This window comes from Gouania willdenowi, chromosome 15 (genome assembly GCF_900634775.1).
Source record: "Gouania willdenowi chromosome 15, fGouWil2.1, whole genome shotgun sequence".
Classification (NCBI taxonomy): Eukaryota; Metazoa; Chordata; class Actinopteri; order Blenniiformes; family Gobiesocidae; genus Gouania; species Gouania willdenowi.
In genome coordinates, this window is record NC_041058.1 from 33,565,827 (window position 1) to 33,626,774 (window position 60,948).

At 38.4% G+C, this 60,948-nt stretch overlaps 1 protein-coding gene across 4 annotated transcripts; it reads left to right on the forward strand.

Moving 5' to 3' along the window:
* The first annotated feature begins 6,953 nt into the window (after window positions 1–6,953).
* Window positions 6,954–37,536, forward strand: socs5b (suppressor of cytokine signaling 5b). 4 transcript variants are annotated; one of them, XM_028469025.1, is made up of 3 exons: window positions 7,140–7,257; window positions 27,391–27,463; window positions 31,149–37,536. In XM_028469025.1, exon 3 carries the CDS (start codon window positions 31,186–31,188, stop codon window positions 32,872–32,874), a length of 1,689 nt encoding a protein of 562 aa, XP_028324826.1. In that variant the 5' UTR covers window positions 7,140–7,257; window positions 27,391–27,463; window positions 31,149–31,185; the 3' UTR covers window positions 32,875–37,536. The 4 variants fall into 4 exon arrangements, 3 of the variants coding, with proteins under 3 accessions (XP_028324824.1, XP_028324826.1, XP_028324825.1); XR_003675653.1 differs by lacking the exons at window positions 27,391–27,463; window positions 31,149–37,536 and adding an exon at window positions 8,851–9,117 and having other exon boundaries at window positions 6,954–7,257; XM_028469023.1 differs by lacking the exon at window positions 27,391–27,463 and having other exon boundaries at window positions 6,954–7,257.
* Window positions 37,537–60,948: the final 23,412 nt, after the last annotated feature.

Consider the following 60,948-nt stretch of genomic DNA (forward strand, 5'->3'; position numbering starts at 1 on the left):
CAATATTGACATTATTTGGATTGATCTGATTATCGCGCAGTGAAATATTGCAACATATTGCCACATTAATTCAGTTTTATCCCCTTATCTTGAAGTCTGCTCCACGTACACAAGATGGAGTTGCTTAGTCCCACCTTTTCACGGGCGATTAGCGCCTACGTATATGATGTCTAGATTGACCAAAGAAATGAAGTCTGTTATATATATATATATATATATATATGATTTCAAAGCCAATATCAGCCGATACGGATAACGTGCAGATGATATCGTGCATCACTAGTCGACAGTAATTGATTATTTTTTAGCTCCTAAAACCCAGTTCTCCAGGTACAGGAGGCGTCATTTGGCTTTGATGTGGAAGTCAAACTTTATAAAGCCTTTGATCAGCCTTTTCTTATTTTTTTTTTGAAGTCTCGCTGTTGTTTTGGGTTCATATTCCATTTTGATGGCATAAAGCTTTAATGTAAACAGTGCTCCTCTCTCTGTGTTCCAGCCTAAGCTCCAGACGTCTCTCCTCAACCCTTCTGTTATTTGCTTTCTCTCTTGTGTATGTCCTCCTCCAGGATGTGAGACAGAAGTGCCAAAATCATCCATTCTCCTTCCAGTGTGTTTATTGTGTTGATGAGCACTGGATGTACATTTATGAAATGAGCATGTGCTGTGTTTGTCCCTGGAAACAAAAGCATTCATTGCCATCATGACTCAGGGCTCAGAGGTAGTCCTGTTATAAACGACTACAAACACACATGTTTCTCTTCCTTTTTCTGCAGCCCACTCACTTTTCTGGAGTTTTTGTTTTGTGTGCATTTACTGTCTTTAGATGCCTCGGAGCAGGGGTGTAGCAGTGATTGTAAATGTGAGGGTGTTCTAAGGGAAGGGCAATTTAGTTTATAAAAGTAATTTACTAAAACCATGATAAAGCTGTTAATAAGTCAGTGATGCTCAACATGTGGTTCTTTATGTCTTAATTAGGCCAGAGCGCCACTAGCTGGCTAAGGGCCTCTTGCTCTCGTAGTGGCCACACTACAAGGGAAGGGCGGAGCCTATGCGAACGCCACGTGCCCGTCAGTGACCAGGAACCCTTGTTCCACTTCTTTGCAGCATAACAACTAAAAGCAGCATCACCATGTTTACTGTGAGCTCTGGGCTCCACTATCTGACCTGTGTCCATAGATCTGAGAGACCTGCTGGGTTCATACCTGACTAACATCTCACTGATGTATTCTGGACCAAACCCATTCACACATTTATAACCAGCAGCAGAACTTTACAGTCTCCTCTGAGGCTGACTGGGAGCCAGTGTAAAGACTTTAAAACTGGACTAATGTGTTCTGACCTCTTTGTTCTGGTTCAGACCTGAGCTGCAGCGTTCTGAACCAGCTGTAGATGTTTGATGAAGACCATTACAATAGTCCAGTCTGCTGGAGATAAAAGCATGGACCAGTTTCTCCTGATCTTTCTGAGTCATTAAACCTTTTATAAATAAATAAATAATGGAGGTGTATGATCCTATTTTTCCCCCCAATAAAACAAGCTGATTAACAAAGGTCTTCTAAGGAAGTGAGTTAAACGTTATCAGTGAAAGATGTGATGTTTAGGTGTGTCTGTTATGGATCTGAATCATTCATGACACAGCAGTGAGTTGGTGTGAGTTTCCTCCTTTAGGGATCAACCCTGTGTTCCACATGTTCCAGCTCACATCCCCTCTGCTCTGAGCTGCATTACTCACACCGCTTCCACTGTGCACAGGAAATGACATCATGTGTGGGTGCACAGATGATGGGAAAGCTGCTCTGAGACTCTGTCATTGTTCTTTGAAAGCAGCATGTGGGAGGCACGTGTTTTGTTCTATGTGTCATAAAGACCCCAATCTGCACATTTCATCTTTACCTCTCATTCCTGTTCGAATGAACGGGTTAATTATCGTCAGCACTGGGTTTATTCAACATGTCCAGAAGGTATTTCATCAGTCCCAGCTCAGGGTTAAGTCCAGGTTTAACTTGAGAGTCCGGCTCCATTAAGTCGAGTTCTAACTGGAACAGCGGCTTCATTAAAGAGAAAATATTTTAGTTACCATAGTAACACAGTCATGGGTCAAACCTGCTACCGACCAGGTTTAAGCAGCAGGGCTTGGCTTAATCTGCTGACTCACTCATGAAACCACGTCATCATTATTAAAGAAGTCATTTAGTGATGCTTTAAAACACTCATCAAAGATCTACAAAAGGAAAAATAAGTCAAAAAGACTTTTGTTATCCTTTTTTAAAAAAAACATTGCTTAAATACAGTATTTTAAAAGGAAAATAAACAGAATGTGATGATAAATGTTTAAATATGACTTTAAATCGATACAAATGACGATGGAATCATTATCTTATTACGTGTTTCATGTGTCCCGTACTTTGTAATTAGATGATCACAGTCTCCATGTGTTTAAACCATCAGTAACAAGAACACGTAGTCATCAACATCCGCCGCCAGATTGGTTCTCATTATAACTCACAACCTTTTCTTAAATGTCCTAAATTTAAGAACTTAGATGTATACATAAGAAAATATTATCACATCAGAATATCAAATTACTAACTATCTTAAACGGATGGACGGAGCTCAACCTACATACTGTATATCCCCTTTTCCGCTTTGTGGCGGGGGATAATAATAATAAGTAGAACTGCAAGCAGTTATGAAAGGGGGCCAAGCCTTCCTGCACGACTCGGCCCACAGGTTCCATGGAGCCCGTGGAAGCACGTCACGAAGGATGACAGTCTTGTGGCGAGCGTCAGGACACAGGCCAACGTGCCATTTTCTGTGAACAGGTGGATATGAAGTTTATGAAGATGTGATTTAAAATGTGAAAGTTACAGGCCAAAATGTGTTTGCACCCATTATAGCGCCACCTAGTGGTGCACTTTTTGTTATGGGTGATCTGTGTGCTCTTCTATAGTTACCCTGTAAATTTCACAGCCCTCAACATATTACTTCAGCTGAAATAAATGTTTGTTGTTTATGTTGTAATAAGCCACACCCACTTTGACCAATCACGATTAACTTCGAGATATGGCCTCAGGAGCGACCCAAGGTCATACCCACCTAATTTGGTAAAAATTGTCTTGACATTTAAGAGATATAAATTCCCCATATTTGCAGCGCCCCCTAGTGGCGTAAATTATTCAAATTTGGCTCATACCCTCACAGTCACATGCCAACCAATGATCTCAGATTTGGTGTTGTTAGCATTTATTTTGACCGAGATATGCAACAGTTTGCGTTTTTATTTCTAGCTTAGAAAACTTTATTTGTTTACAATTTATGCATATTTTGACTGAACAAAATTATTTTACTAACTTTAGATCAGGTCCAACTGAAGACTATGTGAAAAGTTTCACGCTGATTAGACAAAACCCCAAGGAGGAGTTTGAAAAAGTAGGTTTTTGATTTGTAGTGACTTACAAAGAACAATATGCCATTGGAGTGGGCGTGGCTCATGTCAGAAGATGCGACTCTATTAAAGGAACATGAGGATATAAATTTTATAAATATGTGATTTAAAATGTGAAAGTTAGAGGCCAAAATGTGTTTGCACTTACACTTTTTGGTATGGGTGGTCTGTGTGCTTTTATTTATATTCCCTGTGAATTTCACAGCCCTCGACATAATGAATATTTGTTTATTTATATTTTATGTTGTAGTAAGCCATGCCCACTTTGATCAATCGTGATTTACTCCAAGATCTCAGATTTGGTGTTGTTAGCATTTATTTTGACAAAGATATTCAACAGTTCACGTTTTTATAGCTAGCTAGAAAACTTTACTCGTTAATAATTTGTGCATATTTTGACCGAACAATGTTTTTTCCTCAACTTAAGATCACGTCCAACTGAAGACTCTACGTGACAAGTTTCACGCTCATTGGACAAAACCACAAGGAGAAGTTAAAAAAAAGTAGGTTTTGCGATTTTGTGCCGCAAAACTTGAGGTGGAAATGGGCGTGGCCTAGCTCAGTTGATTCAGTGCTATTCAGGGAAAATGCGTTGACCTTGGTTATAGCGCCAACTGCTGGTGGATATATGTGAGTTTTGAACTCCATCAAGTTATTGATACTCTGAAGCCACACACCAAATTTGGTTATCTTATCTTAAACAGTTTCTGAGAAAAGCTGTCCACTTTAACTCGGACAGACGGAGCTCAAACCTATCCCACTTCTACTTTGTGGCGGGAGATAATAATATGTCTATATAAGGATACGTGCGTATCCATCGCCTCCGTTTACCACAAGGTATAAATGTCCATTCATTGATCAGAGATTAATAATGAGAAAGCTCTGAATATACAGAGAGGGAGGGGCTTCAGGGACAGTCACAGGGCAGAGCACTAAGGCTCCCAATGAATAAAAGACACTATCTGCAGCGTCCAGCACCACACACCACCGCTGAGCTGCTCCCTCTGTTCATTTGAACAAACATTTGCTGGTCACATAAATTACAGATTGTCTTTTATTAAACACTGACAGGTGTTAAAAAAACACATCAAAATCACATGATCAGTGTGTGATCACATGCTTCAGTTGTTTTCTGTGATAAATTGACTAAATAACACCATCTTAAACTCTTTACTACTTTTAAAATGTTCAAACCACAGAAACTTCTTAAACGTGTCCGTCCTTTACTCTCACTGCTCAGTAACAGATGATGTCACATCCTGTTGGTTTCTGTATTGGTTCTTATTGGCTGTTTATTCATTGTAAAAGCTGCAATGAATGCGCCCGCATTCTCTAATCATTAAATCTGTGATCGATTTTGTGGGTCTTATGAAGACGAGCACTGAAGCTAAACACTGATTGGTTGAGAAGAGTCTGGTGGAATGGTAAAAGTCTCTGGGTAAAGCCAGCATGGTCAACAACGGCTTTAAAGCAGGTTTAAAGTGTAGGCCTGGCTCTACTGAGAACACTTTAATGAAGTACCTCTCTGGTATCTTACGCCATATGTAATGGCAGTTATTATATGTTTGGACCTCATTTTATTTACATCAATGTACTACAGTGTTGGGCAACTTTTATTACAGCAGGGCCACAATAATGTGATTATATTTGATCCGAGGGTGACATTATCAACATTCATGTCATCATTTAGAATAATCTGAGAATGAACAAACAAGAAGGGTTGGTGTGTTTTTAGAATTATTTTGCATATTTTCATCTCATTTTAATGTATTTTTCTTTTCTTTTGTGTGTGTGTTTGGAACCGTTTTGTGTATTTACATGTTTTGTTATTGTTTTATGTATTTTTCTGTAATTTAGTATATTTATTCATCATTCTTGTATATATTCCTGCAATTGTAATATATTTTTCAAGTTTTTATCTACTGTATGTCGTTTTTGTTGTTTGTATGTTTTTGGAGTCATTTTGTGTATTTTTTGTTGTTTCTTAGTATATATTACTGACATTTTGGGCCTGTACTACAAAGCTGGATCAGTATATCCTGATATCTCTCTGTTAGCTTCACCTAACCAAACATTCACTGTCAGAGAGCAGCTGTACTATGAAGCAGGATATAAACACATTCACTAATCCAGGTGATTTCAGTCAGACTACGTGCACGCTCCTGTGACAGAGGGAGATTACAATGTCAGACCAATCACAAACACGGAGAAACTGTGTAGAGGAACTTACATCACAAGTGAGGAATAATACTTTAAAAATATGAAGAATTAAAATATATAATTCAGACCAAATACAACACTGTTGCTGCAGAAAAAGCAGGAAGGAAGGGATGGCAGAATTGATCACTGTTGCTTAGATTAATGAGATTATTAGGGCTGTAGTTAACCAAGGAAATGGTTGATCAACCAAGACTATGACACACGTAGCGATTAGTCGACCAAAGAAAGAAAGAAAGAAAGAAAAAAAAAAAAGTAGAATGAATGAATAGGTGCAGAGGACTATCCACTGACCCAGAGAGGGGAAGCCACCTTTTTCTGGTAGAGAACCATGGCCTCAGATTTGGAGGTGCTGATCTTCATTTCGGCTGAAAACAGCCCCAGTGCACGCTGAAGGTCCTGATTTGATGAAGCCAACAGAACCACATCATCTGCAAACAGCAAGAAATCCTTGTTTTAATCAGAAATAAAATGGGTTCAAAGTGACCAAATATGGAGGAAAAGGTGGTGAAATGGGATTTTAAAAACCACCAAAATTAGATAAAAGTTGCAAATTAGAGTTGGCAAAAACGAACAGAAAAAGTGGTAAAAAGGGTTCAAAGTGTCATTATTAGAAGAATTTATTTAAACTGGCAAATAATAATAAGAAGTCCTTTATTGGTCCCACAGGAGGAAATTTACAATGGGCATGACAAATTGTGAATGTGGTTAAATTAGCAAAAATAAGAATGAATTATGGTGAGGAGAGGTTAAAAATTACAACCTGTGTGACACTAAGCGGGATAAGTGGTGGAAAGGGTTTAAAAGTTCTGAAAATGTCTTTAAATTGGAAAAAATGTGCAGAAAAGGCATTGGAATTTGATGGAGAAGTGGCAGAAATGGGAGTAATGTAGCAAAAATGCATTAAAAAATATGGCAAGATAAAGTCGTGAAAATAGGTCAAAATATGGCAAGTTTGGTGTAATTGCAAAAAAAGGGGTAAAAATAAGCAAAAATTGTCTCAAATTGTTAAAAAAATAAATAAGAAACGGATTAAAAATGGACTAAATGAATAGAGGGTGCGTGTAGCTCTCAGGTGTGGCCCCGGGCATCCACAGTATTGCCTTTAACACCCACGTTTTTCCAGCAGCAGCCCAGCTGAGCCCTTAATCCTCCTCTGAGCGCTGATTGGACAGACGTCACACCATAGCACCCTTCCACCCGCCCACTCGGACGGAAGTGACTGTCCTCTTCGATCCGATGATTGGTCCAAGCCACTGCCTGTCACCGCCCCCTGCGGTTGAGCCCCGCCCCTCCCGGTCCTGTGTCCGCTGTGCTCCGTCATTGTGGATCCGCTGGACGCAGCAGCGACCACTTCCCAGGAGGACCAGGAGCCCCCCCACTATGACGCTAAACTTCAACAATAAGTCACCTCCGAAATCAACCCACTTTGTATATCTAATGGTTACTCAATAAGTATTCGGAATGAAACCGTCAAGCTTTCGTGACTCATCGGACTTCGTGGTCTGCCGGGGGGATCTATGCCTCACTTCTCTTCATAGCCATTTTTTGCAGACAAAGAGCGCCGTTGAATAGTGCTTTCACACGACACACGGGTAAGAATTACACTCTATAAATAACACATTATGTCGTGGGCATCGCATACTAACCTCCCTGAGTGTGTGTAGCCACACAGCGCTGTCTGTATTATCTCTATGTCCACGGTACATTTTTAATCACAGGCTCCAAAGCTAACCGCGAGCTGGTTTGTTAGCCAAAGCTAACTTAATACCTGAAACTCCCTTTCCTGAGAGTGCTAGCAGTTAGCATGTGTGACAGCTCGTCAATTGCTCACTGTATTATGAACTATTTTCTTATCAGCTGTTTAATGTTAACTTCGTGGCCATTACTGTGGTGTGAACTGTGCTGATATAACATGAGCTCGGCTAGTGCTGCCTTCGTGTCAGTGGCTACATTTAGCTGCTGTATCTGAGCTAGCTGCGACCAGTGTAAGGAGATAGCTGGGTAAAGTGGGGCCTCCACAAACCTCAAGGCCTCCCAGTAGCACCACAGCAGATAACCATCGACACAGTTTCTGCTCATCCAGCACCAATGGATTCCCCACATTTACGTGTCTCTGAACAGGCGGTTGATGATATGTTACAGGCTTTACAAACCATGGTGAAGTATCTAACGTTATGTTTAATCCTATTAAAAAATAAATAAATAAATCACTGTATTTTTGTTTATAATAATGTAATGTTACATTATCAACAACACTCGGCTTGCTCTATAAAAGAAAAAAACAGCACTGTTGAGTAGTAGATGTCAAACTCAAGTATCGGGGCCAAATCTGGCCCTTGAGAGCATCAGTTCAGCCCACAGGAGAAAGTTAAAATGAAAAGAAAAAAAAAAAAAACCTGTAAATCAGGGGTGCTCAACCTTGGGGTCAAGGATCCCCAGATACTTTCAAGAAGCTAGCAACATTTTTTGAACAATTTGAGCCATTTTTTGCTTATATTTACCCTTTTTTTTGCAACTACACCAAACTTGCCATATTTGAACCTATTTTCATCACTTTTTCTTGCCATGTTTTTGCTCCTTTTAATGCATTTTTGCTACATTACTCCCATTTCTGATACTTCTCAAGTCAACTTTTATTTGTCAAATACACAGAGTATTACAATGTGCAGTGAAATGCATTGTGTCACTCCTCTGGGTATAAGTGGAAACAATGTACAGACTGTCACTGTGTGTATATATATATATATACATATATATATATATATATACAGTCTGCACATTGTTTCCTCTTTCAAGACATGTTCAGCACTTATAAACCCTTTCCATCACTTTTCCACCTATTGTCACATATGTTGACCCATTATTGTCTCTTTTTAAACTCCTTTCACCATATTTCATGCTTTCTGCCACTCTGTTTTTGCCCACTCACAACTTTTGTGTTTAAAAAAAAAAAAATCTAATTTCACCACCTTTTACACCATTTTTAACCCATTTTATTTCTGATTAAAACAAGGAATTTAATCTTTAAGATGACTATATACTATTGCCTAAAAAATGGTATACTTTCTGGATAACAGTGGATATTATTCAGATGAAGATTCACAGATTCATAGAACAATGGAACATCATTTTACTGACTTTATGGATGGACCCCAAAAATCTCTCCCCTTTATTCCCCCTTATAGATGGCCCCGGACGGTCCCGTCTTTACCTGAGGACCCCTGCAGCCCTTTAGCTGCCCCTGATGCTGCCTGTGTGCATCCTCTGCTTACGTAACCGTAATAAACGTCCATGTATTTAAGCTCAGAGGAGTGTGGACAGTTCGGGCCCCGCTCCCAATTTGCCGCTTACCGGGTCAGGTCCTCTCTGCTCTCCGACGGTCAACACACTAATTTCTTGCAACATATCAAGCATGCATATTTATCCGGTATGTTGGCAGTTAAATAAATCTTTCCCCACACAAAGAACATCTCTATTTACTTCCAGAAGAGTCTTTTTGTTAGTTTAGTTAACTTATCAGGGATTTAAAACTTAAGGTTAGCCACAGGTGCAGGAAAGTTGATGATCTGGAGAGGTTGCAGGAGGTGATGTAGGGACATAGCAGAGTTATTGCAAAATGCAATTTATTTTTAGATTAACAAATTGTTTTATCATTTTTTTTAAGTTAATGTCATTAATCATCAATACTCTCTGTAGGAAATAACAATGAATTACTTTATTATATGTTTTAAAGTAAGCCATTGCAAAAGAGTCAAAGAGCCACATGAGGCTCCAGAGCCGCAGGTTTCTGACCCCGTCTTGCACAATAATTTAAAAATGAAGACAGCAACAATGAGTAGATGCATATTTGTCTCAGCACTTACATTCCCTGGCATTAATAATTCATTGTTATTTTATCCATTCACATTTTATTTAAAAACCCAAATTCCACAAGTGTCATGAGAGTTGATATTTTGGGTTTTATGTTTTTAAAGCAGCTTTGATTGCACACAGCAAAACGTTTAGGTTCTTGTGGGATTTATGCTGCTCATTTAAGTTCTGTTTGGAAGTCTTTATTTTTTCAGAATAAGCTTTTGTGTTAGATCAGATTGAATTAGCTGAACAAGCTAATATTTTAGTTATTTTTATATATATTTATTTATTTTGTAATACAATTACTGTTGGATTTGGTGATTTGCTATAAAGATAATAGTGATACGTTTGTTTGGTTACTTTAATGAATGGATCCTGACTCATATACCTTGTTTTAAAGTATGAGTTAGCCACAAAGTGAGGGGGAAAAAGCATTAAAAAATTGTGATGATCGTTGATTAATCGAATTGGAACACCCTAAATCAAAATCAAATTGTGAGGTGCCTTGGATGTTTCATTGTATTCTTTTGTTTTATTCCACATGTAAAGTGTCTTTGAGTGTCCAAAAAAGTGCTGTACAAATTTGATCTATTATTATTAAAACATTGAACAATATCTGTGAAACAAAACATGTTGTTTTAACTGCACATGTGGTAGTTATCACAAATATAAATTAAAAGTAAATTGACAAAACATCTTAAAGGGATCCTGCAATTATTATTTTTTTTACAAATGTGGCCTAAAACCTTTTAAATGTCCTTATTAGAAGATCTCTGCCTAACAAAACACAGTATTTTGCACCATATTTGTTTTTTTTAAATTTTAAAACTAGGACTACTTTACATTGTGCGGCTCTATGTTGAAATGACATCATTGGTGACGTGGTTAGTCCCTTTTAGTCCTTTGAGTTATACAGGAGGTGAAGCATTCAGGATCATTTAGCAGCTTTTTCAGTCAAAATGACAACTTGTACTGCTGTGGGTTGCTCTAAAAATCAGTAAAAGTTAAAAAAATTGATGTAAAGCTCTTGTTTACTGAGAGAGTAAACAAGAGGTTTGCATTGAATTTTGCTGCTCATTAGAATCAGCAGTGAATCCACTGCTGCGTTGAGCAGCTGTAGGATTCTGCAACCGGGATCTGCAGGAATCCTGGTTTCAAATTAAAACCCCCCAAAAAACCAACAACTTTAAAGTTATTAATTTATTGTGGCTGCTCCATCAGGTCCTGTAACTTTGCTCTGATCAGTCAATGAAAAACAGGCAGATTTGGACAGAAACCGTCCTATTGACCTGCCATTGATCTGTCAATCAGTCTGTACCATTTGAAGATGATCTACTGACCATCATCCAGCAGGTCTGAGCTCCTGAGTAGCACTGTGTCATCACACTCATGTGTGAACATTGTGCCATCACTGCGTAAACTACACATCTGATCAGCTGTTTCTGACCTGATGCTCCTTCCATCAACGCGACATGAGAGTTTGATGGTCAAAACATCACAGGAGCGGTGCATCCATAGCAACATCCATTAGGGCTGGGTATCGCCAGCTACCTCACGATACGATATATCACAATATTTTTGCCCGCAATAAAGATGATATCAAGATACGCCGATACAGGGATAATCGATATATCGTGGGAAATTTAATCCGTGATACATCATGATATCTGTCACTGCACAGTGACTCTTCTTAACACACACTGACCACAGCTAGTCACATGTCCTTGTGTTATGTTTAAGTAGGGATGTAAAGATTAATCCTAAGGCAGTTAAAATTGATTCACAGGTATCATGGTTCATAAAATTTAATCGCAGTACTTTTTTAAACAGCAGAGGGCGCTATATATTTATCCTTCTCTTGTCCAAATGCTGAGGCGGCGGGCGGAATCTGCTACTACTTTCTTTCTGGCCGCCTTCTACTCTTAAACATGTTCATAAATGATTCCTTACCCCTTTAGCACCAAAAGAATATCTGTAATATTACGTGAATATCTATAAAAGTCACGTTTTTCTATTAGCTCTGTCTGCTAGCACATAGCATCTCTTCTTCACTGCACAGAACAGCTGCATCCCAACCGAATGCTGGGTTACCAGCGCCCTCTGCTGGTCCAAACAAATATCTGACGTAAATACAGTGCAGACTGGTTTTTTTCTTTATAGTCTAATTGTTAAGGCACAAAATACATTTTCAGTTGCACTTTTAAAAAGAAAAAGAACTATTATGCAGTTTTGTATTGTTTACCATAGAACCAGAATTTAAATTAATAGGCTTCTTCTTCATTTGTATTATTCCTTTATTTATTTCATTCAAGATTTATTTTTAGTTAAATTGCATTGTTTTGAATAGTTTATCAAGGGATTCTTTTGACAATGAAAAATAAAAGGAAAATAGTACAGTATTTTCTCATTTTCTTCCCCAAAAAAATAAGGCAAGGCAAATTTATTTGTATAGCGCATTTCATACTCAAGGCAACTCAATGTGTTTTACATGATAAAACATTCAATTGTTTAAAATCAATAAGAACATTTAAAATCATCAGTAAAATCAATTAAAATCATCAGTAAAATCAACAAACACATGACATCATCAACATGACCAAAAATCTCTCTCAATCATATGCAGTAGAGAAAAAAAGTGCCTTTAACTTTGATTTAAAAATGTTCACATTGGATGCTGACTTCAGCTCTGCTGGCAGTTTGTTCCACTTCTAAAGGAATATTTTTCAATCATCATTTGTCTACAGTCGCATTTTGTAAAATAAATAGTGAGAGAATCGTATCGTGAATCCATTATCGTGAATCGAATCGTATCGGGAGTTGAGTGAATCGTTACACCCCTATGTTTAATTCTTTAAGGGAAGACTGATTCAAAATAATGCTTCACCAAAATGTTGGCAATGATGTTTGTGCAAATTAACTTTAAATCATTAAAAACAAAATTAATGCAGAAAATAGTCATTTCAGTGGTAGTATTATCAATTTCTCTGTAAACATGGACACATATCAGTGCTTAATGAACTTGTTTTATGAAAACTGGAATATTTCACTGCATATGAAAAATAAACATTTCAATCAGTGCATTACCCTGGCATCGATGGTCTCCTCCACAACAGTACGCAACTTTTCCCACTGATCTTCTGTAGCTCTGATGAGACGTTAAGTCAAGTCAAGTCAAAGTGTTTAATGTCATCTGTACAGTTAGAAACACGTTTCCCTGTACAATGAAATTCTTGCTTTGCCGACCGCCAGTGAATGCCTACGTAATAAAGGAATAAATCGAGATAAAAGAACTATAATAACTAACAGTGGCATGCAACACTGTTACTCAACAAAACCTGAACATTAAATACAAAACACCTGTACAATTAAAAAAAATACAAATATATTAACTATACAGAGGAGAGGTGATATATACAATGGTATGTGCAAAAAGCTGTTTCATAATAGAAAAAAATGGTGTTAGCTGTGCATGGGCGCATCTAAAGTGCGAATGCAGGTGGTGTGCAAAGTTCAGTGGAGAAGGGGGGGGGGTGAATAGTTCATTAGACTCCGATCACTTATTTAGGAGTCTAATGGCCGAGGGGAAGAAGGAGTTTTTGAGTCTGCTGGTCCTGCATTTCACACTTCTGTACCTCCGGCCTGAGGGTAGAAGTGTGAACAGTCCGTGTTGGGGGTGAGTGGAGTCCTTGATGATGGCGGCAGCTCTCCTGTGGACTCTGCGCTTGTAGATGCTCTGCAGAGAGGGCAGCGGAGTCCTGGTGATCTTTGTAGCAGTCTTCACTACTCTCTGTAAGCGTTTGCGGTCCATGACAGTGGTGTTGCCGTACCACACGGTGATGCAGCTGGTCAGGATGGGCTCAACAATGCAGCTGTAGAAGTTGCTGAGGATCTTTTGAGGACATTCCAAATTTCCTCAGCCTCCTCAGGAAGTACAGCCGCTGTTGAGGTTTCTTCACCAGCTGTGTGGTGTTGAGGGTCCAGGTGAGGTCGTCTCTGATGTGGACCCAAAGATATTTGAAACTGCTCACCCTTTCCACTTCCAGCTCCTGGATAGACAGTGGCTGATGAGGACGCCTCTCCTTCCTCATGTCCACTATCAGCTCCTTCGTCTTTTCCGTGTTGAGGGTGAGGTTGTTGTCCTCACACCACGTCACCAGACTGGACACCTCCCTCCTGTAGGCCGCTTCGTCTCCGCCAGTGATACGTCCTATCACTGCGGTGTCGTCCGCAAACTTCAGGATGGTGTTGGCCTTGTGGGAGGCGACACAGTCGTGGGTGAAGAGGGTGTAGAGGATGGGGCTGAGGACACAACCCTGAGGAGTGCCAATGTTCGTAATAAGGCTGGCTGAAGTCCTGGACCCAATCCTGACAGACTGGGGCCTGCCAGTAAGAAAGTCCTGGAGCCAGTCACAGAGGGAGGGGTGGAGTCCAAGGGAAAACAGTTTGTGGGTGAGTTTGTGGGGGATGACCGTGTTGAAGGCAGAGCTGTAGTCTATAAAGAGCATCCTGATGTAGGAGTCTTTATTTTCCAGGTGGGAGAGGGAGAAGTGAAGGGCAGCAGCAATGGCGTCCGAGGTGGACCTGTTGGGACGGTAGGCATACTGCAGGGGGTCCAGTGTGTCCGGTATGCTGCTCCGAATGTGTGTCAGCACCACCCTCTCAAAGCACTTCATAATGATTGGAGTGACTACTGGCCTGTAGTCATTCAGGCAGGTGGGGGGGCTCTTCTTGGGGAGGGGGACGATGGTGGTGGTCTTGAAGCAGGAGGGGACGGTGCTCTGACTGAGGGAAAGGTTGAAGATGGAGGTGAGCACGTCTGTCAGCTCGTTGGTGCATGCTCTGAGGGCCCGCCCAGGGATGTTGTCTGGTCCTGCTGCTTTGCGGGGGTTTATCCTCCTCAGGGCCGTGCGTACCTCGGCTGATGAGACGACCAGTGGGGGGTGGGAGGGCGGTTGGAGGTTAAGTAGATTCCTCCTCTCTGTGCTGGGGTTGGAGTTAACACACTGAGCAGGTGAAGCTGCTCAGATCGCTGCTGTCTACACAAGAAACGGACAGAGTTTCAGAGGCACATTAAAGTTAAGCAGGCACTGGTGGGCTCTGTATTTAGGAGTCAGTGATGATTTGCATAGTTTTTTGGCAGTTTAAATGGGGTTTCAGGTGGTTTAGGTGCTGTTTAAAGGGGACACATCATGCATTTAAATCCTTCCTTTTTACATATAAATCATACAGTTGTGGTCTATATAAAGTGGAACTGCAATGCTTGGGTCTGAATTCCTCATTATTATAGCTCCACCCCTTTTCTACCCCTTTTCTGATGTGCTTCTGAGAGCAACTCGTTTTGGTGCGGCCTCTTTAAATGCAAATGAGACACTTCATACCCCGCCCCCTCCAGGTTGCAGAGGTGACACTCGTTTCAACTCCACCCTGTCGGCCATTTTTGTAGTTTGATAGAAGAGATACCATTATTTAGCGGCGCAGAAAATGTTTATTCACACGTTATTTACAAAATGTCAACAACAGAAGACTTGTCCATCCAGCCTTACATGTTCCAGCCAGAGTCTGACCCAGCAGAGTGAGATGAAAATGAAGATGATGAACCTGCAGAACCCTAACAAGGGAGCTAACACAGCGCTAACATATGAAGACGGTGCAACTGCTAATGCTAACAAAACAATGACAGGGACGTCTTATCGTCACACTTTTTAGCGTTATTTACAGCTTACCGAAGTGCTCTGTTCGTCGTCTCCAAAGATAGAAGGAATTGAACCCTCAATCAGACAAAGTCTTTCAGCAAATCCTTCTTTATACTGGTGGAGGTTCATGAAGCAGTCATCCTTGAAGTGCTTCACGCACACAAAAATGACCTTACCCACAGATGTGGGTACATTTCCGTGAAAAATAAAACTCAACCAGGCACTTTGAAAAGGTTCTGATGCTGGGAGACGGTGTAATGAAGCGTGTGGGTTACTACATCCAACAACCAAACATTTTGATTTCTCCTCTCGTAACTTCGGCATCCTGGAGCTTGGACTACAAAATAAAAGAGAGAAATAAAAATGGTGGATTACTCGAAGTGTTGGGCTTGGAGTCGATGTCCTAATTTGGCAGTTCTGCTGCAAATACTGTGACGTTATTGTTCAAAAAACGTAATAGAGAATAGAAAAATCGAAACAGATTAAAAAAAATGACCAAAACGGAATATAAAGATATCAACGGAGCACCTGAAGAGACTAATTTGAACTTTTCTGTACTTCTAAACAATCTAAATATACAGCAAAATGCATTTAAGAGCTAAAAAAGTGGATTTAGGATGATATGTCCCCTTTAATGCAGCCAAGACGGGAGGAGGGCGACGTGCCTAATGAGCTCCACAGAAACATGTATTCCCCATAAAAAGGTTCCTTCCTTCTCACAGTGAACGCATTTCATGCCAATTCTGCCATTTTGATCAACGTAGATTTTATAGGGCCCTATACCTAATTTGTGTAATAGGAAGGATTAAAAAAAAAAAATAAATACATATATATATATATATCGATAACGTATTGCTGGACAAAACATCGTCGTATCGAGATATTGTCACACTCCTAACATCCATGGAGCTCCACTCCCCACTGCAGCCACACCAGACTCCACACGCACCGCCTTGGGTGTCTTGGTCTTCTCAGTTAGTGGCTGTTAATATTGACTACAGTTTTTGGTGTCATTTGGCTGAAACGATTAATCGAGTAACTCGATTACAAAAATTCCTCGAGGTAAAAATTGTGCCTCAAAGCATCGTTACATTCCTATGACGCGTACTATACGCGCAGGGACCGCACACCACTAGCGTGTCATCAATGCGTGACAAACATTCTACATTTAGTTGGCGCCATGGCGGAGAAGTAAGCGACAGAGAACGTCTAAAGTCTATGATCATTTCATCCTCAAAAATGAAGAAAACAAGGTGCAATCATGTGTTTACTGCAAATAATACGCGTCATACCACAGCAGTACAACTTCAATGATTCAGTATCTGAACCTAAAACATCCACATGCTGTTTCAGCAAGTGTAGCTGAAACAAGGTAATGTAGCGCTAATTTAGACCTGGGCTGATAATCAATCAATAAATAAATTGACCGAACGATAAATGAAAATGCTGACGTGCATGTGTATTTGCCTGTGAGCCTGTCGGCTGCAGAGGTTAGCGTTAGCAACTAGGGATGCACCAAAATGAAAATTTGAAGCTGAAGCCGAATACCAAATGCGGTTAAGTTTTTCACTATTTTTTTTAAATAGTGTATAAATAGCCTAGAATACATTTTAGACATGTTTTTTAAAGAAAGTAAATGTTTGTTGAATATTATGACATTTTTTAAATATTCCAGTAGCCTTTGCGTTTCAAAAAAAGCACAACAAAGTTTTTCATTTATATTAGACCTTCAAATAAAACAAAACTAAAGTGCATTAAAGGGGAAGTATGATGAAAAATCACTTTATAATGCTTTTGCTACAGTGATATGCATCCTTTAGCCTCATTCAGAAGGACAAAGTTGAAAAAGTGATGATTCCTTCCTCTCTTGTTATTCCACATTTTGTAAAAAGTCAGCTCCAAATGGGACAGTTGGATTTTGCCCACGGTGGCAGGTGACGTCATCTAACACACCTCTTAGAATGTGAGCTCCTCCCTCTCCAACTATCCAACAGCTAAAACAACACTGTGGTTTAATATGCAATATATATTATACTTTATTGCCATATATGTAAATACAAACTGCACTACTGGACGCCCAAACTGCACTACTTTTTTTGCTGCAGATCATGTTTGGAGTCACTGCTTGGAGCCACTTACCCATTGTTTACACACATCAGCTGTTAGCACTCCGTGCTAATGCTACACCAGTCTATGCAGCGACACCCAGTGTAATGTAAGGATGGGGATGTTTACGGATCAATCAATAAATAAATTAACGGGACGATAAATGAAAATGAACGAGGTTTTCCAGCCTCGTTATATTGACATATGCATGTGTATTTGGCTGCGTGCCTGTCGGCTGCAGAGGTTAGCGTTAGCAACGGATATAAAACAGCAGATTACTCAGTCAGTTCTAATAATTCATCAGTGAACCTGCAGCGTAAATACTGTAAAATAATACACGACCACCAGTCAATCTTAGATGTAGGTAAATCAAACAGTTATAGTCCGGTTGATGTGGCAACTCTAGCTTTGGATTGCTACAGCGGCTAAACCCAGCGGTCTATATTGCAGCGGAGCCTCATACCAGCGGAGCAGATATAAGTGGTGTGATCGACAGCATGCATATACACAAAAACCAGGGTAGACACTCTTTAAATCCTTAAAAAGTTAAGGTTTTAAATTTAATGTAGCCAAATGTAAGGCCTTTAAAGCTTTACATTTGAGAAAAAGGGCATTAAATTAGAGAAATTGTAGCATTAAATATTGTGGTACGTGTCAGTGCCTGTGCTCTAAAGTGTTGTGGATTTTAAACACTGTCTCTGATCATCGCTGTGACAAATCTAATAATGTCAGCTGCACAATATTTTGATATAGAATAAAAATACTTTAAGCTTGAGATAAATTAATTTTCTCAGCTGCTAAAACATAATTCCAGTTTTAGTCAAACACATACAGTACACAGAAGTTTCTAGGTTACCATAGCAACTAGGCTCACCCCAGAAATTATATATTTTTTGTTAATGGTTAGTTGACTTAACTGTATTGTTATTTAAATGTTGGCACAGGCACTTATAAACACTACATGGTTAAATTGCAATAAATGGGTGTAGTTTTGGAGCCAAATGTTGTTTTGAGAAATAAAAGCCAAATGATTGATCATTTTACAGCCACATCATTTTTGTTATGCATTATTTGTTTTGGTTGTATCGATTAATCGATTGATAAAGTGCTAGATTAATTAAGTTATTTTTGCCCGCGATCACGATGCAGATTCTCTCCTTACCGCTCTCCGTCATCCGTCACCGCGTAAAAGTTGGAAAACGTCCATTTCCACAACCGAGTCTGTTGTTAGTGCAGTGAGCCACAAATCCGTAAACATCCCCATCCTTTCATTACACTGGGTGTCGCTGCATAGGCTGGTGTAGCATTAGCCTGGAGTGCTAACAGCTGATGTGTGTAAACAATGGGTCCGTGGCTCCAAGCAGTGACTCCCACCATGATCTGCAGCAAAAAAAGTAGTGCAGTTTGGGCGTCCAGTAGTGCAGTTTGTATTTACATATATGGCAATAAAGTATAATATATATTGCATATTAAACCACAGTGTTGTTTTAGCTGTTGGATAGTTGGAGAGGGAGGAGCTCACATTCTAAGAGGTGTGTTAGATGACGTCACCTGCCACCGTGGGCAAAATCCAACTGTCCCATTTGGAGCTGACTTTTTACAAAATGTGGAATAACAAGAGAGGAAGGAATCATCACTTTTTCAACTTTGTCCTTCTGAATGAGGCTAAAGGATGCATATCACTGTAGCAAAAGCATTATAAAGTGATTTTTCATCATACCTCCCCTTTAATGCACTTTAGTTTTGTTTTATTTTAAGGTCTAATATAAATGAAAAACTTTGTTGTGCTTTTTTTGAAACGCAAAGGCTACTGGAATATTTAAAAAATGTCATAATATTCAATAAACATTTACTTTCTTTAAAAAACATGTCTAAAATGTATTCTAGGCTATTTATACACTATTTAAAAAAAATAGTGAAAAACTTAACCGCATTTGGTATTCGGCTTCAGCTTCAAATTTTCATTTTGGTGCATCCCTAGTTGCTAACGCTAACCTCTGCAGCCGACAGGCTCACAGGCAAATACACATGCACGTCAGCATTTTCATTTATCGTTCGGTCAATTTATTTACTGATTGATTATCAGCCCAGGTCTAAATTAGCGCTACATTACCTTGTTTCAGCTACACTTGCTGAAACAGCATGTAGATGTTTTAGGTTCAGATGCTGAATCATTGAAGTTGTACTGCTGTGGTATGACGCGTATTGTTTGCAGTAAACACATGATTGCACCTTGTTTTCTTCATTTTTGAGGATGAAATGATCATAGACTTTAGACGTTCTCTGTCGCTTACTTCTCCGCCATGGCGCCAACTAAATGCAGAATGTTTGTCACGCATTGATGACACGCTAGTGGTGTGCGGTCCCTGCGCGTATAGTACGCGTCATAGGAATGTAACAATGCTTTGAGGCACAATTTTTACCTCGAGGAATTTTTGTAATCGAGTTACTCGATTAATTGTTTCAGCCCTAAACATGAATGTATTTACGTTATATTGTTATTCAAAATAAATGAAGTTAATAGGTGTGAGATCAATCCTCAAATCAAACCAACAGTGGTGTAGTCGTGCTGCTGCCTCTAGTGTTTGTCCTGTTCAAAGAAAAGACATTAAACACAGCAGATCATTTTTTCAAAATTTATAACAGTTAATATTTATTTTATTTTATTTATTCAGTTCATTTTCGACATGGTTGCAATCACAGAAATTCATTTTGACATTCAGAGCAAAATCACATCATTGTTTTTTTTTTTTTTTTTTTTTTTTTGTCCTTTTGCATGCCGGAAAGGGCGACGGAAAAAAGCATTATGCTTATCCAGATCCGTCCCCTGCTTTGAACACAGATAATCTTACATCAAACCTCATTTCTTCCCTTGTCAAACATTCTCATCTTCTTCATAATTTCATCTTTTAACGTTTTTTTTTTTTTTTTTTTTTTTTTTTTTTTTTATGTGATGCGTTCTCGTCTGCAGTCATTGTTCCTGTTGTTACTCCTCCTCATTTTCTTTTTTTTTTACGTATCTCCTCGAGCTTTCTTTTCCAGTCGTTGTTTACGTTCCTCCAACTCTCCAAACGAAAAGTTCTTCTTCTTTCGGAGAACCTTCATATCCTCTGAAAGTCGCCTCAGCTTACGATCCATCAGAAAGGCACATGCACATATACATACCCCCATCATTAGCAGGCCAAAGATCATGACCCCTAGCAGATAGATGTCCTCCACATCTTCCACTGTCAACAGGGAGAGACAGAGCATCTAGCTTCTCCCTCGTGCATCCATGACATATCCACTTGGGTATGTGTCCTTTGGACACGCTGGTTTGTGCTTTAGCAATTGCCTCGTCGTGAAGATTTTGTCAATGGCGCTCAGTGACCAGTTGATGAGTTCCATGTCGTTGCTGTAGAGTTCGATGAAGAGTTGACTTGAGATCTGTATGCGTGTTGAAATGTTCTCCGTGTTTTCTCCTTAAATCCTTTCAGATTTACGGATTGTTGTGTCTCTGCGTCAAGGCTATTCCAGAGGTTCATGGCTCTATACACAGTACTATGTTTGCCAACATTCGATTTGACCCTGTCTGGTCTGAACACATTATTATGTCTGAAGTCGTAGGAATTTTTATTGTATGTGAAACATTTTTGTATTTGATGTGGTAGTTTTTTAGATGAGGCCCTAAATGCGTGTATTTGTGTGTTGTAGTGTATTATTTCTTGCAGTTTTAGGTATTTTGCCTTCTCAAATAATTCGTTTGTGTGTGCGTTGTGTGGTGCTTTATGTAAAATTCTTATAGCTTTTTTTTGTAGTTTAAATAGTGGTTCAAGATACGTTTTGTAGTTATTACCCCATATTTCGGAGCAGTAATTTAAGTGCGATGCTATGAGTGAAGAATAGATTGTTTTAAGTGATTTGGTATGTAGGATTTGTTGAAGCTTCAATAGGATGTAACTGCTTTTGGAAACTTTGTTTTTAACTATTTGTATATGTTTTTTCCAGGTCAGCTTGTCGTCCATCCACACTCCTAGTACCCTATATTCTTTTACTTGTTCTATTATTTCCATGTTTAGTTTCAGTCTTATATCTCCTGTTATTTTTCTCTTTCCGAATTTGATGAATTTTGTTTTACTGACGTTTAGTGCTAGTTTATTTACATCTAACCATGTTTGAATTTTTGATAGTTCTTCATTTGTTGACTCTATTAGAGTTTTAATGTCTTTGCCTGAGCATAGAATGGTTGTGTCATCTGCAAACAACGTTAGTTTGAGGCAATTTGTGACTTTGAAAATGTCGTTTATGTATAAAATGAACAGTTTTGGCCCTAAAATTGAACCCTGTGGCACACCACATTGTATGGTTTGGCATTTTGATGTGTGTTCTTCAAAGTCAACATATTGTCTCCTATTTGTCATATAGCTTTTAATCCATTTTAAGGCGTTGTACTTTATTCCGTAATTTTTAAGTTTATCTTCTAGAATATCATGATTAATTGTGTCAAAGGCTTTTTTTAGGTCCAGAAAAATTCCGAATACAAATAGTTTTTTTTCTAATGCTTCTCTTATATTCTCCGTGATGTCAATTATAGCCATTGCTGTTGAACGTCCTTTTCTAAATCCATATTGCCCTTCATGTAGTATATTGTTGTCTTCTATAAATTTGTCGTGTCTGTTCATAAACAGTTTTTCCAGAATTTTTGATAATTGTGGTAATATTGATATAGGTCGATAATTAGTGAAATTACATTTTTTTCCACCCTTGTAAATCGGTCTGATTTTTGCAATTTTCATTTTTTTCTGGGAAAACACCATTCTTGAATGATAGATTACTTATATGTGTTAATGGCGGGGTTATTTCAGCTGTTATGGTTTTTATTAGTCATAGTTAGATTATTAACGTCTCTGGATTTTTTTGAGGTACAGGTTGTGATTATTCTGTCCACCTCTGCTTCTGTTACTTCAAGTACAAGGTACTTATCAATGTCTTTCTTCTCATTGTCAAAATGGTTCCATTTAAATGTTGGGTGTTTATTAATCCCTTTCTCCGTGTTTTTTCCAGTATTTATGAAAAAACTGTTGAGTTCTTGTGCTATTATGTTTTTATTGTATTCTTTTACATTGTTTATTATAAAATGGTCTGCATTTTTTTCTTTGCTTTTGCGCATGGTTATGGTGTTTATAATTTCCCACAATTTTTTGTTTTTGTTTTTATTTTCTTTTAATTGTTTTTCATAGTATTCTCTTTTTTTTTCTCTTAGTAAATTATTGACTTTGTTTCTGTATTTTTTATAACGTACTTCTGCTTTTAATGTTTTTTCTGTTATATATTTTTTATATAATATGTTTTTCTTTTTGCATACGTTGGCTATTTTCTTATTAATCCATGGTACGTTGTTTGTTTTACTTTTGGTTGTTATTTGTTTCAATGTTAATACTAACATTACACCAACCTTGCAGTAATTTATATAGTGGGGCAAAAAAGTATTTAGTTTAGCTACTTAGTTTAGTTTAGTATTTAGTTTAGCCAAATTTTACTTGTGTGTTGGTGACCAAATACTTATTTTACCGAGGGATTTACCATTTAATTCATTAATAATCCTACAATGTGATTTTCTGGATTTTCTTTCTCATTTTGTCTCTTATAGTTGAGGTATATCTATGATGAAAATTACAGACCTCTCATCTTTTTAAGTGGGAGAACTTGTACAATTGGTGGCTGACGAAATACACTTTTGCCCCACTGAACATTGTAGTTTTTTCTTCATTAGATATATTAACATTTTAACAAACATTTAATACACAAAATAAACAGTACATAGATGCTTATAAATCCTTTCCCCCCTTTTTTAATACCAATTTCATTTCATCTGTGTTTTTTTAAATTTCATTGTGTTTTTTTAGAATTATTTTATATTTTTTCCCCAGAAAATATTGGTTTCCGACTCCTTTGGAGAAACAAAATAGGTAATGGAAAAAGAAAACCATAATTAAACAAAAATGCATGTCAAAAAATACAAAGGTAATTTAAAATGTGTATGCTACAATTCAGTGGTAGATATAAGTTGTACTGACATGGATTATTGTGACTGCTCCTTTTTAATTTATAATATAGGCCTTGCCTGGCTACTGTACATTTTGTTTGGTGTGAAAATGTTTATCCTCACAAAATAAATCATCAATCCTTCAAAATAGCAGTGTATTACAGTGTACTACAGCTGTGCTGATACATATGTTTCATAGAACAGCTGTCCCTCTTTAAAGCCAAGGTTGTGCAGTAGCTGCAGCTTCATCAATCTAACAAACATCACTAGGGATGTCCCGATATCTTTTTCACTTCCGATACGATACCAATATTGCCGCCTTGAGTATTGGCCGATATCTGACGCGATATTAGCACAAATCATACATATTTTTATTACTTGTTTTGTAATGTGGAATGTTAGAAAAGACTTGATCAAGTGATGTTACTCAAACAGAGAACAATAGTCGGTAGCAGTAGGAACGAGAAAAACTGATCCATTTATTATTAACCAATTGGTTACATATATTTTAACCTTCAACATAATATCTACAGTATTCTACAATTGAACAAATATAATGTAATAAAAAATTGAGATTTTAGATGCAGTCTGATAAAATCCGATATTCGTCTTCTGGCTGATATCGGACCAATTTCCGATTTCAATATCGGATCGGGACACCCCTAATATTTAGTATGAAGTTATTACAAACTTGAGTAGGTTAATAATTGATGGGAACATTGATTTTAAAACATTAATACTTTTGGAGCTATGAGGATTCATTGAAAATACCTAACCTCTTTGAGCTTAGGTACCACAATGGTACCCTTACCCTTTGACATATATAAATATCTTTTTCCCATTTTTTTCACATCAGAACTTCAGTCCTAACCTTAAATCTAAAGTTTTCATTACATTTTCATATATTTCATATTTTTATGCCTGTTTTGTCTTAAACACCTGATGAACCAGTTCATTTTGGCTTCAAGTAGCAGTCCATGATGTACAGCAGCACTGCAGCTTCAGGTAGCCATGACGAGCACCGCCATCTGCGTGTGTGTGAGGGGCGGGAGTGGCGGTGGTGCACACTGTGGAGGCTTCACTGCGGAGCTGTCGTGAACAGCGTTCCGCTTCAGAGAAAAATAAGTTGTTGACCGCTACTTGGTAGGGATGTAACGATTAATCGTAAGGCAGTTAAAAATCGATTCATAGGTATCACGGTTGATATCGATTTTCTGAAAATTGAGTAGACGGCGGGCGAAGTCTGCTAATACTTTCTTTCTGGCCGCCTTCTACTCTTAAGTATGTTAATAAATGATTCATTGCCCCTTAAGCACCGAAAGAATATCTGTAATATTACTTGAATATCTGTAAAAGTCACGTTTTTCTATTAGCTCTGTCTGCTAGCATAGCATCTCTTCTTCACTGCTAGATTAGCTGCATGCCAACTGACCACTGTTACCAGCGCCCTCTGCTGGTCCAAACAAATATGACGTAAATCAGTGTAATCACGTTTTTTTTTTTTTTTAAAGTCCAATTGTTAAGGCACAAAATACATTTTCAGTTGCACTTTTAAAAGAAAAAGAACTATTTTGCAGTTTTGCATTGTTTATTATAGAACCAGAATTTAAATTAATAGGCTTCATTTTCATTTGTATTATTCCTTTATTTATTTCATTCAAGATTTATTTTTAGTTAAATTGCATTGTTTTGAATTGTTTATCAAGGAATTCTTTTGACAATGAAAGGAAATAAAAGGAAAATAATACAGTATTTTCTAGTTTTTTTTCCCAAAAAAAAAAAAATTTGTCTACAGTTCCATTTTGTAAAATAAATTGTGAGAGAATCGTATCGTGAACCCAGTATCGTGAATCGAATCGTATCGGGAGTTGAGTGAATCGTTACATCCCTACTACTTGGTTAAAATCAGAAAACCATCCAACAAAGTGAACCAATTCAAGTTCCTCCGTCATGTCCACCCACAGTTCCACAAATACAGGGACAGAGATGAACCTGTAGCAATGATTATGAACTGGAAACTCAACTAAAGCTAACTTTGCTAAGCTAACCCACCGACACACAGACTGAGCTAACGCTAACCACTCCAAATAAGGAATAGACCAAGTAAAAAGAAAACGTCTTAATGTCATGAAACCACAGAGAACCATCGATTTGTTTATGGTCAGATTTAACACTTGTATGGAAGAATAAAAACTAAACATGAAATAAATGTAAACATAATATTAATGTCACAATTCAATATTTTTTAATTATATTTCACGTGTTCACAGACAAAGCTGGTCCCATTAGACTAATGTAACTATTGAGATTATTACACCTAAATATACTGAATGATTAAATCATCAGCTTGATCTGGTTTAATTATAGGAAATGTTTGCTTTTCATGTGCTTTTTTTTTTTTTTTTTTTTAGAAAAGAATTTTATTTCAAGTGAGGAAATACATGAATTACATGCAATAACACTAATAGTGACCCACATGCTCATCAACTCTATGAGTCAGCAGTTATTGTAGCCTTTTTTAATGTCTATTGTTGATGTATTAACATTTATTTGTGTTTGTAAGGAACCTGTTTACGCATTAAGTTAGGAATTGTTTTATTTATTTATAGTTTTTTATTTATCGTGATTTTATCGTTATCATGATAAATAGCAGAAATTATTGGGATAATTTTTTTAGTCCATATCGCCCATCACTACTGTGAGCCATTGGTTAATAATTAATGGATCAGTTTTTCTCATCCCTACTGTTGATGACTATTGTTCTTTGTTGAAGTAAAATCACTTGATCAAGCCTTTTCTAACATTCCACACTACAAAATAAGTAATAAAAGTATGTACTGTAGGATTCATGATGATATCTTAATGAATCGATATTGGTATCAGCCAGTAACAAAGGCTGCAATATTGGTATCGTATAAAAAAGGAAATGGTCTCGGGACACTCCAACTCTTCAGATCAGATATTTTTTTATCGTATTAATCATTTAGTTTTATCAGAATAGATGTATAATGTATGACAAAATAATCGCTTGATCATTAAAATAGTTTTAATTTTAAGAAAAGTGTTTTAATGACTATTAGTAAATCGTCTAATAAGAAATTGCATTGTTTCCAGCGTAAAGCTAAGTGAACTTTAACCACGAGCTCCATCACAAGATGATGTATAATTCTAGAGGTTTAGTTGAGTAATGATTTTCACAAGTCTTTGTTAAACACCTTCTTACCTGGGTTGATATGTAGGGCTCTATGAAATCAATAATTTTTTAGAAATATTAATACATTTTTTCTAAAAATGTTGTTTTTAATTCCTGTGAGGAAACAAAATAAATACTAATTTAAAAAACATAATTAAACAAAAATGTATGTCAAAAATAAAAATGTAACTTAAGACAATGATGGGTACGCTACAATTAAAAGGTAGAAATCAAATTCCGTTAACGTGGAAATTATAGGGCCCTAGATATGGGCCAAAACTCATATTGCAATATTTTTTCTCAAAATGGGTATATATATATATATATATATATATATCTAAAACAAATAAAACCATTCTAGGTTAAATTTGCTGATGAAAAATGCCAAACAATATGTGTCACTTTTTGGCTTTTTCTGTTATATTGGACAGCATGTGTGAGTGAGTTCTGTAGTGTGGCTTGTTTATAGAAAGGTCTGGGTCAGGCTTTTCATGCTGTGAGAGGTAGAGAAAGCAACAACTCCTAAAATGACTATTTTAAATCAAAATAAGATTTAAAAAGTTGAATATATATATCAATATAATACTGTAATTTTCTATACTACCAAAATAGAAAACTTGATATATCTTAAATCTCGATATATTGCCCAGCCCCACCACCTTTGTGGTTTTGGACCTGTCAGTGTGCAAATCACTGGTGAATATTTCCTACTTGGAATCACTAGATTTTTCACTTAGTTTCATGGTCTTTCCCCATTTAGATGACTTTACTGCTATTAATCATCCTGAAATCATATTAAACGTGCTAAAGAGGGTTAATCGACTCAAACTAATGTTATTAATTTTATGTTTTTCAGACAAATTTTGGAAGCTGAGAGGGTTTGCACTAAAATCACTTGAGGTAGACCTTCAGCCGTGGCTACTTTTCTGGTATCGGTATACCGTGCAACCTTACTTTAGAGATGATAAAACCTGCACGTTTTTGTCCCGTTTGAGCACTGTCTTTGTGTTAACACTGGGTTCCTGCTGATCCCTAAAAAGTCTTAAAAGGCATTCAATTCATAAATCTAAAAATAAGGCCTTAATTGTCATTAAAACGGCTTAAATTGTAACACAAAAGTATGTTTTTTTTAAAAATGTTTTATTGCAATTCGTCCCACATTTCAAATTAAATGGTACATTAGTTTAAAAACATGTATGGACAACTTCGGAAAATGTAAATTTAACAAAATGAATTAAAATAAATCTTTTCCAACAAAGATTTACTTAATGGTTTTTATTTTTTGTATTTTTGTTGTTTTGTAGATTTCTTTGTAGTCATCTTGTGTATTTGGAGTGATTTTGAATATTTTAGTTATTATTTTGGGGGCCGCTAGTTATGTCTGCACTAGACACTAGAAAAAATTACTCTAATCTTATGTAATTCATGCATTTTTTTCCCCCCAAGTATGTTTACTGTGAAGTTGGTTTTAAATTTAATTTCAAATGGTAAAAAAAAAAAGTCTTAGCCTTGAATTTAATTTGACTAAAGCTGTAGAAACCCTGAAACAGACACTTATACCAAAATTTATTTAAACTGAAAAATGTTGCTTCTCATATTAAATAATCTTAGGCCATTAATTTAGATGAATCAAGATTAATTACAAAGTCTATAATTAGATTAATTAAGAGTCCCACCACTAGTCCCTATACAACTTTTTTACTCATGATAGGATACCGACATTGCATTGTGGGATATCGGCAGACATCGATCCGATAAAATATCACACTTTTTTGACATTTTTTGCAGTGTAGGATGCTGAAAAAGGTTTGAGAACAACATGAGGAATGAGAAAAACGGACCCATTTATTGAACCAATGGGTGACACACAGTTTAACACTAAACAGAAGAATATTCAACAATTGAATAAAATAAATGGAAATAATGAATTGGAAGACGTTGAAAACAAACCTCATAAATCGTCTGCAGGTTTTTCTTGCTAATATTGGATTGAGGAAACCCTTAATTATTAAAGGACAAAAATGCTTTTTGATTGAAACAAACCAAAGTAAACATATTATGGATGTTCCTGGTTAAATTTGTAACAATTTTTGCTTTTGCTTTGAAATGCCAGTCGTATGTGCGTTGCAAAGTGTGTGTGCTGCGTTTTGCAGGGAAAGTTTCTGGTCAGGTCTAGACTGGCTGTGTAATACAGCACATACCAGCAGATCAGCTGTGAGCGGATCCTGCGTTCATTTATAGCCGTGGCCTTGTTCCCTGCATGTCTGCCTAGCAACTCACAACTTTTAGTGTTCAGCTACTTCAGCGCAGACACTTTGGCCCCGTTACTCTCTCACCATGTCTAATTACTGGATGTGTGGGGAATTTAAATGTAGGGCATTCTTTGTGTCGCCTCCACCCATTGGTAAACGTAGGCAGGGCTGCTGCTGTGTGTCAGGGTTGGGTTAAATTTCATTTTTCAGTTACAGTTACGTTTTCAATTACTGATATTCAATTATGATTATAGTGGCAAGCCTTTTTTCCAATTAGAAATAAATTGCTATTATTTTTACCCTCAGAAAGTCAATTACAATTACCTTCTCAATTACTAAAGTTCATTTACAATTAATCACAATTCTTTTTTTAATTCTTTTTTTATTTTTGTCTTTTTGTGCATTTTTTGTACAATTGTTTTTGGTTGCCATTGTAGTGTGATTCTGGAGTCATTTTGTGTACTTTTTGTATAAATATTGTTTAGTTTTTTTGTTTTATTTTACTCATTTAGTATATTTTGAAAATGTATATCTGTGTGTGTGTTTGTTCCCCTGAATTGTTTGAGACGCTGATAACCAAAGTCCATAGGCATTGTAGCGCCAATCAGAAAAACAACAAAACTGCGATAAACAAAATGCAAAGCTCCAAACTACATGAGTGAGTAAATTAAAGTATTATCTACAATTCGGCGTCTTTTTTTTTTATTAAGAAAAATCATTGTTTACCTTCGAACCGAATGGACAGAGGTTAACTTCCATGTTCGGCACCACAGAGAATCTGCAGTTTTCCAGATGGAGTATTGAACGGGTTGAGTTCAATGGAATAAAAAAACAGTGAAACAGCGCGTTATTGAGCAATCAAACGGACAGTTATGTGGTTTAAACAATGGGAAAGTTGTCGGTAAAAGACTCACCAGTGGCTGACGGTTTCAAATGATCTATTGAGGAAGTGGACTCCGTGACCCGCGACCTAAAGGAAGTTTGGGATCACAGGGATAATTTTAAATAATCATGAAATATTAACTTAAATAACTTTTATCAGTACAAAAACATTTTTAAAATTGACTTTTTTTTCTTTTTAACCCAAACAAACTGCGACACAGTGACGTCATGAACCCGGAACCGGAAGTAGCGCGCTCAATACCGCGCTCATTACAGAGGGCCGTAATCTTGAAAATAACGTTTTGAACGTTTTGTTACACCAAATTACTCCAAAATAAAGGAAGCACACACTTGGGGTATTTGGAAGCCGTTGACTAAGTTTCAGGTCGAACTCATACCGCACCGGGGAGATATTCGCTCCACGTCCACGCACGCACACAGACCTTTTTTGCTTTTGTAGATAGATTGAATGTGGATCATTGACTTTGTAATTGTAATTGGTATAAAACTGGGGTACTGCGTTTTTGAATGTTTCATATCAAGTTTTGATGCTACCTGTGATTGAATCTTACCGAAAACCATACAGGTGTTATGGGTTAGAATGGTGTGTGTGTGTGTTACAGTAAGGATATGATAGAATTTATTTAAATAGGGACAATACAAAGAGTAGCATGACTGTGAAATAGCTATTGGTAAATTCCATCTCTTGTCCATATTTGGGCTTTTACATAATACATTATAATCAATGCACTAAAATGTGAATATAAAGATGCTCAAACTGTAGCATGCAAACACAAAAGCACATAAAATCACAACAGACCTGTAAATGATGAGCATACACACTACACCAAAATACATACTACATGAGATCATTAGTAAAGAACTTTGGTCCCATGTGGGCTGTTTTTGCTGCTCACATGCTGCATCTAGTTTTAATCAGATCAAAGAGGTCAGAACACATTACTCCAGTTTCAAAGTCTTTACACTGGCTGATTTTAAGCTGTTAAATGTTTTTTGTTGCACTTTTTGATCATGTAAAGCACATTGAGATGCTTTGTGTATGAAATGCGCTGTACAAATACATTTGCCTTGCCTTTGAGCACTATATAAATAAGAAGTTAGTGAAATTGTAATCAAACTTTAGTAATTGAGAAAATATTTGTAATTGACTTTCAAGTGGGAAACAATAATTGTAATTTAATTGTAATTGGGAGAAAATGACGGTAATTGTAATTAAATTCTATCCATCCATCCATTTTCATACCCGCTTATTCCCGTTTATCAGGGTCGCGGGGGTCTGCCGGTGCCAATCTCCGGCTCTGATAGGGCGCTGGGCGGGGGTACACCCTGGACAGGGCGCCAGTCCGTAATTAAATTGTAATTGATAATTGTAACTGAAAAATGTAACTGACCCTCACCCTGGTGTGTGTAGTTTTTTTCAGCTTTCTAATAAAACCCATTGTTCTTGTGTCATCCTCAGGTCCCGGGGCCTCCTCCTGAAGAAGAAACTGGGCACCATGTGGAGTAACTTGAAGAGCAGATGTCAGACGCTCTTTCACAACAGCAGCTCTGGAGTCGGGCCCATTGAAGGACGAGCGGAGGCCAATACCGTCCACTGTGTGCTGGACCTGGGACCAGGAGGTCCCTCAGGTGAAGCTCAGGCATCACGAGCCTCCAGCCCGTCACACAGTTTACTCCCAGTGCCAATGGTGACAGTGGGCCGGCGCCATCACAACTGCGTGTCGGACATCCCGCAGTTTGTCGAGATCACTATCGACCAGGATTCTGAGGAAGTGCGAAGCGGGACTGGGAATGTTTCCTTTTCTCGAAGAGACTCTTATTCCCGTCATGCTCCGTGGGGGGGCAAGAAAAAACACTCGTGTTCCACAAAGACCCAGAGCTCTCTGGAGGCCGATAGGCGTTCAGCCCGCTTACGAGGAAGTGGGAACCGCAGGGACCGACGCTATGGAGTGGGCTCCATCCAGGAGATCAATGACTCTATGTCGGGAGGACGAAGCCTCACCGCTCGCTCTCTACGCCAGCGGCTCAGCGACACGGTGGGGTTGTGTTTACCTTTACCTGTCCGCAGACGCTCCCGCTCTACCAAGAATCCCATCGCCTCCAAACGTAAGATCCACCTGACGGAGCTGATGCTGGAGACCTGCCCCTTTCCACCAGGGTCAGATCTGGCAAACAAATGGCACTTGATCAAGCAGCACACCGCACCAGTCAGCCCGCATTCCTCCACCGCCCTCCTGGATGCTTTCGACCCGGCCCACCCTTCCCCCGAGGATGAGGAAGAACGTCTGCGTGAGCGCCGTAGACTGAGCATCGAGGAAGGTGTGGACCCGCCGCCCAATGCACAGATCCACACCCTGGAGGCGTCCGTGCCAGGCTCATCTCTCTACAAACTGGGACCAAAGATGGCCCCTGGCATTGGAGAGGCCTCTGGAGACGCCCGGGGGTCCAGCGCTGGTACCGCTGCAGGTGCTGCTTCGTTGGGGGCTTGTGGGGAGCTGCTGGGCATTGTTGCTGCTGCTGCAGCAGCTCAGGATTGTGATTCTGAGGAGGACTCTACCACCTTATGTCTGCAGGCCAGGAGGCCCAAGCAGAGGCATGCCTCGGGGGACGGCCACACCAGCCGGCAGCAGCCCGGGCCCTGGAAGGTTCACACCCAGATAGACTACATCCACTGCCTGGTCCCAGACCTGCTGCAGATCACAGCCTTGCCCTGTTACTGGGGCGTGATGGACCGCTACGAGGCGGAGGCGCTGCTGGACGGGCGGCCGGAGGGCACCTTCCTGCTGCGCGACTCGGCTCAGGAGGACTACCTCTTCTCCGTCAGCTTCCGCCGCTATAACCGCTCACTGCACGCACGCATTGAGCAGTGGAACCACAACTTCAGCTTCGACGCTCACGACCCGTGTGTTTTCCACTCTTCCACTGTAACTGGACTCCTGGAGCACTACAAGGACCCCAGCGCTTGCATGTTCTTTGAGCCGCTGCTCACCGCACCCTTGCACCGGACCTTCCCCTTTAGCCTGCAGCACCTGGCACGAGCCGCCATCTGTCGCTGGACCACTTACGACGGTATAGGATCCCTGCCGCTGCCGCCCGCACTGCAGGACTTTCTCAAGGAGTATCACTACAAACAGAAAGTACGGGTCCGTTGGCTGGAGCGGGAGCAGCCACTGAAGGTCAAATAGGACACGTTTGCTACGCCACAGGAAGCTAACCGTGAGAGAGGGAAGGAATATTAGTGTAACAAGCTATACAAGGTTCATTCTAATCTTTGTTTTAGTTATTACTCACATCACAGGAAACGCATATGATTATATTCAGTGTAAATCTGTCTGGGAAAAGCACATTTAGTTGTGTTGAACAGGTGCTTCGGACAGGGAGGGAAGGCACGTGCCTCTGCTTTGTGCTCCGCGTCTACCTGATCCTTCACCGTGTACCTACCTGCATGCACACCTACACTCTGTGTTGTACAGCACACATTGAGCTTTTAGCTTTTCTTTCATGTTAACGTACCCAGGAGGTCAACAGTCAAAGCTCTGGTGTGGGCTGAGAGGGTATTGGTTTCATCAGGTACTTGGTTCAGCACGCCATTGTTCACGGTAGAGTTAGCTAAAGCTAAAGGATGGCGACAAGTTATGAGGTGGTCCACCAAATTCAAGGGCTGGACACAGAAATAAAGTCTTCTGCTTAGCAAAGGTTTAGAAATCAAACAAACCATGCTCGACTTTTAAAACACGAGGGAAACGATTCTCAGAGTTTGTCCACAGGCAGTTAGACGTCGTACTTACCATTGTGTATCATTAATGCTCATGTTGTGTTCAGTTCTGTTCATACTTTCAGTAACTCAGCATCTTTTTGGTAGCATCTTCCACAGTGCAGGTCTAATAGTGGTGAAATAATAACTGATTAATCTCATAATGTGTTGATTTATAAAACCCCACCAGAATAGTCTTAGTTTGACTCTCCCTGGGTGCTATTGACTCAAATGTTAAGATGGATCCACAATAGATATCTACCAGGGTTGGGCTCAATTACTATTACAGTGATCAGGAGTTTTCCAGTTACAATTGAATTACAATTATTTTATCCTCAAAGTCAATTACAGTTACTTTCTCTATTACTAAATTTCAATTACATTGCATCACAATTACTGAGCCTGAAATGAATAAACCTAATAAGTGAACCTTCCTCTTGTGTTAGCTTTCGGGTCCTAAATCAGCTATAAAATACACTAAAAATATCTATCATCTAATCTGTTTTTTATCTATTGTTACCTTGTTGGGCTTCATAATCAATGACAATATTGGTATTAATATTTTTGGTGTGGGCGTCGGAGCCTTTATTTCTCTCAGTATACCCCTAGATTTACATTTATTTTTAAATTGTAAAATAATCCTTAAGAGAAGTGCAGATAGAGGGAAAAGTTGATATGAAACCTAATTTAATAATCGTGTAAGCCATAGAATTGTAACATGGTTGCACAGGTTTGTGTTTAATGAATTGTAATTGAGTTTTTAAAAAATTTCCATGCCAATTATCTGAAGTCAATTACAATTTATTTATAATTAAAACAGCAAAAGTTTTTTTTGTGCCATAAGTGTAATTATCAATTACAATTATAATTGACCCCAACCCTGGTAGTAGAACTTGTAAGTTTGCTTAAAAGAGAGAAGAGGAGGCAGCCTACTGAGATCATAATAGAGGCTTTGATTGGTGCTAAAAATCTCCAATATTTGACACTAGTTTAAACAGAAATGTGGAGCCTAGAGAAGGAGCGAGGGAGCTTAAATACAGTCAACTTAAAGGTGCATGAGCTGTGAGCTCAATGGTCCACGGTGCAGCTTTTACTGGTGCTACTGGTGCTACTATACGTTTCTAAAGCACACACATCATTAGTCCCAACTAGTGATAGAAAGAACCAGCACGCACACGTCAGCGTCCCAAACTCCCAATTCATCCACAAAATGGTCTATTATTAATTCTACGACGGCAGTCAGACGAGTGCACACACAACTGTGGGAGGATGGATCTGTGTTGGGCATGTCTTAACTTCACCCACTCATTATCACAGGAACATCTAATCCTTCAGATTCCAAGGAAAGCCTCAATCTCATTAAGAAAATTCAACCGTTTTAGGAATGCCGTTGCACATGTGAGTCTGTGACTGAGGCTAAATGAATAGAGCCCAAACCTCAATTATAATTATCTAGTTATTGATAATTAATTACAATTATGGCATAATTTTAAATATCTGTTGTCGTAATCGTAATTAGATTGTATTTGACCTTGTAATTGTAATTGGCATGAAAATTCTATAAAAATTGTCAATTATGATTTAATGCTAATCTGGGGAACAATGTTATAATTCTATATGTACAGTTCTACACATATGTAGTGAACAATTATTAATGTGTTTCATATCAAGCTTTTTCTCATTTTACCATAAATAAATAAATAATCCAAGGATATAATGACACAAAAAAGGCTCAGATGCCCACATAATAAATATTAAAACCTATATTTTCATTGATTAGGAAGCCTAATAAGCTAATCAATAGATTGTTTTTAGTGTATCTTACAGCTGATAGAGGAAAGCTAGCACAAGATGGGGGTTAACTTTTATTAGGTTATTTCACGTTCAATAATTGTGATTAATTGGAATTGAACTTTAGTAATTGAGAACATAAATGTAATTGACTTTCTGGGGATGAAAATAATTGTAATTAGAAAAAAATGCTTGTCACTGTAATTGAACATTGGGTAATTGAAAATGTAATTGTAAAAAATGTTTACATTTAAGATTCTGTCAGATAAATTGATCATTTCAATTAACAGTAACCCACGTTGAGCCTTTTTTCCAAAAAAACATTTTATTTAACGTTTTTCTGGTAACTGCTTAGGAAAAAGACAAACTCTAGACATTTATAAATGAGATATTTAGAGAAATATCAGTTTAAAGGATGACCTTTGGTAGGAGGTAAATTCACCTCCATCAAACTCAGTTTTTCTTCCACAATATTAATATTTAAACATTAAAGATTTCATTTGACAAGTGTTTGGGACGTGTCAAACTCAAGGTCCGGGGGCCAAATCCAGCCCTTGAAAACATCCAAATTGCCCCGCAGGGGAAAGCCAGAATGACAGAGAAAACAGTGTAAATGACCAAATAATGTAGTAGTGGATATTTCAGTGTTACAGAGTTGCAAATGGGCGTAAAATATCTTCCGCATGAACTTAAGATTGGAAATTTTGGCAGTATTCAAAAAAATAGAAACTTTTCATGGGAATTATTTGTTGAAATTAAGCAGAAATTGCATATAAGTGATTTAAAATGACTCCCAAACATAAATATTGGTATCCATGTAAAATAATATACTTTTTTTTTAACCATAGCATTTCAACAGATTTATTTGGAAGAAGATCTTTGCAATTAATCAAATAGATTTTCATTGGCTTTGTCACAAATTTAATGAAAATCTACAGTATTTGCAGGGGTTAGATAACATGACGAGTCATTATTACTCTGAAATTGTTGAAAGAAACCTAATATTTCCAAAATCCTTCTCGATCCTCAAATTATTTGACAAAATTTCCCCCAAATTATATATAGTCACTACCTTTCACCTATTGCTTTGATGTTGTTGACGCCTTATACACTACATACTTTAATATCATTTATACATGGAAATGCAAAGTAGCATTATTGTTGAAATTGTTCGATTCCCAACCTCTGCGGCCCATTTGAGATCAAAGGTGTTTGTATTTGGCCCCTGGTTTAGGACAAAAAGCAACCATCATGTGTTGATGGTGCTGTTTGCAGACACAGGTCAGAGGTCAAAGGTCACAGACTCACATTAGGAACCATGAAGAACGCTGAGCTCTGCCCTGCTACCCAATCAATGGAAGACCTTTTTTTTTTGCCAACCACATCCAGCTGTTCTCACGCTCGACGGAGGAGAAACGAGGCTGTGACCCTGTGCTCTGTGAGGGATTTGACAAACTGAAAAAGCACTTTAATTGTGTGTGTGTGTGTGTGTGTGTGTTGGAGCGTGAGCTTTGCAGATATACGGACAGGTTAGCACATATTTGGTTGTATTTAAACATTTGTACAATATTAGAAAAACAACGTTTAATCACAAGGTTTAACAGTGTAGCAACACACTCTTTTGAAATAGTTAAAAACTTTCCTTTACGAGCTTATTTTGTTCTAATTTCTTTTACATCACGATGCAACATTTAGAAAATGATCTAACTTGGTCAACATGTCACTAAAAATATTGAGTAATGGTAAAAATGTCACTGAAATGGGGAGGTAACATACAAATGCCCGCCCACATGTGAGCTACGGTCCAATCAAAACACAGCAGAGCGGCTGAGCAGACCAAGTAGAATATCATTTCATCTATTAAACTCTCAGAAACACATTTCATGTCGACATTTTGGAGATTTCCAGAGACCCTCCATTATGCTACTGACTAAACTTCCTGTTAACTTCATTCATTAATTTAATTTATTTATTTTGGGAAGGGTCAGGAAAGAAAATATAAGGAACAGAGAAAACAATCAAAGAAGTTCCAAATAATATATATACGATACATGTACACAAGACGAAACACTTACTGAATTCAATTTCTTTATTTCCACCATATTTCCTTCATCAGTTTGGACTTCTAGAAATACACAAACACTAAACAGAATAGGAAAAAACTGACTGACTAATAATCTGTAACTTCAGATTAACAAGATTACTCTGTAAAATACCAACAATGGTAATAAATTCACATATAAAAACAAGAAAACCATAGATATAATAGGCCTGTTAATTACGTTAAGCCCCGCCCCCATCCTCACTGTACTGTAACCAGAAGTGACTTAAAACTCTGACTACTTCAAAATAAGAGCCCTATTTACAAGTGTTAAAAAAATAAATAATGGAAGACAAGAAGTGATGCTTTTATATTGAAAAGACGTTTGATTTTTATCTTGAAGCCAGTCCCAGGACCATTTTACGTTACACTCACAATGCATCATGGGATGGTTGAGTATGACTAGTGTGCCCGTAGTGCATACTTAAAAAATGTCCCCATATAGCACCTGTGTCAAACTCATGGCCCAGGGGCCAAAATCAGCCCTTTGGAGCATCCATGTTGGCCTATAGAGAAAACATGAATCATTGTGTGAATGAAACTCAACAATATTTGCAGGTGCTTATATCACATCATGACAGTCCTTTTTATTGTTAAACTGTTGAAAAAACAAGTTATTACATAATGTTTCCCTTAATTAAATAGAAGTTTGTCTCAAAATCTAAGAAATTTAAAGTAAAGATGCTGTTAGGACTGATATCCATCACTTATTGCTAGGATATTGTTGGTTTTGTATATTATATATATATATATATATAAAGAAGAGCAAAAAAGGGAACAATAACATTGAAATTACTTGTTTTCCAACATAAAATCTGTGGCCCACTTGAGATCAAACTGCTTTGTATTTGGCCCCTGAACTAAATTGAGTTTGACACCTCTGCCATATAGTATTTTTCACATACTTTATCTTTTCACACTATCTAACGTGAATGCACTACACACTCATTTAGACGTCAGACTTAGTATGAGTAGTACCGTACGTTAGTACAGTATGACCTTTACTAGCCAGTCACACTCTAACATGTTAGAACATTCTCTGTAAGGAGGAAAATAACTTTCTTCATTCAGCTTCTACTTTCAGAGATTAATGGGATTCCAGTGAAATAGAAAGACGAGCTAATCGATGCTAGTTGCTTTGCAGTTGAATGTTGAATAGTTTCAATCATGTTGTAATTGTTTAAAAAGTCCCCCAGAACTTGAAGTCCTTCAGCATTACAGGAAGTAAAATCTGGGAGTTTTCTGGAAAAAAACTACCAGCCCAGAATCTTCATCCCTTTCTGTGTGGGTTAGTGTGTGTGTGTGTATGCGTGTGTAATCCTGAAATATTTCACTCACGTTGAAATGAGGTCGTGCGTTCCGCGGGACACGGAGTGTGAGGAGTGATACGATGCGGCGTGAACTCCGATGACCAGCCCGTTTTTATCCCCGCCCCTTCACCCCACCTAAAGGTGGGCATACACTGTGCCATTTTTTCAGCTGTTGCACTCCGCTCCAGCTCAAATTGTGCGACTCAATTTAAGAATTGGAATTTTCGCAGCACACGATACGGAACACTCTGACTTCACCTGACTGCTCACACTGTACGTCCATACACGAGACATCGGAGTGTTGTTTCCGGAAATGCAACGTATGAAAAGGAAGAACCCGAAAGTGGACAGACACTCGCAATGCGTAGCAAAAAGATCGGGAGCTGGTCGTGAGGTGTTAATCACTTTTTGTGACACCATGTATACTACCCCATGTATACGACGCAGTGTATACGACGCAGTGTATACGACACCATGCATACGACACCATGCATACTACAAAATGTATACTACGCCATGTATACTACACAATGTATACGACACCGTGTATACTACAGCATAAGGCTGCATGTAATCCTGATTTTTTACTTTGAAAACTCAGTGTTCGATTTTGGTATTTTTTTTTTTTTTTTATTGAAAAACTGAAACAAATTTCTGTACTGGGAATAAAGTGCAACTGCAAAGCTTGAACAAAGAAATCCCCTGTAGGTTTGATAAAATAACAACCTGTCCAACCAAAAATGAATTCTTCAGCATTTTTAAAAATAAAACCTTGCATTAGAAAAAAAAAACACCTAAAACTCACATTTAAATAAAAAAAGTAAAGGTTGTAGCAGGATCTATCATGTTAAAAGTTGTTCTTCAACAGTTTGCAAAGGGACAGACTCTAGCCGTGATTACACGATTAAACAGGAAAATTGATTTTCTGATGTTTCCCCCTCAATATATAATCAAATTTTGATTTAATATTGATTAATCGTGCAGCTTACTACACCACGTATACTACATGATGCACGACACGATTTAGCTGCGACTCGGCCGATCCCAAAAATAGACGCACAAGTGAAAAATTGGCTCAAAATGGGCCAGAAATGTCAGTGTATGCCCACCTTTACTCTCAGGCAGCCCCCCGGTCTGCATCTGCGAGGAGGGTCTTAGACCCTCTCGACTCCCGATCGTTCCCCATGGGAACAACCGTAGCACGTTTGAGCGACCACGTGTAGATTAAAAACTGTAGGATCAAAGTTGTCGGAGCTGGAGTTGGCACACGCTTCCTTCCTCTCCGATGTCTGCACTATGTGCACGACCCCCGTCACCACGTGCACACTCCCAGCCTCCAGCCAGGGATGTGTAACCATGGACCACCGTTAACATGCACTATGAGGCCGTTACATTACCAGCGGCATCCCTGGGTGTAGGTGCCAGAACACAGAGATATTTAATTTAGTCATATTTCCATATATATATATTCTATTTTAAAGAGCTGGGTGAAGTGCTTTATGCATACAGAAGAAGACTCATTATTTTCATTCTTACTTCTCCCTATTATGCAAAGGAGCGTACTAGTGTAACGATGGTTAAAGGTTGCAATCCTCCGTCACTTTAATGCTGTATGTGCACACTGATTGCTGTGTGGATGTGGGCGCCATGGCAACCACTGGACCAATGATGGGAACCAATGGTCGACTGCATCGCCAGATTCCCATTGCGGCCTTCCTCTTTGTTGTGGCCGATATTTGAAAAATCAAATGAGCAGCACCTTCTGAATCTGCTCTGTCTTCTTCTTCTTCTTCTGTTTTTTCTTGCCCTTTGTTCTGTCACTTTCTTCCTTTTCCTCTGTCAGGTAGGAGTCCGAGCGTGTAAATGGCCTAACCAAGTCCACATGTCACCGTCTGTCCTTTGTATCTGCTTTACCATTAAGTGAGAATTAGAAAAAAAACGATAAATAAGCAGTTGTTTTCCAGTGCAAACCTGTTCATTTGAAAAAGCGATGCGTACGATAAGACACTTGTTAGCTGTCGCTCTTGGTGCTTGGCTTATGCTTCATTGTCTTGATATTCCAAAATAAACTGTTAAGTGTAATCCATGTTGGCTTATGATGTTCTGTCATTTTAACGTTTTTCCTTCATTTTATTTCAGGAGCTGTTTATCCACCGGATTGTTAAATACACACATTTACCACCTAATGAGATTAAAATATAAACTCTAATCACACATTTGATTCTCTAAACCAGTAATTCTCAAATGGGGTACGTGTACCCCTCGAGGTAAACAATGGTACTATAGGGGATACTTGAGAGAATGAGTGTAAAATTAAATGAAAGCATTACATTATGGGGTTTTATCATGTTTATTTTTAGTTAAAAAATCAGAGTTACACTGAATATTACCAGAAACTCACAAAACGAGAACAAAGACACTAAATGAGAGAAAAACACAAGATCAATACAAAATACACAAAAATATCAGAGAAACATATAAAACGACACCAAACGCTGAGAAAGAATAATTTAATACCAACACAAAATAAGAGGAAAATATACTGAATAATAAAAAGAACAAACAACAAAATACACAAAGGAGGTATACTACAAAGGTAGATTACCTCTTATTGCGCTAACTTCCTGGATTTAATCAGTGTGTGCTGGACTACGAAGCTCGCTTTTGTCTTACGGAACTAAATCACCATGGTAACTTGGGCTGAACGACTAACCTGGTTGGGACCAGGTTTTGTTCTGGCTAGGACCTTAGTGAGTGCTAAAGCCCCGCCTGATATGGACAGCTGCGTTTAGGAAAGAAAAAGTATTAATGGATAAAAGAAAAATATATAGATTTATTCTATTAGACTGATCTATACTTAGCTGATGGAGTCTGTGTGTCCGTATGCGAGGATGGGTGAAGTCATTCATTAATTCATTCATACGCTTATAGTGAGGCTGATCGCATCAGCAGGAACATACTACAGTGAAACATTGTGCTGTGTGTGATAATAGATCTACCTGAATAGAAACGTGTGTGCTGTAATAAAGTTTAACTGATCAGAGCGCTGTCCGTTATCATCCATTGGATTAATATCATAAATAATCTCACGCTTTTACGCATTCACAGAGTTGGCTAATCGCTGCCAGCATTCCCTGCGCTGCACTAACGCTGTTGCTCTCGCTGTCATCATGGTTTTGAATTCATTATATTTGTGTAAGTTTATAAGCTGTTCCATTATTAAAAAGGTCGCTCTGCCAAGTTTCTCCATTGTAATGATTGGTCAGACTCTGCAATCTCCACCCCTTTTATGGGAGTGTGCACGTAGCAGGCTGAAATCACTTGGCTTAAACTAGCGTGTTGTTATCAACCTTCGTAGGACAGCTTCTCTCTGACAGGGAAAGTTTGGTTGGGTGAAGACTGTTAATGGAGATAAATCCAGGAAATAATTATCTAGCTTCATAGGCCGTAAATGACACCGAAAAACACACACTGAGAAAAATACTATTAAAAATATACTGAACAAAAAAGAGAACAGACAAACAACAAAATCCACAAATTGACAAAAACAAAATGATGGGAAATGATCTTGAATAGAACATAAATCTATAAAAACTATAGTAATAACTCTATTCAGGAGGCATTTAATACTGTTGAATTCCACTTATTCATAAAGTTCCATTCTATAAAATGTGTGTTATCACTCGTTCTTTCCATCATTATGTTCTATACATGTTTTTCATAAAATTCCGAGCAAAATGTAGTAGTTGGAAATAAAGGGGGGACTTGCATTAAAAATTAAGAGAAATGGGGTAATTGAGCCAAAAATGATTGAGGACCACTGCACTAAACCAGGGGTTTTCAACCTTTTCAGCCTGTGACCTCCAAAATAAAGGTTCCATAGAGCAGGGACCCCCACTGTAGCTGAAGGTGGTTGAACACAGACATGAACATTGAAGAACAGTCATGTGGAGACAGGACCATCTATAAGGGGGAATAAAGGGGAGAGATTTTTGGGGTCCATCCATAAAGTCAGTAAAATGATGGTCCATTGTTCTATGAATCTGTGATAACCACATTTATTATTCATCTGAATAATATCCACTGTCATCCAGGAACATTTATTATGATTATAGTCATCTTAAAGATGGAAATCGTGGTTTTGATGTTTCCTTGACTTATGTGTGATAATTCCAGCAAGTTCTTCTCGTCTTCTTTTGAACAATGTGTTAAGGTTTCATTTATTCAGACAACTGTTTTTCACATCAAAGCGATCAGCAGTCACCTCTGAAGAAGGCTGGCAGTTGACAGTCAAAACTTCTCAGGAGATCAAAGTAAATTTCCTGAAAAACATATGTCTGAATAAATGAAACCATAGCATATTTAAGGTAGGAGAATTGTTGAGGTTCACTTTATTTCTCTTAATTGTTTCATTTTTATTACATTTTATAGAAAATCCACCTTGTCTTTAAAAAATATAGTATATATAACATACCACTGACCATGCTCCATATCTGCAGCACTCAAAACATTTGTCACAATGTTTCAGTGAAAATTAACATTTAAAGATGTTAATTTATATTAAAACTTAAAAGCAGTATTTAACTACATCTGTCATATGTATTATTTATCTTTGTGAGTTTAATCCTGGAAAGTAATTCAGATTTTAGATGGAGCTCATTGGTGACTCGAGCTCCTGAGGGCCCCTCACATGGTCCATGATGGCTACCTGGGGCCCGTGGGGCACCGTTGTTGGTGACCCCTGGTGTAAAAATAACAAATAGGTGAACTCAAACACTGATTAGTCTGACCATAGCAGCACCTGTTTGTGGCTAAACTATAGGATCTAAAGAGCATAAAGGACATGTTGTCATGGAAACATTGAGTCTTTGGTTGTATCTGCATCAAGATTGTGTCTGGTTGTAGTACAGCCATGGACACATAGAGAGGGTCCAGCGAGGGCTTTGTGTGTTTTGGGGACTATCAGTGTAGATAATGTGTTGGCTGTGCTCTGCAGCGCTGTGCAGCTGCTATACACTGCAGCAATGCAGACAGGAACTTCAGAGTTAGCTATTTGTTCATTTGAAATGTGGTAAAAATAGCATGTGGGTTATCAGTTTCAAGTTAGCAACCCAGAGCTAATGAATAATTGACGCACACCCAGGAGGAGGAAGTGGAAGAGGGCGAGCGAGCATCGCACAAAGTAGTACGTTAGTATGAGTAGTTACGTTAGTATGAGTAGTTACGTTAGTATGAGTAGTTACATTAGTATGAGCAGTACGTTAGTATGAGTTGTTACGTTAGTATGAGTAGTATGTAGGATGAGTAGTTAAGTTAGTATTAGTACGTTAGTATTAGTACGTTAGTATGAGTAGTTTCGTTAGTATGAGTAGTACGTTAGTATGAGTAGTTTCGTTAGTATGAGTAGTTACGTTAGTATGAGTAGTACGTTAGTATGAGTAGTTACGTTAGTATAGACGTTAGATTAGTACGTTAGTATGAGTAGTTTCGTTAGTATGAGTAGTTTCGTTAGTATGAGTAGTACGTTAGTATGAGTAGTTACGTTAGTATGAGTAGTTACGTTAGTATGAGTAGTTACGTTAGTAGTAGTACGTTAGTATTAGTACGTTAGTATGAGTAGTTTCGTTAGTATGAGTAGTACGTTAGTATGAGTAGTTACGTTAGTATGAGTAGTTACGTTAGTATGAGTAGTACGTTTAATATGAGGTGTTACGTTAGTATGAGTAGTACGTTAGTATGAGTAGTACGTTAGTATGAGTAGTATGTTAGTATGAGTAACGTTAGTATGATTAGTTACGTTAGTATGAGTAGTACGTTAGTAGGTAGTAGTTACTTAGTATTAGTACGTTAGTATTAGTACGTTAGTATTAGTACGTTAGTATGAGTAGTTTCGTTAGTATGAGTAGTTTCGTTAGTATGAGTAGTACGTTAGTATGAGTATTACGTTTAGTATTAGTACGTTAGTATTAGTACGTTAGTATGAGTAGTTTCGTTAGTATGAGTAGTTACGTTAGTATGAGTAGTTTACGTTCGTATGAGTAGTTACGTTAGTATGAGTAGTACGTTAATATGAGGGTGTTACGTTAGTATGAGTAGTACGTTAGTATGAGTAGTACGTTAGTATGAGTAACGTTAGTATGAGTAGTACGTTAGTATGAGTAGTACGTTAATATGGAGTAGTACGTTAGTATGAGTAGTTACGTTAGTACGTTAGTACGAGTAGTACGTTTATATGAGTAGTTACATTATTATGAGTAGTACGTTAGAAGAGTAGTACGTTAGTATGAGTTGTACGTTAATTTGAGTAGTACGTTAGTATGAGTAGTACGTTAATAGGAGTAGTACGTTAGTACGAGTAGTACGTTAGTACGAGTAGTTACGTTAGTATGAGTAGTACGTTAGTATGAGTAGTACGTAAGTATGAGTAGTTACGTTAGTATGTGTAGTACGTTAGTATGAGTAGTTACGTTAATATGAGTAGTTACGTTAGTATGAGTAGTACGTTAATATGAGTAGTATGTTAGTATGAGTAGTACGTTAATATGAGTAGTACGTTAGTATGAGTAGTATGTTAGTACGAGTAGTTACGTTAGTACGAGTAGTTACGTTAGTACGAGTAGTACGTTAGTACGAGTAGTTACGTTAGTACGAGTAGTTACGTTAGTACGAGTAGTACGTAGTATGAGTAATACGTTAGTATGAGTAGTACGTTAATATGAGTAGTACGTTAGTATGAATAGTACGTTAGTATGAGTAGTTACGTTTAGTATGAGAACCCCCCCAAAAAAATCGGATTTGGGCCACTTTTGCCTGCAGCCTGAACGTAGCCTAATTCACTAAACCAGTCATCTGTGTGCAGAAAACAGCTGTTTAGTGTTTAAAGGAAGATTTCAAACAGCTGTCAAACAAGATTTTTGCTGGAATTATTACACAGAAGTCAAAGGAAACATCAAAGGAAACATCAAAGTGATCAGCAGATGCCTCTGACGAAGACTGACAGTTGTCAGTCAAAACATGTCAGGAGATCAAAGTGGATTTCCTGAGGAACAGTTGTCTGAATAAATTAAACCTTACTTAAGTTTGGAGTCAACTAAGCAAAAACTGTAGGAGGAGATCAATAAGGTTTAATAAGTTTTAAGGTTTTTGATAAAAACAGTGATGACTTCATAATTTACAATAAGTTTAAATGCACAAAAGTTTATTCGGTTGTTGGGGCGACATTTCAATGAAATTTATAAATCTGTAGCACATGTGGTTGATTTGTTGTGAATTTTTTAAATGTTGAACTCTAGAGATTTGCTGTAGCGCCACCTTTAGGACGATTGGACTGTTTTTTACAGCTGGGATGGAACTGGACCTTTGTGTATGAGAAGTAGGGAAGACAAAATAAATAAAGAAAGTACAATATGTTCCAGGCAGCCTAACTATGCTCTCTGTTACAAACAGAGTCGTCTGTTGATCTACTGACCAAAACCATCCCATTGGTTCCCTGTGCAGCTTCACTTTATCAGCTCACACTCTGATCTTCACACTTTGTTCACGCCTCTATCTGTGCGCTCCACATTGAGCAGCTACAACCCCTCAGACTGATTCTGTGCTTCCCCAAAGTAAATACACAAAAAGACTCCATAAATACACAATAAACAACTCAAATAATCCAAAATTATCCAAAAACACACCAGATGGCCACTCAAATAATATAAAAAGATACAAAACTACACACAGTGGCATTAAGTGATACAAACAACAACAAAAATACACAAACACCTCAAATAGTCAAAATACTCAAAAAATCATAGGCGGAGTTTAGATTCTTGCCAGGAGGGGCAGCAAAAAAAAAAAAAAAGAACATTTCCGCTTCACAAAGAAGGAATGAAAACAAATGTACTAATCTAACTGTTTTTATTATTAATTATGTCATTTCTGTAACATAAGTTTCTAAAGCTGTATTACGGACCTGCCAAAATAAATGTAGCTTGAAATGTTCAGCACCCACTGTAAAGAATGCAAGAGTAAAGTTGCTTAAATTAAGCAGTGCTATTATTTATTATGTTCTAATCTACATGATAGATCATACACAGTGTTTGGGGAGTAACGGATTACATGTAATGGCGTACAGTAATCATATTAGAAAATATGAGTAAACTGTAAATCGTTACAGAAGCCCCAATGTAAATATGAAAAAATTGAGCAGCAGGAGGAGGAACTGGAGCCAGAGAACCAGTAAGAAAGTGTTTGTTGTGTGGAATCTGCAGCACAGAGTAAGTTATGGATGCTGTGAGATGTTAGAGAACAGTTTATCTATGGAGGAGATAACTGAAGAAAAGGTGGTCTGTGTGTGACATCATCTAAACACGCCTCCTAGAATGTGAGCTCCTCCCTCTCCAAACTATCCAACAGCTAAAACAACACTGTGGTTTAATATAGACTATATATTATACTTTATTGCCATATATGTAAATACAAACTGCACTACTTTTTCTGCTGCCGTTGGGAGTCCACTGCTTGGAGCCACGGACCCAATGTTTTGCCACACATCAGCTGTTAGCACTCCATGCTAATGCTACCACCCAGTCTATGAAGCGACACCCGGTGTATGTAGTAAGGATGGGGATGTTTACAGATTTGTTGGCTCACTGCGCTAACAACGGACTCGGTTGTGGAAATGAACGGTTTCTAACTTTTATGCGGTGTGAAGGACAACGGAGAGCAGTAAGGAGAGAGTCCTGGCTGTGTTTGTGTGCGTAAAGGAGGAGCTGCTGCAGCAACACGCACAAACTTTTCTGACTCAAAATCACTGCACGTTGTTTGATTGCATCATTGCGTCACACGCTACTATTCGGCCTGCTTTAACTCACTAAATCCAAGGCAATGGTTGCTTTTTTGCAATATTCGGCCAAATATACTCGGGTGCATCCTTAGTGTATTGATGTGAGTATATTGATGTGTGTATTGCATACCTGTCAAGCATCTCGTTTTGCCCCAACCATCGTCCCATATTAGTATTTTCCCGTAAATATCCCGTATTTTAATGTAATAATAATTAAAAGATTGTCTTACTAAACTGAACACCGTCACTAGCCTCGTGAGAACTTCCACCTGAAATGACCTGAGTGACAGTTCTCACAAGATATTGCTGACATCAGCAACAAACCCAGAAATAACTCAGAACAGAGATGATGAATGAAGACGTTCTAGTGAAAAAAAACAAAGAACTGGTGTAAATACGTTGTAAAATAGACATAGAGTTTATCTTCATAAAGACCATCAGGATGTGACACAGTTACACGTTCTGTTAGATTAATAACCATGTCACCATGAAAAATCATCCAATCACAAGCTCCACAAATATACAGTTTTTATAAAGTGTTAAATAATGTAAAGTCTGTAATAAATGTGTCTAATAAGTCATTAGTGAATATCAGAGAATGAGAAATTATAATAAAATATATAATAAAATAAAATGTTAATGTCTAACTTAAGGACAAGCAACGTGAAATTTACAGTAAATATGCAACGTGTTGACTTGTATATAAACTGTAAGTATATTAAATAAACACATGTGCTTCATATACACATTTATGTTTTTATTTAGGCTGTTTTATAATTTAGGAAATAGGGCTGGGTGATATATCGAGATTCAAGATGTATCGAGTTTTCTATTTTGTAGATATAGAAAACTATATTTCATATATATATAATAGCTTATTATGTATCAAAATACTAGTTTTAGGAGTCACTGCTTTTACTTCTCAGAACAACATGTAAAGCTCAGTTAGATGATTAATGAGTGTGTTCTGACCCAGACCTTCCCCATAACAAACTGCACTACAGAACTCACTCACACGTGCTGTCCCTTACAGGTGAAAAAGCCAAAAGTGACAAATATTGATCAGCTGTTTGTTAATAAATGAGCCTGTGTAGTATTTTGCATCAGCAAATTTAACCAGAATAGTTTTTCTGCTCAGACTTTATTTAATAAAATGATCTAGATTTAATCATAAATCACCATTTTGATAAAATATATTGAGATATGAGTTTTGGTCCATATCACCAGCCCTAGTAGGAATGTTCACAGCATTTCAATGTTAATAAAGGTCGACCTATCAGATTATAATCACATAATTATTTAGTAAGTGGTTGATAAGTGGGTATTTTAGATTTATTGTACACTTAAGGGATACTGGCGCTTGGTGGGGGAACTTGACAGGTATGGTGTATTAATGTGTGCGTATTGATGTGAAGGTGGTGTAAAACTGTGTGATGGAAGGAGGTAAACGTGTTCTTTCTGCTTCTCTGCTTTTCATTTCTCCACTTTACTCTCCTCACCCTCTCCCAGCACAGTGTATCACTGCTGTTTGGCTGGCCTCTGTGTAAACCCATGGACTCATTGAAGAGCCCCCCCCACACACACACACACACACTCCTTGCCAACGGAAAAAGTTCCTCCCAGCTGGCATCATGTATGTGTTTTATGGAGTTCTTACAGATTTCTTCGTCCTTGTGTTGTAGGCTGGACATTAAAATGTTCTATTTATTCCTTCAGTTCTCATGCAGACAGGGTCAGTGTGGTGAGCTAGAACTGGAGCTAGAGCTAGAACTGGAGCTAGAGCTAGAACTGGACCTAAAGCTAGAGCTAGAACTGGAGCTAGAACTGGATCTAGAGCTAGAACTGGACCTAAAGCTAGAACTGGACCTAGAGCTAGAACTGGAGCTAGAACTGGATATAGAGCTAGAACTGGACCTAAAGCTAGAACTGGATCTAAAGCTAGAACTGGACCTAGAGCTAGAACTGGAGCTAGAACTGGACCTAGAGCTAGAACTGGAGCTTGAACTGGACCTAAAGCTATAACTGGATCTAGAGCTAGAACTGGACCTAAAGCTAGAGCTATAACTGGAGCTAGAACTGGAGCTAGAACTGGATCTAGAACTGGATCTAGAGCTAGAACTGGACCTAAAGCTAGAACTGGACCTAGAGCTAGAACTGGAGCTAGAACTGGATCTAGAGCTAGAACTGGACCTAAAGCTAGAACTGGATCTAAAGCTAGAACTGGAGCTAGAACTGACCTAGAGCTAGAACTGGAGCTAGAACTGGACCTAAAGCTATAAACTGGATCTAGAGCTAGAACTGGACCTAAAGCTAGAACTGGACCTAGAGCTAGAACTGGAGCTAGAACTGGAGCTAGAACTGGATCTAGAGCTAGAACTGGACCTAAAGCTAGAACTGGATCTAGAGCTAGAACTGGATCTAAAGCTAGAACTGGATCTAAAGCTAGAACTGGACCTAGAGCTAGAACTGGAGCTAGAACTGGACCTAAAGCTATAACTGGATCTAGAGCTAGAACTGGACCTAAAGCTAGAACTGGACCTAGAGCTAGAACACTGGATCTAGAGCTAGAACTGGAGCTAGAACTGGACCTAAAGCTAGAACTAGAGCTAGAACTCCATCATACTGAGAGCCTGGTTCATAGAGACAAAGGATTCTGGTTACTGTGATTAATGAACCTTTACACACGCACATGTCTGTGTTCCACTAGCATAGGGGTTCTCAACCTTGGGGTCAGGACCCCATTTGGAGTGGCTAGACACTGAGAGGGGGGTCGCCGGATTATTTATTTTAACCCTTTTTCTGCAACTACAACAAACTTGCCATATTTTAACCTATTTTCATCACGTTTTCTTGCCATATTTTATAACCTTTGTAATGCTGGACCAGACAAATCATGACTCAAATGCAGGACCTAGGCTGAGGCAAAATCCAGGAATCAAAAAACAGAGTCACAAAGAGGCAGAACTAGTTACTAGGAAAACACTGGATTACTGGTCAGAAATGAACACAGAAAGTGAAGGAGCTGAAGTAAATTAGTGGCAGCTGGGAACCCAACCCAGGGGAAACTGTTGGGACAGGCTCAACTGAGGGTGAAGCAGCCTGGAATGACAAAGAAAATTAGAAACCAAAACAGGAAGTGTCAAAATAAAACCAGGCAATTTCACAAGAAAACTGATTGGTCAGTACTCGCTCAGATTTGATCCAGTTCACAACATGGTCCTTGTTAGGTGTTCAGACTAAGTTACCATGGTGATTTATCCTGGTAAGAAGTTAGCTAGAGTCATAGTACTGTTTTCATACAAACCGAACTGTTCTATGTGTGATGTTTTATCTTCTTGTGTGAGTCTGAAACAAATAAAACATTTAGAGAATACACTTAAAGGTTCCACAGATTCCAACACCACTGTAGGTGTTTCCACATTCCTCACGTCTTTTATTTTGTCTACAAACTCACACATGAGTAACTCTGGAAGTATGAACAATATAACAAATGTTTTTTCTATGAATGCTGATGTTGTTGTCACATGTTTACAACATGAACGTAGTTCTCCAAAGCTGAATCCTTCTTTCCATCATATAAATCCTCAGATAACGGGAAGTGTCTGACAGCACCAGAGGATGAGATGCAGCTTCTCTTATCAGTACAAATCTTTTCTCCTCCAAAATTTTAGTCACATCCTCCATGTAAGCAGCCAAAACCAACCTTTGGGAAACGCTCCAGCTGCTGTTTAAGGAGATGCTACAAAACTAAACTCCTCCCTGTGGGAGATTGGATCTTCACTTTGGATCTTCACTTAAGTTTCATTTCAGGGCCTTAAAATAAGGACTTAAATTCCAAAATTTGACCAACTGACTTTTGTTTGACATTTTTAGTATTTTTACATAGTTGTATTAAATATTTTCACACGGCACTCATTACACTCATTTTGCTTAGGGCCCACAAATGACCTGGGCCATACGGTGGTGTCACGTACAGAGTTTGTGTCACTGTTTGTAATAATAACACGCTAGATAGCCGCGTGACCCAGTGACCATACTGTATGGTATGGTACCACTCTCTATGACAACTTTAGCTTGTCATTGCTGGCGTTGGTGGGGATTTTAAGGACAAGCTTTTTAAAAGCCGGTGATTCCACTGTTTGACAGAGGCTGCATATCCTCCACCACATACTCTGTTACTATCTCCTCACTTCTCTAGGTTCAAGTAGCACGGCAGGCCAAGGCAAGACAAACACATTACAACAACAACAACATGACCAAAAATCCCCCTCTCAATCATACAGAAAAAGAGTGCCTTTAACTTTGGCAGTTAGTTCCACTTCTTTGCTGCATAACAACTAAAAGCAGTATCACCATGTTTACTGTGAGCTCTGGGCTCCACGACCAAGAGAAACTTCATTTCTGCTACTTTGTCTGACTCTTTTCTGCACTTTATTTATCTGCTCTCTTTCTTTTCACCATGCCTGCATCTCTCTGTCATGTTGGTGTTAGCATGAGTTACTGCTGCTGTTTTTCACATCTCAGGTTAAAATGCGTTATAACGCGCTTTACTGAGATTTGTAACAGGTATAATATTACCGAAATGTTATTAATAATGCGTTACATTACTGCGTTACAGCAAAAAGTAATGCATTGCTGTAATTGTGGTACTTTTGTAACGCGTTACTCCCAACACTGATAATACAGTATATAACATACATTATACATTTGGGGGCTAAACCTCAGCCAGAGTTTGGATCAGTTACATTTCATCTTCAATTATCCATGTTCAACTAGGATTACAGCATTTCTTTAAGTTACAATTAAATTAACAAATATTGTTTTCCTCCTGATAGTCAATTACAATTATGTTCTCAATTACTAAAGATTAATTACAATTAGTGAGCCTTTAATAAATAACCTCATAGAACTTAACCTTCGTCTTGTGTTAGCTTACTGTTAGCATCTCTAATGATAACTGGTTAGTTTTTAACCCATGTTGTAAATTTATCTATCATCTAATTAGTTTCTAATTTCTTGGTGTAAGACATAGAAGTGTAACATGGTTCCACAGGTTTGTGTTTAATCAAATGTAAATGTTTTTATATAATTTTCATGCCATTTACATTTACAAAGTCAATTATCTAAACTCAGTTACAATTCAATTACAATTACAATAGCAACAGATTTTTTCCATTTACAATTCATAAATACATCATAATTGTAATGAATCATCATCCCCGCTATCATTACAAGCTGGTGACGGCCCTGAGTTATTTATTATTTCAGGTTAACGACTTGATTTCAGGCTCAGGATTTTCACATGGTCACATGATCACCACCACATGCATGACATGTTAAGAGCCCTTGTTAAAGCCTGTGGCATTCACCCCATAAATGAGCACATTGTTCACGTGCACACACACACACACACTGAGCGTTTTTATGCTCCTCTGATTCCTACATATTTGGTGGTCAGATATGCAGCGTGTGTGTGTGTGTGTGTGTGTCATGGTTTTTTTTAAATTACTCTTTATGGCCTCGTTCTCGGTTTGTCTCGGTCTTAGTCTAGACTCCCAAAAGTCTTGTTCTTGTCCTGGTCTCAGTCCATTCTGGTCACGAACAAGTCTTGTTCTTGATTTGGTCTCGACTCCGAAAAGTCTTGGTCTTGGTAGAGTAGACAAAAACGGTACTCGAGTAAAAGTACTGTTACATGCAAATTAAATAAACTCAAGTAAAATTAAAACTTGTCATCCCAAATACTTACTTGAGTAAGAGTGAAAAGTACTGAGTAACTTTTTATTTATTCAAAAAACAGTTAAATCACAAAATCTATTCTTAGAACTTTTACATTCCAATGCTTTGTTAGGAAAACGTGACAAATAAAAGAAATTTCACCTTCTCTCCTTTACATAATTTCCTTACATCACCCTTTCTTCTCTCTGCCTCCCTACTGTACATCACCCTCCCTACTGTAAATCACCCTCCCCCCTTCTCTGTCTCTCCTGCACTCCTCTCCTTGTCAACCTCTCTATGCCACCCCATCCCCTCTTCATGCCTACCCCTTCTCTTAATGCTGAACCTCATTTTACTCTTTACTTTGTATCAGTATTCATTTTATATAGATAAATGAACTGAAAAACCAAAAATAACTGCTAAAAGTTAAGAGTGACATAAGCTCAGGCTTTCCAGGGTGACCTGCATTTTTGGAGGCATAAAAGTCACTTTGTGAAGTGTTGGTTCATTTTCAACAGGAGTTGATTCTCAAGGTTTTTCCCAAGCAGTTTGCTCCTTTTGGCCCTGAAAAGGATGCCAGCAAAAAGTATCTCGCAGGCCGCAGAGGCAGGCAGACCGGTGTTGAGCTTCACTGACAAGCGCTTCACTCGAGGGAACAAGTGTAAAAGCTCCAGCCAAAAAGTACTATTACATGTAAATTAAATTTACTTAAGTAAAAGTAGAAGTATCCCTCAAACTTTTTCAAAAAGTTACTCAAGAACATAACAGATTAAATGTAACTCATTACTACAAACTTCTGTTCTTGACTCCCAAAAGTCTTTTTTTCTGATCTTGGTCTTGGTCTTGGTCTTGATCTTGACTTGATTTGACTTGACTTGACTTGACTTGACTTGGTCTTGGACTTGGACTTGGACTTGGACTTGGACTCGACTCGACTCGACTCGACTCGACTCGACTTGGTCTTGGTCTTGACTCCTAAAAGTCTTGGTCTTGATTCGATCAAGACCAAGACTTGGTCTGGTCTTGATCTTGGTCTTGACTTGACTTGACTTGACTTGACTTGGACTTGGACTTGGACTTGGCTTGACTTGACCTGGTCTTGGTCTCAACTCCTAAAAGTCCTGGTCTTGACTTGGTCTTGACTCGGTCACAACTCCCAAAAGTCTTGGTCCGGTCTTGGTCTTGGTCTCGACTCCTAAAAGTCTTGTTCTGGTCTTGTATTGGTCTTGACTCGGTCTCAACTCCCAAAAGTCTAGGTCTTGCTCTTGGTCTCAACTACTAAAAGTCTTGGTCTTGACTTGGTCTTGACTCGGTCCTGACTCCATAAAGTCTTGGTCTTGGTCTTGGTCTTGGTCTCAACTCCTAAAAGTCTTGGTCTTGGTTATTGTGGCCTTGGACTAAGCAGTAGACAATAAACTATGATGGGAACTGTTTATTATCAAGAATGCACATTTGTGATTCTGTTCTCTTAGTTTTGTTTTGGTCTGCAGAGACCCTGATGTAGTGTCAGTGAGTGTCTGTGGATCCCAATCCAATTCCACCATGTGAAAGCCAAACAGGAGCTGCTGAATAACACGGGGACAGAGGATTAAATTTAGAGCCATCGTGCCTGATTTTATGAGAGGGCGACTTCACACCAGATTAACTCCTTTCCATAGAGCTGGAGCTTTACTTTCAAGTTGAGTTCAATTTAGGTGAGCTTTAAACAAGCCAACTGACAGTTGGTGAAGAAGCCCCTCCTCATCCTGTGCAGTTAGTGCACTATTTAAATAGTGTGCATGTGTTATCTAAGCCACTTCTTTAGGTATCCCTCCTCTGCAGCAGTGTGATAGCGTTATACTGAGGGAGGTGATCTCATATATTCCATTCACAGAACGCCACAGGCATGGGGATGTCATTCAAATGAAAGTTGTGTAAAATAAATGTAAACCCCAAACTCTAACTTATCTTATTTATAATAAATACTATTGTTTTTAATTCATTTCAGCACTATTTAATTACATGGGTGTTCAGCAGGGATAGACTGGGACAAAGATTCAACCCTAGCAGTCACCACGTAGAAGCACAACATGTGCCTCTTTAACTCTTACTTTTAATTATTATTCCTCCACGAAACCCCCTTTTTCTTGTTTTCTTTGGCCATTTCACAATTGTTTGCCACTTTTTGCTCATTTAAGCTACCTTTTGCTATTACATACCACCTGTTCTTCTTTTTTGACTGCTTTTGGCCCATTTTAGTCACTTTTTATTCTTTTCTTGCCACCTGTTACTAATATTTGTCACTTTACTTACACTTTACTCATCATTGTTAACTCTCTGTTTACCTTCATCAAAGGTCTGGCTGTGATTGGCTGATCACCATTCAATCAATCTAACTGGACCAATATGTTTTCAACAATGAAACCCTCTGTAAAAAGTGAGGTAATGAATTTTTGTTTTTATGAAACCCCAAATAAAAAAATTGATAAAACTCTATGAGTACAAGGTAACAATACCACAGAAATGAAAAAGTCTGACCTTAACTCAGGTGTGTCTCGCCCATGGGGAATGCGATGCATGCGTTTTCATAAAAACAAAAATTCACTACCTCACTTTTTACAGAGGGATTCATTGTTGAAAACATATTGGTCCAGTTCGATTGATTGAATGGTGATCAGCCAATCACAGCCAGACCTTTGATGAAGGTAAACAGAGAGTTAACAATGATGAGTAAAGTGTAAGTAAAGTGACAAATATTAGTATTCTGGAGAATTCATGGATGAGTTTGCTGAACTGCTGTCAGTTGTATGCACTGAATACAACTTTTTAATAATAACAGGTGACTTAAATATTCATGTAGACAATAACATGGACAATACTGCCAAGAACTGTATGCTTTAATGGACACTTTTGGTCTTACACAACATGTGACTGGTCCGACACACACTCAAGGTCACACTTTGGATCTGGTTATCTCTAAAGGTGTTGATATCTCTGCTGTTGATGTAAGAGACTTAGCTCTATCTGATCATTTCTGTGTCTTTTTTGACCTACAGACTGTAACATCTGTTCCCCCTAGTTATGTGTGTTTAAAGAAAAGGTACATAAATGACAACACAAGTGCACAGTTTATGGAAGCCATAGCAATGACACCAACATTGAGTGCTGAGACAGTTGATGATCTTTTGGATGAGTTTAATACAAAAGTCTGTAATGTCATAGATGTGGTGGCTCCAATCAAAACTCAGAGAAAACCAAACACACAGAAAACACCTTGGAGGAGGACTGAGATAATGCAGAATTTGAAATCTGACTGTAGAAGAGCTGAGCATAAATGGAGATCAACAAAACTCCAAATTCATCTAGAACTGTACAAAATAAGTCTGCGAAAATTCAATGATGGCTTGTTTAAAGCAAGGCAGCAATACTTTTCTGAAATTATTGCCAAAAATGTCAACAACTCTCGCACGTTGTTTTCTGTAATTGAAAAGCTCACAACCCCCCCAGATCAGATAGCCCCTGAATTACTGTCAACTGGAAAATGCAATGAATTTGCTTTATAATTCAGTGAAAAAATACAATCAATAAGGTCAAACATCAGAACAAACAGCAAAATAACAAAACGCTTGAACAGCTTCAACCACTGAGGGAGGAGTCAACTACAATGTTAGAGTTTATTACAGTGAACCCAAAAAACAATAGAGGAAACTGTTCAGCAGCTGAATCCATCAACGTGTTGCCTTGACACAATACCCTCAAACTTCTTTAAAACTGTTGTAAAGTCAATTGTCACTGATTTGTGTCAGATAATTAACTGCTTATTCCAATCAGGCACCGTACCAAAATCCCTGAAAGTAGCTGCTGTGAAACCTCTGTTAAAAAAGAGAACACTGGATGCCTCTATACTGGCTAACTATAGACCAATCAGAACCTTCCATTCATGGCCAAGATCATTGAGAAGGTGGTCTTCAACCAACTGAGTCAATTCTTAACATTCAACAAAATATTTGATAAATTTCAGTCAGGTTTTCGTTCTCATCACACACAGAAACTGCTCTTATCAAAGTGATCAATGACATAAGGTTGAACACTGATTCAGGAAAAGTATCTGTTCTCATTCTGTTGGATCTAAGTGCTGCATTTGACACTGTAGATCATACATTGTTGTTGCACAGATTGCAAACATGGGTTGGACTAAATGGAAAAGTAATGCAATGGTTTAAGTCATACTTGGAGGAGCAAAGTTATTTTGTAAGCATTTTAAACTTTGAATCTGACAGATTACCAATGTCCTGTGGGGTTCCTCAGGGCTCTGTTCTTGGACCTCTTCTGTTTAGCCTTTATATGCTTCCTTTAGGACACATTTTACAGAACTGTAAGGTTGATTATCAGAGCTACGCAGATGACACACAACTATATCTATCACTGAACCCAGATGACTATGGTCCCATTGAGGTGTTGTGTGACTGTTTAGAAAAAATAAACTGCTGGATGAGTGAAAACTTCCTTCAACTAAATCATGACAAGATGGAGGTGATTGTCTTTGGTAACAAGGAAAAGAGGACTGCTATCAGCAAGTATCTGAGTCTGGATCTTTAGAAGATAAAGACCAGGTCAAAAACCTTGGTGTTCTGATTGACTCAGATCTTACATTCAGCATCAGATCAAATCTATCACAAAAACATCTTCTACCACCTAAAGAACATCTCCAGAGTGAAAGGTTTAATGACTCAGAAAGATCAGGAGAAACTGGTCCATGCTTTTATCTCCAGCAGACTGGACTATTGTAATGGTCTTCATCAAACATCTACAGCTGGTTCAGAACGCTGCAGCTCAGGTCTGAACCAGAACAAAGAGATCAGAACACATTAGTCCAGTTTTAAAGTCTTTACACTGGCTCCCAGTCAGCCTCAGAGGAGACTGTAAAGTTCTGCTGCTGGTTATAAATGAGTGAATGGTTTTGGTCCAGAATACATCAGTGACATGTTAGTCAGGTATGAACCCAGCAGGTCTCTCAGATCTATGGACACAGGTCAGATAGTGGAGCCCAGAGCTCACAGTAAACATGGTGATGCTGCTTTTAGTTGTTATGCTGCAAAGAAGTGGAACAAACTGTAGCAGATCTGAAGTCAGCATCACATGTGAACGTTTTTAAATCAAAGTTAAAGGCTTTTCTTTTTCTCTACTGCGTATGATTGAGAGAGATTTTTGGTCATGATGTTGATGTAATGTGTTTGTTGATGATTTTACTGATGATTTTAATTGATTTTACTGATGATTTTAATTGATTTTACTGATGATTTTGATTGTTCGTATTAATTTTAAACAATTGAATGTTTTATCATGTAAAGCACATTGAGTTGCCTTGTGTATGAAATGCGCTATACAAATAAATTTTCCTTGCCTTGCCTAGTAACAGGTGGCAAGAAAAGAATTAAAAAGTGACTAAAATTGGCCAAAAGCAATCAAAAAAGAAGAACAGGTGGTGTGTAGTGGCAAAAGGTAGCTTAAATGAGCAAAATGTGGCAAACAATTGTGAAAAGGGGCAAAAATGTGCAACAAAAAGAAGCAAAATCTAGGGAAAAAGAATTGTCAAAAATTGGATAAAAGTGTCAAAAATTAGGAAAAAGGGACAGTTATTGACAAAAGGAGCTAAAATCTGAAAAAAAAAATTTTGGGTAAAGGGGCAAAAATGGGACAAAGGAAGTTGCAGAATGGCCAAAGAAAACAGGTAAAAATAGGTTAAAAAGTTTCCCCCTTTTAAAGTTTTCTGGGGGGATAATCACTCATAATCACTGACTTAATAACAGCTTTATCATGGTTTTAATGAGTTCATTTAATAAACTAAAGTGGGAGTTGACGGTTGACCTAAGAAAACCCTCACTTTTAAAACCACTGCTCCAACCCTGCCTTAACTTCTGGTTCAAGTAGGTTTGTACAGCTGATTTTAAAGCTGCTATAGACAACATTTTTCAGTTAAAGACATAATGACAATGTTTAAGCCTTCGAGGATCATTTTCTCGTAAATAAGACGGTAAACGCTATCTTTAAGGGTGCATCCACATAGACAAATCCTAGAATGTTCAAAACACTCTAGGATTCCTTTGCTCTGACAGTCCTCCGGGTTTTGTCGGTGTGAACACGCAAACAAAGTCTAGAGCAGATCAAACAGGAGCTTCTAGAGCGATTGTTTCTGCTGGTCTCGGGACGTATCAAACACAGGAAGTATCGGCGCTGATATAGAGCGCACGACATTGTGAGCGGTCAATAGAGCCGGAAACGGTACAAAGTAGGGCTTAAAAAAAATCAAAATCACGGCAACTTGTTGCTGCTCCATTGTTGATATCCCCCGTAGATATTTTATGTCAAAAAGATTTTGGTTTCTGGAAGAAAGCATGAAAATGTGTACATGGGGTTTTTGAGTATGTTGAATCAATTTTTAATAGGAGCCACACTGGCAAAACAACAGTTCCCACTCAAATGAAAGAAATCCAAGATGGCAATCATTTGGATATTTTGTCATAACTTTGGTTCTATTTGACATAGAAGCAGGATCACGTTTGTTCAGGCCAGTGGGCGTGCACTGTAGCTGTTTCCACTCAACGTTCTTGAAACCAAAATACAGCGCTGAGGGGCGCTTCCATCTTGCAAATGTAACTTCATTTGGAGCCAGTCTGCGCAGTAGTGTCCGGCGGGAGGAGCCCTAGTGGCACGCTCAGCCCATTTTGCATACTGCCCAATCATCGGCTGTCAATCATCGTCATATATGATGTCAAGTCTAATTTAAAATAAACTTCACAGAAGAAAGAGCACTTGAACACAATGTAGGGTGATAATAATAATAGTTATTTTAACTTTAGTGTTTGACCTACATCCCATCCGTTAACATTGAGGAGGCGGGGCTTATGACCTACAGTCTATGGTTCAGGCAGGCATGGAAGTCAAGCGTCATCTGTCAGTAGCTGTTAACAACTGACAGCATCCATCCGCTAATGAGTTATGGCGCATTCACCTCAAACGCGTCCCAAGCTTCATCAGCATCAGGTTTACATAGACAATATATGGTGGACGTGCTTCTAGGGAGCGTCAGAGGTCCCGCTGCACGTCCCGCGCCTCCAGTGCTGGCGTTTTGAAGCTTTCACGCTTGGTGGACACTGTGCGTTTTGAGATTTTGGCATGCATCCGGCATATTGCGGCACGTTGCCCAATCAGGAGCACTCCCCAATCATGACAAATTCAGAATAATAAAAAAAAAAAACTCAATAAACAGAGACAGATGGACAGGCGTTCTTCTGCTGGAATAGAGCGCCTGTAGTTGGTGTCCTGTTAGAAGATGCGAGCGCCAATGCTGGTCAGCAGGTCGTCAAACTAGTTCCGGGAGAAACGGAAGTAGCGCTGAAAGCGACTCTAATCTAATCAGCTCTGGTGAATCCAGAAACGGCGCCGAGGCGCATATAAAGCCAAGCCACTCTCTGGATAATGTCGCAGATGAACAGGAGTCAGAGGGGGCGTGCTCAGCAAAGAACTCCAAACTTTATTCTCTATTCAACCACACTTCTCTATAACCCTTCTCAACACAATAATGTTCCACCACTTCACAGTCACTGGGTGAATTATGAACGTACTGTAACTGATCGCCACAATATCATCCACTGTATGAACACCACCGACAACAGAGAAGCCCCTCCCCTTGATGTGCTCCCGTCCCGAACATGTTTGGACGCGTGTCGTGAGCATTTTCAACGTTGGTGACAAGCGTCTGATTCAATGAGCACAAGC

Coding starts and splice junctions, on each gene's coding strand:
- socs5b (XM_028469023.1), top strand. CDS start 31,186: ATGTGGAGTAACTTGAAGAGCAGATGTCAGACGCTCTTTCACAACAGC.